At 38.9% G+C, this 72,089-nt stretch overlaps 3 protein-coding genes and 2 long non-coding RNA genes across 23 annotated transcripts; 3 read left to right on the top strand and 2 right to left on the bottom strand.

Moving 5' to 3' along the window:
• The first annotated feature begins 2,596 nt into the window (after positions 1 to 2,596).
• LOC110918335 (protein DETOXIFICATION 24) lies at positions 2,597 to 7,264 on the top strand. Of its 3 annotated transcripts, XM_022162670.2 has the most exons (11): positions 2,614 to 2,672; positions 3,353 to 3,541; positions 3,818 to 4,064; positions 4,215 to 4,756; positions 4,828 to 4,914; positions 4,997 to 5,053; positions 6,125 to 6,363; positions 6,476 to 6,594; positions 6,689 to 6,775; positions 6,869 to 6,960; positions 7,052 to 7,264. In XM_022162670.2, exons 3-10 carry the CDS (start codon positions 3,819 to 3,821, stop codon positions 6,926 to 6,928), a joined length of 1,437 nt encoding a protein of 478 aa, XP_022018362.1. In that variant the 5' UTR covers positions 2,614 to 2,672; positions 3,353 to 3,541; position 3,818; the 3' UTR covers positions 6,929 to 6,960; positions 7,052 to 7,264. The 3 variants fall into 3 exon arrangements, with proteins under 3 accessions (XP_022018364.1, XP_022018360.1, XP_022018362.1); XM_022162672.2 differs by lacking the exon at positions 3,353 to 3,541 and having other exon boundaries at positions 2,597 to 2,672; positions 6,869 to 6,928; positions 7,029 to 7,264; XM_022162668.2 differs by lacking the exon at positions 3,353 to 3,541 and having other exon boundaries at positions 2,597 to 2,672.
• A 10,373-nt stretch (positions 7,265 to 17,637) lies between these two features.
• On the bottom strand, positions 17,638 to 34,748 carry LOC110918337 (probable LRR receptor-like serine/threonine-protein kinase RFK1). 14 transcript variants are annotated; one of them, XR_004883111.1, is made up of 10 exons: positions 34,690 to 34,748; positions 34,088 to 34,320; positions 32,559 to 32,760; positions 32,298 to 32,323; positions 32,117 to 32,193; positions 18,403 to 18,474; positions 18,247 to 18,318; positions 18,079 to 18,147; positions 17,932 to 17,999; positions 17,638 to 17,827 (listed from the first exon to the last, which is right to left on the bottom strand). XR_004883111.1 is itself a non-coding variant. In XM_022162679.2 (8 exons), the coding sequence occupies exons 4-8, from the start codon at positions 32,711 to 32,713 to the stop codon at positions 17,749 to 17,751; spliced, it is 450 nt and encodes a 149-aa protein (XP_022018371.1). In that variant the 5' UTR covers positions 32,714 to 32,760; positions 33,664 to 33,722; positions 34,088 to 34,320; positions 34,690 to 34,748; the 3' UTR covers positions 17,638 to 17,748. The 14 variants fall into 14 exon arrangements, 8 of the variants coding, with proteins under 8 accessions (XP_022018371.1, XP_022018369.1, XP_022018370.1 ...); XR_002581236.2 differs by having other exon boundaries at positions 32,163 to 32,193; XR_004883113.1 differs by lacking the exon at positions 18,247 to 18,318.
• Positions 34,749 to 49,021: 14,273 nt separating this feature from the next.
• Positions 49,022 to 52,261, bottom strand: LOC110918339. 2 transcript variants are annotated; one of them, XR_002581239.2, is made up of 6 exons: positions 51,907 to 52,260; positions 51,742 to 51,821; positions 51,391 to 51,446; positions 51,176 to 51,239; positions 49,508 to 49,796; positions 49,022 to 49,372 (listed from the first exon to the last, which is right to left on the bottom strand). It is a non-coding gene; the product is annotated as an uncharacterized LOC110918339 (long non-coding RNA). The 2 variants fall into 2 exon arrangements; XR_002581238.2 differs by having other exon boundaries at positions 51,742 to 52,261.
• A 147-nt stretch (positions 52,262 to 52,408) lies between these two features.
• On the top strand, positions 52,409 to 53,176 carry LOC110918341. Of its 2 annotated transcripts, none has more exons than XR_002581241.2 (2): positions 52,409 to 52,713; positions 52,805 to 53,176. It is a non-coding gene; the product is annotated as an uncharacterized LOC110918341 (long non-coding RNA). The 2 variants fall into 2 exon arrangements; XR_002581242.2 differs by having other exon boundaries at positions 52,417 to 52,704.
• An 8,545-nt stretch (positions 53,177 to 61,721) lies between these two features.
• Positions 61,722 to 65,305, top strand: LOC110918344 (protein DETOXIFICATION 24). Of its 2 annotated transcripts, none has more exons than XM_035984942.1 (10): positions 61,722 to 61,833; positions 62,573 to 62,956; positions 63,132 to 63,673; positions 63,776 to 63,862; positions 63,944 to 64,000; positions 64,172 to 64,410; positions 64,524 to 64,642; positions 64,730 to 64,816; positions 64,903 to 65,010; positions 65,089 to 65,305. In XM_035984942.1, exons 2-9 carry the CDS (start codon positions 62,711 to 62,713, stop codon positions 64,960 to 64,962), a joined length of 1,437 nt encoding a protein of 478 aa, XP_035840835.1. In that variant the 5' UTR covers positions 61,722 to 61,833; positions 62,573 to 62,710; the 3' UTR covers positions 64,963 to 65,010; positions 65,089 to 65,305. The 2 variants fall into 2 exon arrangements, with proteins under 2 accessions (XP_035840835.1, XP_022018382.1); XM_022162690.2 differs by having other exon boundaries at positions 61,724 to 61,833; positions 62,702 to 62,956.
• The last annotated feature ends 6,784 nt before the right edge of the window (positions 65,306 to 72,089 follow it).

The raw sequence follows: 72,089 nt of genomic DNA, 5'->3' as shown, positions 1-72,089 counted from the left end.
CGATACACATTATAGTCTACAAAACTAAAGAAAAATACGAATATTATTAATTCTTAACTCCACTCTAATTTTACCTACAAATGTCTTAATACAAAAATGCGTTGCTTAACTAAAACATTAAAACTTAGCATTTCAGTTAAATAATTAAAAAAATCTCGGTTAGAGAAGTTGAAAAATAAAACAATTTTAGTTATAAGTGTAGCTAGATTCTATATTATTAAAAACAACTAAAAGTAAACATAAATCCTTAAATAAAAGGTAGGTTATGGTCAAGAAGAGAGAAATGGCAAAGAGGAAAATGAAGAGAGACCATAGTGATATACAGGTGAAAATGATGACAATAGTTATTTGTAGACAAATAGAATTCTACCCAAATTGAACAGTAATACTCCTCACAAACAAAAGTTGTAAAATTATATATAGGAAATTAGGTCACTCTAAACATTATTTTCTTTTTTTGCATACCGAACATGCACTCCACTACCGGGGGATAGGGTTGTAAACGATCCAATCCGAGCTGAATCGAACCAGGGTGGGCTCAGGCATGTTTGTTTAAAAAAATTATTTTTGTATTTTTTTACAGATAATGATATACATAAAACCATAAAACAATAAATAAAACATTATTTAGGCTAATAGAATAGTAATTTTGTGCAAACTATAAATCAAACGAGCAACAAAAGTATCTATGTTACTTACCGTAATATTATTTTTTTAAATCAATATTACTAATTAAGATTATAGTTTAAAAATCTATTTATTTCGATAAAAAATAACCATGTTACTAATTAAACAACATTTCTTAAATATATTAGAAGGAATAATGGATTTTAATAATCCAAACTATTAGCCGTTGGCTGACAACAGTCCCAACTTAAAAAATAACCAGTGGTGGTCCCAACTTTTCACATATTGTAAACTAATGTACCTTTACTAATACGACCTTAATTTCTTTTTGTCTCCTTATCTTTTTTGATTTAGTAAAAGTCCATTGGTTTACAATATATGAAAAGGTGAGACCACCACTGTTATTTTTGAAGTTGGGACCGTTGTCGGCCAACTGCTAATAGTTAGGATTATTAAAATCCATTATTCCATATTAGAATACAAACATATATAATTTGGAGTTTAATTTAAACGAGCGAGCTAACGAGCCAACTATCGAGCGAGCCACGAATCGAACCTACCTTGGCTCGGTCTCGGCTCGTTTAAAAACCGAGCCGAGCCGATCCAGCTTGTTTAAAAACGAGCTGACTTCGAACCGAGCTTTTTTCGAACTTTTTTCAACGAACTTCGAGCGAGCCCCGAGCCACGGACTTTTTGAACAGCCCTATCGCCATTGCATTCTTTTTTATTCTCCCCTTCGTACATTTAGCATGCTAAATGTTATCTGTACCAGATCTAAATAAGGGGCTGTTTGACAACTTCTGAATGGTTAAGTGCTAACCAGTAATTAAGAGGTCTGAACTGAATCATTAAGAGATCTGAATCATTAAGAGCTAGTATAATGCTTAACCCTTTAGAGGCAAATGTCTGACTAATTCAGATTAGAGATCTTAACCATTCAGACTCTGTATAATACTTAACCATTCAGAGGCAAATGTCTGAACTATTCAGACATCTGCTAACGAAACAAATAGTCCGAACTAGTAAGAGCTCTAAACCAGTAAGAGCTCTGAACCATTAATAGCTTTATTAAGAGGTAAACAAACAACCCCTAACATATTAAGGTAGCGTTCGTTTCATGGAATGGAATGGAATTAGGAAGTTTTTCTTTGTAAAATTGATCTTGGTTGGGGGAGGGAGGAATTTGAAATCCTTCACTCTAATGAAATTTGTGACTATTTCAACATTCCTTAGAAATCCTTCACTCTAACGAAGGAATGGAATGGAATGTTGAAATAGTCACAAATTTCATTGATTAAAGAAATTCATTGGATTTCAAATTCCTCCCTCCCCAAACCAAGATCAATTTTACAAAGAAAAGCTTTCCAATTCCATCCCATTCCATCCCATTCCATTCCATGAGACGAACGCTACCTAAAAGATATCAACACTTTAGAATTATCTCTAGTTTATTAATTTGAATAGTTTATTTTGTTTTGATGATTATTTGAATTTCGAAATAATAGGTTAAGATCGAGTTATCATTTGTTTTGATTATTATTTGAAATTCGAACTAATAGGTTAAGACCGAGTTAAAGTGTGTGATATTTGAATAAGTAGCTAGGAAACAAATCAACTTATTATATATCCTAACTCAAATTTTCAATTTCATTTTATTGTTTTTTTTCCTACATGGAAACTTTTATTCATTAAGAATAGTAGCATTAGTCGTCTGCGAGTTATTGGTGTTAGTCGCCCAGTTTGTGTTGATCAAAAGGTTGTTCCACTTGTGAGATTTCAACATAACCAAAAGTCGCAATTGGGCATCTTGAAAAAAAGTACTATTTGTAAATGATTACACAAAATCCAAAAGTCGCAATTGGGCATCTTGAAAAAAAAGTACTATTTGTAAATGATTACACAAAAATGATTACTTCATCATCAATTTCTGTCCGTGTGATTCACCAAACACCATACACACACATGTGTATGTATATATATTGAGAGAGAGAGGGAGAGTGAGAGTGCAAAGGCCATAGTCCGCAGGCATCTTGTTTCCACAACTAGTAAGTTCCTTCGCTATTTTTTTTGAGTTAAATGCCATTTTAGTCCCCTTAGTTTGGGCTATTTTGCCAGTTAGTCCAAATGTTTCATTTTTCATATGTGGGTCCAAAAAGATTTAACCGTTTAGTCCAAATGTTCCATTTTTCATATGTGGGTCCAAAAAGGTTTCACCGTTGCCATTTTAGTCCACTGGGTTAACTTCATCCATGTTTTCTGTTAATGAGAAAGACGATTCAGTCATTTTAATTTTATATGTAATTCTGTAAACTAGAAGGGCAATTCGGCCATATAAAATGACCGAATTACCCTTCTCGTTAACATAAAAAAGAATTAAGTTAACCCAGTGGACTAAAATAGCAACGGAGAAACCTTTTTGGACCCACATGTGAAAAATGAAACCTTTGGAATAAACTGAAAAAATGGCCCAAACCACAGAGACTAAAATGACATTTAACTCTTATTTTTATTTTCAATTGAAGTTTTAACTATCTTAAGAGTAGTCAGGCAGAACGCGTTTTTGTTATTATGTAAATCAAATTATGTTGAAAAAATATGTGTTTGGGCCGGTATTATTATTTAATACTTTGGACGTTGAGTCTCCTCCTTACTGTTTACAGTCACGTCATGACTCCTAATTTTTAATGTTTGTTGTAACGTTTACATATTTTTAATCGTGAGACAGGTTTGTAAAATACTAAAATGTATAATTGATGATCAAACGGTTGGTGTAGTACTGGTTGTGGTGGTTGGTGATGATGACGATAGGCTGTCGTAGTTGGGGCAGTTGGTGATAGTGTTTAGTACCTGAGTTTAAAAAGCCAATGAGCTGGTGGTGGAGTGGTAAGGGAGACACATATTCTAAGTGACCCAGGTTCGATTGATTACTGCCCCACCCATTAGTTTCTGCGGCAACTAGTGATGATGGGAGACTAGGGGGTGATCGCTAGTTCGATCCTTGAACTGAGCGCTTACCTCACCGCATGTCAAGATACTCGATCTTAACCGAATGCTACTTTAACAAAAAACTTGTTTGAGTCTTTACTTCGCGTTCATTACGCTTTTGGGGCAATGGCCCTCCAAAATGGTTGAGCCGCCCCTATTTGGAGTGCACACTTGTTTGAGATTAATCTGATTTCTTGCTTTTCAGGATGGATGATGGGATTGAGACAAGGCTTCTTCAAAATGAAGAACCAGATGAAGGGGACCTAAAACAAAGGATATGGTCCGAATCGAAAAAGACTTGGAGGGTTGCATTACCAAGCATCATAGCAAGGGTTTCTTCATTCGGAACTATTGTTATCACCCAGTCATTTATTGGCCATGTCAGCGACTTAGATCTCGCTGGCTACGCACTTGTTCAAACACTTAGCGTCCGATTTATCAACGGAATACTTGTAAGCTCACAACACTCTTTCACTTGTATTATCAATAATAAAATCAACATATTTGAATTGAGTTAAAAAAAAGTCAACTCATATCTTTGACATACGTAGTAGATAGTCTTTGTGTCTTTATTCGTTGGAACTGACTATTTTTATCAACAGTTGGGAATGTCAAGTGCAACCGAAACCCTTTGCGGGCAATCATTTGGAGCCGGCCAAGACCACATGATGGGCATTCACTTGCAACGATCATGGATCATTGACTTGATTACCTTGACCATTTTGCTCCCGATGTTGATCTTTGGTACCCAAATTTTCACACTCGTGGGTGAGGAAGAATCGATAGCAAACAGTGCTGGATACATATCACTATGGTTCATCCCTTATGCCTACACCTATGTTTTTAGCCTGACTATACAAATGTATCTGCAAGCACAGTTAAAAAACATGATTATTGCATGGCTTTCGGCTTTTCAATTCGCCATCCATATACTTTTGTCACTGCTTTTCGTGTATAAGTTGAATTTGGGGGTATCGGGTGCGATGCTTGCACTTGTGATGTCATCATGGTCTCTTGTTATTGGGGAATTTATATACATTTTTGGAGGATGGTGTCCAAATTCTTGGAAAGGGTTCACTTTTGCTGCGTTTAAGGATCTGATGCCTCTCGTGAAGCTCTCAATATCCTCGGGTGTGATGATCTGGTAAGTTTTCTTGATAGCCATTATTTGACTTCAAATGGAGAATGTAGTCGTCTAACCTTCACTATGTGTAGCTTGGAGCTATGGTACAATGCTGTTCTGGTCTTACTTGCTGGATACATGGCAAACGCAGAGGTCGCTATATCTGCCTTCTCCATTTGGTATCAACACACGCTCTTATTTCTCCCTTTTACAGGTCATTTTAGAAGACACTTCAACTCATTTTTTGCGATTCTTTTACAGCCTGAACATTAACTTGTGGGAGTTTATGATAAGCCTTGGTTTCTTAGGTTCTGCATGGTAAGTTATTAAAAGTTACTTTGCGAAAAACCAGTATTTTGTTACTAACTAGGATTACGACCCGCCGCAATGCGGCGGGGATTCTTTAGTTATATACTAAGTCGGTCTAGGACCCGCACATTATGTTAACCCTGTCAAACGGGGAAAAATAGACGCTGTAAAACGTTCTCCCACACACACATGTTGTTAAACGTGTCAAACGGGGAAAAATAGACGATGTAAAAACGTTCACCCACACACGCACGTTGCGTCGTGTTACTCGCAAAATTTAGAACGAAACGTAAAAACGTTAAGCCAAAGACGCACGCTGTGATGTGTTATGTCACAAAATTTAGAACCAAGCATAAAGCGCAAAATTTGCGGAAAATGAAAACTATAAAGGAACAAAGTTGAAAGTAAAAAAAGTTATGAAGATAGATTGCAAAAGATAAAAAGTTTTAGGTTAAAAGTAATTTATGAAATACTTTTGGGTGAAAAGTAAAAAAAAATCATTTTTTTTTGGAAAACCCCTAAAGCCTACATTACGACAACCATATGCATAACCATTTTTTCTTTGAAAAACCCACAAAGCACACCCCGCGTTGCAGCGGGGCGTAAAACGGTGTCAAATAGTACTAATGTCACACAACCATCATCGACCACCAACACTGACTTGACCTAGGATATGCGTGTTGCGATGAACCTGTCAAACATGGAAAAATAGAGGCAAAAACGTTGAACCACACATGCACGTTGCGTCATATTAACTCGAAAAATTTAGAACTATACGTAAAACGGAAATTTGGGAAAGATGAAAAGTATAAGTGACAAAAGTTGTGAAGTTAAATTGCAAATAATGAAAAGTTTTGGGTTAAAGTTAAAAAAACAAATTATGTAGGGTTAAAATCGTAAAAGATACAAACCTTTGGGTTAAAACTAAAAAGTCAAGTTTTTTTTTTGGATAATGTGCAAAGCATAATGTACAAGTCCTTATGCATAGAAAACTTGCTAATTTATATAGGTTTTAATACGTGTGATGCATAATTATACATAGAAAAATGTGACTTAATTCTAATTTTAACATGTGTTAAGTGTTCGGGTGGCGAATGAGTTAGGGCGAGGGAACGCAAAAGCAGCAAAGTTTTCTATAAAAGTGGTGTTGGGGACTTCGACTGTGATAGGCGTGTTCTTCTTTGTTCTCTGTTTGGTGTTCCGGGAAAACCTTGCATACTTGTTTACAAATGATGAAAGAGTTGCAGATACGATATCAGATCTTTCTTTACTTCTCTCTTTTTCGGTTCTGTTGAACAGCGTTTATCCCGTACTCTCGGGTAACTCCTTCCATTCATAAAATATAGTTAGTTCACCCACACGCACAAACTTACTATTTTTGGAAAGTTTACATGTTACTGATCACTATGTGGAAATATATTTTGTCACCAGGGGTGGCAATTGGAGCAGGTATGCAAACAACTGTTGCCGTCGTTAACCTCATTTGCTTTTACTTGATTGGTGTTCCATTGGGAGCTTTGCTTGGATATTTAACGTCTCTTGAAGTTAAGGTACATATATAAAAACTTAACGTTCAGAAATCTCTAAACAAAGTATTAATATTACAGGGCGAGATATTCATGATAAGTTGGATTTACTTGATAGGGTATATGGATTGGAATGATAGGAGGGGTTCTAGCTCAAACTATTACGCTTATATATATGATTTGGAGAACAAACTGGGATGATGAGGTAAAATCACAACAAACTAAATGGATTCCATATGATTTAGTTTTTGATCTTATTATATTTAGTATAAACTATCATTCCCTTTGCTAACCGTAGGTAAAGAAGGCTTCAGAACGTCTCAAGCGATATTACGTGAAGTCAGATGCAAATTCTTAGCAAAGCTCTAATTAGTCATGACGGCTTTGTTTGTATGTATTACCTTTTAACTCTAACTATTACATCTCTCTTACACACACTCTCACTTACCCTCGCTTATCTGGCTCTCTCCAACATTATCAGGTCTATTGCCCACATCATGTTGTCTTTACTCATTTTCTGCTGCTACATCCGCCTCTTGTGGTCAGTGGCACGCTCGTCATGGTTTGTCAGACTTTATCATGCCACATCATTGTCTTATAGCTAATCTTTAGCATAGTATTTAAAAAATAATTGTAATGTATGCTGTATTTCGGAATCTACTAGATTAGCTTTAACTTCATCTTTGTTTCGTGATATTTTATGTTTACACATCATGCATTGTGACATTTCGGGACCCTTGTCACAAACAAGGTTAAGGTATCACCTACAGATCTATGATCAGATACAATCAAATTCCCGAATCTGAACGTTTATTACCCAAAACCAACACACAATCTGTTAACAAACTTATTTTAAATGAATTTACTTTATCTGCAATTTGATAGATTTTCATTAGAGTACATTACATAAATCGTCCTTTATGTTGAGACTAGATTGCAAACTATAACGTACAAAAAAACGTACTCGATGTTTGCAAACCATTACACACATTATATCCTTTTAGTTTTAATGGTTAAATTTGACCAAATGGATCTCACATGAAGGAATTTTGGTCATTTTACCCTATCTAATTAAATAAATAAACATAAATAAAACTTACCCAATCACCTACCATTTCTTTCTCTAAAATATAGACACTCTCTCTCCAAAGTCTCTCTCACTCTCTCCAAAAATATGGTGCAGCACCTCCATTGCATCACCACCACTAAGGTGTTGTTTGTTTTTTCTGCGGGAAAATGTCTACAGTCTGCGGACCACATCTGCAGACATCTGCAGGAGAAGAGCTGGACCAAATGTCTGCAGTCTGCAAGGAGAAAAGAGGGTTTGTTTTTTTATACAAAAAGATCTTCACACACACTTCACACACAACACCACAGATCTCTCTCTCCTCCCTCGATCTCTCTCTCTCCTCCCTCTGCCTTCATCTACCACCACCACCGTCACCACTACACCACAGCCACCACCGATTTGGGGGTTTTGCTTCTATGGTGGCGGAGATGGATGCAAATGAAGATGAAGATGCAGATGAAGATGAAGATGCTGGTGGCGGATGAAGATGATGGTGGCGGAGATGTTTGGGGGTTTTGTTTGCAGATGAAGATGAAGATGGCGGCGGAGATGTTTGGGGGTTTTGGGGGGTTTTGTTTGCAGATGAAGATGAAGATGATGGTGGCGGAGATGTGGTGGTGGTGTCGGAGGTGGAGGTGGTGGCAGAGATGTGGGGGTGGAGGTTGTGGCGGAGATGTGGTGATGGAGGTGGTGGCGGGGATGCAGAGGTGAGAAGAGAGAAGAGACATATGGACAGGTCTGCGTGGGGAAGACCTTTTTGGTGAGAAGTGCTTCCAGAAAACAAACAAGCTGCAGACATCAAACGTCTGCGCGCGTCTGTGCGACGCAGACATAAGTGGCCAGAAGCACTTCTGGCCAAAAAACAAACACCACCTAAGGCTACATGGTATGGTGACTGACCATCCTCCCTTTAAGGATGATCCGCCACCTAGGCGCCACATCATAGTTCTTATGAGGATGGTCCATCCCACAAAAACAATGGAAATGGGAGGATGATCCTACCCCACTAGTTTATTATTATTATTATTTTTTTTTTAAAAATCTTCCACTTTTTTTAACATTTAATAAATAAAATAGGAAAATACTTTCATTTATATACTACTATTTTGCAATATATTGTTGCATTAGTAGTTGTACCCATTGCTTAAAGTTTAGTATATCATTAGCAACCATTCTTTGCAATGGTAGTTGTATCTTTTGCATATCATTGTTGTACGTTGGTTTTTGAGAGGTTTATAAAAGCTGTGGGTTGGTTTCTGAATTGTTTATGTAAATTGTACTTTGTGCTGTCATATAGGTTATTTGTTTGCCTGTTACCTTTATCTGACCGTCACTTTCTCCCTCTAAAAACCATTGCCTCCTTCTCACACTAAATGTTTGTCGTTCTGTTGTCGACGGTCGGCGACCATGTGTTATTTTTCGAGAAGAGAGGCAGATAATGGGTTCCCTTTGGGGTTTTCGTCGTCTTCGTTGCCGGCGGTTCTGACCATCTATGGCGACGGGTTTGATACTTTCATCATTGAGGATTAGGAGTTACTCTAACTCTCTTCTTGTAAAGAGAGAAACAGATAGGGGGTTCCATCGAGAGAAGCATAGAGGGTTTCTGTTTTCGGAAGCTCTGGCCGTCGATTGGATGGCGGTAGGTTTGTACGGTGTCGATGATGATGATGGTATCATCAGAGATGCCGTAAAGCTGGCCGCCTTCGTCAACATTATAGGCGCTATCGTTTTGGGTCTGTACAGTGGTTCGGTACTTTTGTTCATACATGAGGGTTTGCTGCCGTGTACTTTCATTAATATTAAAAAAACAATACATAAACTTAAAAAAAACATAAACTTAAAAAAATCCTAATAACTTAAAAAAACATAAACTTATAAAAAATCATCCACTTTGATGCTTCTTCATGATGTCATTTTGCAATTTTATCATAGTCGAGCGTTTCGGTTCTAGATAACTATCAACATCCATCGTTAATATTTCCCACTCCTTGAGCCGAACCTTATCATCGGACAATCGTAACTTTTCTCCCGCCACGCGTGACTTTTCTTCGATCGCCCGTTCCTTCGCCCTCGCCTTTTGGGCCGTGACCTCGGTGTATGTTTTAAATTGCGTCATAAACTCCTCCATCTTCAGATCGACCTTTTGCTTTTCTTTCTTTGACACCGCCTCCTTCTTTGATTTGTCCCGGCCCGAGGGACGTTCCGCTTCCTTTACGGTGTACTCTTCTTCATCGAACTCGGCGTCGTCGTTTAAGTTTAAATTTATGTGACATCTCGCGTCCGATCCGCCGGTGCTATAACTACCGGTCTCCGAGGTTCTTTGCCGTTTTGCCATCTCCACCTCGTTTGGAACCGGTGCCCACTTTGGGGCCGTTCGCATAACTTCCCACACCCGAACGTGTGCGAACGTGGTGTGATGGTTCGACTTGTAATTTTCCAATGCATTTTTGAACACATCCTCGTCGCTCATCCCACTACGACGCCCACTTGAATATATTTTATTATATTCTTCCGAAAACTTGTTGACGAACCCGCTCATTTTTCGCCACTTAGAAGACACCGAGTCGACATCTCGATACGACCCTTGTTCCATTAGCTCAAGAAACTTCGCTAAAACTGATTTCCAAAACCTCTCACCCGTTTGATTGTTACCTATATTGGACAAAAATATATGTTACAAAAAATTAAAAAAATAATACTACAAAGTATATACTTAAAAAAAAACAAGTTATTTTTACGTATCTTTAATGGGGTGTGTGGACGAGCCTATATAAGCCTTCGCTAAGGCTTCTTCCCCGAGTTGCGTCCATTGTTTCGGCTTCGGTTTGGACGGTTGGCTTTGCTCACCCGCAACTTGCTTGCCTTTTTTTCATTTGTTTTTTTTTTTGCGGTTGGGTCTTGGGAACAACTTCAACAACATCTTCGTCGGGTTCGGTTCGAATGGGTTGCGATGTTTGTTCGGGTTGAACGGGTTGGATATTAAAAGGATTACGCATCATCAAGTGTTGGATGGCTTGAGTTTGTTGCGTGTTCGCAAAAACATTCGGTGAGTTTTGGAAAGCGGCAAAGCGTTTGCAGAAAATTGGGTGTTTGGGTCGGCGCTGTTGCTGGCCGTCTAGCCTAACACCACCGCCATCGCATAGCCATCGCTGCACCACCACCGCCATCGCACAACCATCGCTGCACCACCGCCGCCATCGTACAGACATCGCTACACCACTGCCGCCATCGCGCCACCGCCGCCATCACACCACCGCAGTCATCGTTATTCTGTTGTTGTGGCATGGCAGACATTGAAGTCCCAGCCTGATTGGTAACCTGCCTCAGGTATTGTCCTGCCATTAGAGCTTGTAAATTCATTTTTATCCTGTCGACTTCTAGCAAAAATATGTTTCATAAAAAAAATGCGACGAGTCCATACTTCCAAATAATAATGCATAATCATATACTACAGATGTAAGAAAATCCTGCTTCCCATTTCCCTAGTAAAAATAAACAGAACAATAACAACACAAGACCTTAAGCTAAACCATAATAACAACTCCTTCAACCATATTTTCTGAAAATTATCTTTCAAAAAGCCTAATGTGAATACTTTTAGATGAAAATATTTGGTGATTTTGTAGCACCCAACAACCTATATGACGAAATTGGGTTTTGAATGAAGATCTTGGAATAGGAAAGTGAACCCCAAATAGATAAGGTATAATTTGGGTACATGAGGTTAACAGGAAATTGCACATTCAACCCTAATTTTTTGGGGGATTTTATTGAAGATCTGAAATAAGGTTTGGTGTAACGGTCAGAAATTGCATGGTGGCGGCTGGGTTGGACGGTTGGTGGTGGTTGTAATGGTAGTTGAGTGGTGGTGGTGGGTGGTAGAGAAAGAGAGAAAGAGTTTGTAGAGAGAGAGAGAGAGAGTTTAGAGAGAGAAATGGTAGGTGGGGTAGGTGAGTTTTATTTATTTAAGGGGTAAATTACATTTTTCATCTTTTTATGTTTGAATTGAATTGCAATGGATAACCTTTAATTTTAATAATTACAGTCACAATCCTTTATTTGTAAAACTCATTACACCCTACGTCCTTTGACCTAACCTAGTTAACTAGTTTAATACCCTTCCGTTGGATGAGTTACGCTCACAACGTAACAAACAAAAATTATGTATATTGATGGTGTTTCGGTTTGCTTCTCCTTTTCTTCTTTTCCATCTCCTATTTGAAAAAGTTACAACCATCTAACTTTTCCTTTTCTTCTTTTCAAAACACTAAAACTCATTCTCAAAACACATTATCCAAACACTACAAAAATGAGCTATTAACTTTTAAGAAGTCAAAAACTTAAAAGGAGCTCAAAATAAGCAATCCCAAACACCCACATTAAGTGGACTGGACACAAGTCTAAACAAACATTATAAACAAAAGCACCATTTTTAATTTATAAAAGGAAAAAGAACGTGAACAGTGTACAACCACACAACAATATAAAATAAAAGTGATAGAGTGACAAAACATGAAATGGTGTCATTTTAATGCAAAAGTAACGGTAGGAACAATCAAACATGATTTACTGCCTCAATTTTGTCGACTTTTGGATCGTCCTCTTTAACCTCAAAGATGACCTTTTTTCGACTTGTTCACTTGATGCATGGTGCCCATTTGTCAAAGTTGGTGTATTTTTGGCATCGTCTACTGAGGCAACCTCATGGTTCACATCAATAATATGAATAAGAAAAGTTGGTTGGCTTCTATCGGTTTGGTACTCGGGTTTGGCTTCAAGTATACCCGTCCGGAGGACGGACATATTAATGGTATAATGAGATAAGTATTTTTATGTGTATTCTAAACAAAACATTATTTGTTTAAAACCAAATAAAAATGTGTGAGATTTTTAAATAAAAGCGTTCATATATTATGCCAAAAAAATCCGTAATTACCATATATAGATATTTATATGGATACATGAAGAATGTCAATAACAATATAAATGACAGTATATATGTATCATTTTCGCATGATTTTAAGGATAATACCAGTCGCTACACTATTCTTCTTGCTTTTCTCTGACTTCAATACCATTTTCTGCAAAAAGAAAAAAACATAGAAAATTATAAGACTGATAAAGTGTTATAAAAATATTGGACTTTAACCTTTCAAAGCCAATAAAAGCTTACCACTACATGGTAATTAATAAAGTTTTTGTGACATCATTTTGAAGAATTATTAGACTAAAGCTATCCCTTGTATACATGGCTGTGAAGCTATTTCTCTCTCTAAAAGACACAAGCAAGTTGCATACCCGGCCACATCGGGCGGCCACCTAAGGAGCAGGGGCGCAGCTTAGGCTTAGTCCAAGGGGGCGCCGACCCCCCGAACTTTTCGACGCGTAGTGTTATGAATAGTACTTTCGTATAGAAAATTTTTAGGTATATACGCCCCCCCCCCCCCAATGCTAAGGAGAGGATTATCCATCATTTCTCTTAACACTCCATCCGTGGGAAATTTGATCCTTGTTAAGTCCTGTACTGAGAAAATGATAAATAGACACTCTTGACCTTCATAACATCAAAGTAAAATCCACAGTGCAAACTAAGTTTCTTCAATTAATTTTTCTTTTATTTTTTTGGTTTATACATGTTAAGTTTAACTGAACTTCAGGTGACTAAATTTGTCACATCTTCAAACCAGTATAGCCAACTTCCTCCCCAAGTTTGACTCCCATTTCTTCTGCCAGCCTTGCAACAACACTATGAAAACATATGTATTAATACGGATTTAAAGATGTTCTAAAAAACTCTAAAAAGATAACAATGGATAATAGTTTCAAAGCCCATTTCGCCTTGATTTCCAACTATTACAACACGACAACCATCGACCTAATCATTAATAGTTAGCGGCCTAAAGCCCCTATATACAGCCGCAATCATCGTTCTCACTTCCCATCGCAATCTGCTTTCAATTTCTAGGCCATTGGCTATCACTTGACGAAAAAGTAAGGGTAATCACCCATGACGTCGGGATTGGAGTAGAGTTTATCGGCGAAATTAAGGCCCCCACTTCATAGTTCGCTTAGGGTCTCCAAAAACGTAAGAACGGCCCTAATATATGACATGCAATCTAGATTTATTTTCTAAATATGTTTTAAACATCAATACTTATTTAATAATCTAGTTTAATAAAATAGAGAGTAAACTGCCATTTTGGTCCCTGTGGTTTGGTCAATTTTGCCACTTTAGTCCAAAACTCAAACTTTTTGCATCTAGGTCCCTGTGGTTTCAGTTTTATTGCAATTTTGGTCCAAAAATGAAATCAGGTCATACTTGTCTTATCAAATCCTGCAATTTTGTAATTTTCCTCAGGGGCAAAACAGGTCATATTTGTCTTATAAAATATGGTATTTATTTATAAAAAAGAGATGATCATTTTGCCCCTTCAGAAAATGACAAAATAACAGGATTTTATAAGACAAATATGATCTGGTTTCATTTTTGGACCAAAATGGCAATAAAACTTAAACCACAGGGACCTAGATGCAAAAAGTTTGAGTTTTGGACTAAAGTGGCAAAATTGACCAAACCACAGGGACCAAAATGGCAGTTTACTCTAAAATAGATCAAATAGTATGAATAGAAATAGTATATAAAAGTATGTTATCGGTAAGACCATGTGTAGTGGTTAACACCCTACCCTTGGGCGTTTTGCGCCATGTGACAGTACAGTCAGCAATGGGGCATTATGGAGCGTTTTCTAAAATGGGTGTAGTGGGGATGTGGGGATTGTGGGGCATTATGTTAAAAGGGGTGTAAAAATTAAATAAAATAAAAAAAAACCAACAAAAAAAAAACTATTGGACAAGAAAAAGAAGATTAAATGTGATTGGTCAATTCATTCCCCCATCCGGCGTGGAATAAAGCACGCTCCAAGCTATTTTTGCAAAAAAAAAAAAAAAAAAAAAAAAAAAAAACGCCCATGGGGGCCGAATCTGGGCGTGGTTTGGCGTTTTCATCCAAAAAAATGCCCCACATTTGCACCACTACGCACGATCTAATAACTGAGTAAAGCTTCTACTTTAATAAATATAACAAAAATAAATTTTCATCTTAAAACAAAAAAATAAATAATGTATGTATTAATAATTAATTTTACACCATTTTAGCTAGCAAACTCTCATAAGCGATGGATTGTTTCATACCTCCCAAACCATAAGCCAAGTGATGCCACACGGGATGTTAAGAATGGCTTCTTGTAACCTGATGAAGATGTAAATATATATTGCCAACCAGTAGTAGCTATATTATAAGATACCAACCAACCTAATTGGAGAATTTGTTAAAGGACAGTTAAGAGTTGTAGTGCGTAATATGTTATAAAAAGACGTCCTCGGCCTGTAAGGATATTTTACAATCAATCACAGAACCGTAGAATAACAAATTTGAGAACTTATTGTTTAAGGAATAACAGGATCAAGTTATAGAAGGCTAACCAACAGGCTTAAAAGAAGAGAAATACTTTTTCCTTATCTTGATAGAAGATTGGATGAACCTACTTATTTTCATTAGTAATTGGTGTTAACTAAGGCACTCATATGAGTTAGTTTCTGGAGTCCCTCGAACCTTCAAAAATCAATGAATATATACATCATCCTTGACCATCATGACAGATAATGAACAATACTAAAAGTATCCATCGACCCATGTCCTAAACACTGAACTTGAAGCTTAATACCAAAGAAAAAAACAAAAAACGGTTGATTTTTTGTAGCAAATTATTAACATAAGACTCAAAAATAAAAGAATTACCTGAAACCTAGTTAAGGCTTTCATTAGGATAAGGCCAGTGTTAAGTACTATCAGTCTCTCCATGAATCACCAAAATTTTTGACACTCATCTGTCACCTGTGCGATATTTATGTTTACATTAATTAGTAATATCCTATTATCCTCAATTTGAACACACAATATCCTCCAAAGTCGACTCTAATAACACTACACAAATAAACTGAAAAAACGCATTCATTTTCCATCAAAATCAAATGTCAGTGAGCTAATTTACCTTATAATCATTCTGTGAACAGCATCAGGGAATGGCAAATAATCGTTTTATGAACAGCATCGGTGAATGACTAAGCTTCCTTACATGAAAAAAGTAGAGAAATGAATGCTTTGCTACTTTCACTTTATATAAATAAGTCCAATTAACCTATTGATTATCCAACAAATCTTATGAAGAAGATGATAGAACAACAAAAAATTATTAAATAATAACGGATTCTTGGTTTAAAAAAGCGGGAAGCGGACAAAAGCGATGAGGTCTAAAACCGATTTTTAAAAAGCGAAGCGCAAAAGCGGTGAGCTTTTCGTACGCAAAGCGCAAAGTAACGGACTGTTTATCTTTGAAAACTTGGGGTATTACACCTAAACTCATGGTTTTACATGCATATAGCTTTAAATACTTTAACATGAAATTCAAATAGTTATGACAAAAGGTTAACTTGGGGTACCGTGACTATACATATATTTCGGGTGAAATTTTATAAATATTGATTAAAAAGATTGTGAAAGCACATGACGAAGCAGAAATTGACATATTTTATACTATATTTTATCAATTTATTTAAAACTTGATAAACTAATTACCTCTTCACTAAGTTGGCGATGAAAATGCGATTTGTATTGACTAAAGATGGGCCCATATGGAATGATCTCCACACCAGTGGTTTTTCTGATATTACACAAAAAATTATGATTTCAAGTGTAATAATGACACTTAAGAAAGAATCAAGCACCAAATCAGCCTCATCAGATTTCAATGTGGTCGAGTGCATATGCTCCTGCCCCTGCCCTGCACAAACCATGTCAACGGCCTGTAAGTAAATCCTAACAAAATTGCAACTTTTTCTATTTCAACCGTTGTAGTTTTATGCAATTTGATAGCACCTCAGCTTGACATGATTTTAATGGACTTGCATTTTGCCCTTTCATATTAATAAAAAAAAAGAAACATATTAATTTCAACCTTGTAATATGTATCAGAGATGCTATCATAGAAATTAACAATGCAAAATGACATACCGTGATGAAGATATAACCTGGGATTTCACCTAACTCAAAAATTAAACACGAAAGATGCAAAAACATAAAGACAAAATTGATAAAAAAAACTCACTAATAACTATGATGAATACATAAGCGAGACATATCGATACGAAACCTAATAGTCATCAGTTTCGAAGCCACCGCCGCCGTCGAATTAGATTGAACCAATCCATTACCGGCTTTCATTACTCTCCAACTGGATGAAATCGTAGGCTATACCAATCGAATTAGACTTAACCTAATGTTGCCGGAATTTCAAGAACAAATTGTGATATCAACATAAAATCGAGTTTTAATGGCTTACCCATGTCGGTAGAGATTGACGGACAACACGCTGTGTAGATAAAACGCTGAAGATGATGAATGAACGGGTGATGAAGACAACGATAAATGGGTAGTGTGGCAGATTGATGTGGGATGAAAACCAGCACCGGGAACAAAGGTGGAGAAAGGTCTATTCGGATATGGAGGTGGGGTTTTTTTTAAGAGAGAAGATGAGACTGAATCATGAACTGAATCAGGATTGCGCCATATTATTTGTAGAACGTGATTACAGAAGAGCGAGTAAACAGGGGAAGTGGGGCAGAATTTAACGTAAATCGAGGGTTCAGTAGAGAGAGTGTAAAACCTCTCTCAACCGCCACATTTACAGTTATTTTTTAGGAGTTTATGAGGCAAGAGGAGTGGAGATCATGGGGCCTAAATTGTTGGAGCAAAACCATCAGCAGAAAAACTGCAAATAACCTTCATTAGAGTGGTTATTTTTGCTAGTTTAAATGGCTGAGATTTCATCTCAGCATGATCCAATGGTGCATATTGATTTGGATGGTGGTTAGACTTAATGGGTTCCATATATATATATAATATATAACTAGTTTAAGAACCCGCGAACTTCGCGGGTTGGTAAAAGAAAATATCTTCATTATCAGCATTGACGTAAATATTATGATTTTATACACGTTAAAACACAAACGAATATATTAGATTACAACGACAATTTGAAATACAAAACCTTCTACATCAGTGTTAGTAAACCAACAACATTATCTAACGGAGGGAATCTCTGAGTTGGTCCACTTAGTTCACAAGTTCTCCTACATAGTAATAGTAATTTCCCATTACATGAAATAGGAAAAAAAAGATAAAAAGGAGAAAGAATGAAAAAGGTTCGTATTAAGTTAACGTTATCTACACTCACACGTTAGTTAAGTTCAGAAAGAAATGGATGAAGGAATCAGTCCCGAAAGCCCCGTCCCAATTAGTTCTCTTAAAAAATGAAGATACAAAAAAGTGAACGGAAATAAATATACAGCACAAGTGCATATGATTTACAAACTGAACTTACAGTTTATTGAGTTGTCTCCAATTCTCTATGAAATTAGGTATGGACCCACTAAGATTGTTGTCAATTATCCTGTTGTAAAATTAAAAAAAAAAACAGTTAACTTACACCTCAAACATCAATGAAACAAAAAAAATCATTAACTTTCAATAGCAATGTAAAAATGTTTACAAATCTTTTAAATTGCTCAATTCAGCAAGGGATGCTGGCAACGTTCCCGTCAACCGGTTTGAGGACAAAATCCTAGAGTAAAGTATCAAAGAACAGAATAAGTTAAAATATGTGAGTAATCGAAGAACAAACAAACCGAGAGCCAAACAGCCTTACAATGTGTGTAAATTTATTAATCTCCCCAAATCAGATGGAACAGTTCCCGAAAAGTTATTTGCTTCAAGGTTCCTATGTAAAATGTATAGTTAGTTACATCACCATAAATAACAATATTAAACATACATTTTCCTAGAATTAATAGTAAAGTACATGGACGGTCCCTATCGTTTATCAAAATTTTGGATTTGGTCTCTAGCTTCACGGGTTATGGGTTGTGTTAAAAAATGTATATCTATAAAAGTATTTTTTTTTGTATGATTTATAACCTGATATCTCTTCATGCTATGTCACACCCCGAAATTATCAGAGCATGGCGTGACTGGACCGGTATCTTCATTGCACAGCGGAAGCAATTAGCTAAGACTTCTAGAAAATGAACGCCGCTAAGTACTTGAATTCCCACGGGTTCTCCTATTCCAACCGTTCCATAGTTTTGAAAATGCAACCTGAGAAAGAACATGCGAAAAAGTCAACATAAAGTTGAGCGAGTTCATAGTTTGTTTTGAAAAGATTTAAAATAAATCTTTTAGATAACCGGTTTTAAAGTTTTTGAGAAAATATAGAAAAATCATTTTCTCGGCATAATATATGAAAAACTGTGAGTGTAGCCCACGAGAGTCTTTGTGCATTGCACGAGAGAGAAAGGGCCGAGCCCAAACGAACCTTTGTAAGCAGGATCAGCACGTCCTCTTACTTAGGTATAATTTGAAAAGCGTTACCAAAGTTTGTAAATCCATGTATTTGTGAGTTTCCATCAAATGAATCTTAAAAACATTTGAAAATTTGAGTATCAAAAGCTGGTATGTAAGCGTCTATGAACAGATCATTAATGTTTTGCAAGGACATTAATATGTGTGGCGACATAGGAAGCACTCAACCCTAGCGGATTTCCCCCGGTCCACCCGGTTAGAACAACAAAAGCACTACATGGGCCACACAAGGACCCAAGAGTGGGGCTCGCTACACCCGATAGATCTACCACTTTTGCCCTCGGTCTTATACAAGATTAATGGCACTTAAGAGAGATTACTATTCGCTCACCAGATCTAACAGTTCATTCCCTAGCTTAACCATACCCTAGTTAACGTATAATGTGTGAGTTATTCATGTCCTTGGGCCTCTGCTGTCACACCCCCAAAATCCACACGCGGAGTACCACCGCTTGGGAGCGTGACGTGACCAGGATCAAGCCATCAATCATATCAAACATAGCATTTAATAATAATAAAAGTCATTAAGTAGTTCATCACGACATGATCGATGTTTCAAAACCAAGTATTGTTTAAGTAGCGGAAGCATTGTTATAAACCCAAATTAAATATACTGAAATGTCATAAGTGTCCAACAAAGTATTACGATCCTTGTCCACAACGACCGGCTCCTCTCTGTGCAAGCTCCATGTACCTAACGATCTGCAAGGCATGTAACAGAATGATCAACAAACTAGTTGAGCGAGTTCACAGTAAGTAAGTGCGTAACAGTAAGTAAAGGGTGGCTCTACTGGGCCGATAGTAAGTTATACTGGTGGGGGCTTCCCATGTTATGTGACCACTAGACTATTCGTATCAACTACTCGTATCATCCCTGTTCTTCTTCCGAGAACAGTAGCGCGTATGGGGTGTACGTAGGTTTTACGTACGTATCCTTCATAACCGAGGATAGGAGACGCGGGGGTGTACGTAGGTTTCACGTACGTATCCTTTGTACCGAGGATAGAAGTAAGAAATGCGTACACGTAGGTTTTACGTGCGTGCCTGACATCCGAGGCAGTAATGGCATATGACCACGTAGGTGTCATCCTAACCTACGGAACCGTCCTGACATCCGAGGACCATGGTAGGTGATAGTCTAGGAAAGCATATGTACGTTCTTAGTCAATTGTAACCTTTATCCCATTCCCACTACCCGGGAATCCCATGCCTTAGTAGGAGTGTGAACTCACCTGGGTTTGCTCGGCAGACAGTATATTGCTCAAGTATACAAGTAAGGGATCAACCACGTCCTATCATGGTTACTATGCAAGTTAGGTTCGTATGTAGCACGTTTGTATCACGTATGGTATCAAGTATGATCATGTAATAGCAGTTCATATCAAGTAACGAGTCCAAGTAGTCGGCCAAATTAACATAAGCAGTCCAATTAGCAACTATGTAAACAAGTCCAATAACATAACAGTCATAAGGTTGGGCCCGTGACAGTGTAGGCCCAAAACAGTGCTTGTGCATTAGCCGGTCTCGAGTCGCAACCGGAGATTACGAGTCGCAACAGCTGGTTACGAGTCGCAATGGTGATCTCGGTTCGTCATGGTCCGGTTACGAGTCGCAACGGGACTCGCAACCATGGTCTCGGCTTGTGCTGTTGTGGTTTCGAGTCGTGACCACGAGGTTTCGACTCGTAATCTGAGTCGCAACCGTGTGTCGTATGTGTGTAACTGGTTTTCCTGATTTCATGCAGATCGGTTACAATCACATAATAGTTTCCAATTATACTCAACTCAATCAACAGATTTCTAACAATTCGTTTAGCATGATATCGATCAAACAAGGTATTTTATCAAGAACTCTCATGAACCCTAACAATCATATGAACAATTCTTAACAATTCGCATGAACATATATCATAATATTTAATCCGAATCGTCTAGCACATCGACTGATTACAAGCATTCCGATTACCATTTAACTTATATCGTACCATCCGATTTCTTGTGACCCTTGACTATACACATGAGCCGATCAACATCATGCAAAACACATATATCCGATTTCATGAGCAAGCCAATTACATGAACATTATCTATCATCGACCCAATCTAATAATATCATACACAACAAGTTTCGGTATCAAGCAATCATCAACATACAAATCATAACACACAATCAATCAATACACGATCACTAACCGGATTGGAGAAGAAACAAGGGTGATCCGAATAGAATTCTTGTGCCGTCGGGTTCCAAGCGACGAGAGGGAGAGAGAGTTTGTGTGTGTGTTGCAAAGATTGTAAAACTAAAACCCTAAGATGTGTGTATGAACATATACGTGTGAGGTGAGGGTGGGCCGAAACCTCACTTGGGCCGGCTTGTGATCTCGAGTCCCTTACATGGACCGAGTGGGTTTGCAAACAATAGTAAAGCCCAATTGATTTATGGATCGGGTGTAGTGTTGTGTGATCCAATAACGCAACATTTAAACATTTAACCGTAACATTCATTTAATCAAATAAGGTTCACATAAACACATATCGTTACACAAAGCAAGTCTAAAGTTCGAGTTGTCACATTATCCCCAACTAATTAGAAATTTCGTCCCGAAATTTGGTATGCACTCACTGAGGAAGCTAGGTAAGTTATAGCATTCACTGGTTTTCCTGGGGTGTCACATCCTCCCCCCGTTGATCTGGAATTTCGTCCCGAAATTCCGAAGTAGTAGCTTCAGCCTCAGTAGTGGTAACATTGGTTTCGAATAACTGGGGGTACTTTTCTGTCATTCTGTCTTCGCGTTCCCAGGTGTACTCTGGGCCATGTTTGGAGTTCCAGCGAACTCGAACAAGAGAGATTCTCTTGCTTTTGAGGACCTTCACATCCCGGTCCGTGATTTCTACTGGTTCCTCGACGAACTGCAGCCGCTCGTCGATAGTGAGTTCCTTAAAAGGAATGATGAGGTTTTCCTCTGATAGGCACTTCTTTAAGTTCGACACGTGAAAGACATTGTGAACTGCTCCGAGTTCAGCTGGTAGGTTCAACTTGTAGGCTACCTTGCCAATCTTTTCTAAGATTTCGAATGGTCCGACGTACCGCGGATTCAGTTTGCCCCGTTTGCCAAAACGTACCACACCCTTCCAGGGTGAAACTTTCAATAAAACCCGGTCTCCGACCTCAAATTCCAAAGGCTTTCTACGCTTGTCCGCGTAGACTTTCTGACGGTCGCGTGCTGCCGCCATGCGTTGCCGTATCTGTGCTATCTTTTCTGTGGCGTCCACTACAATCTCTGGACCCGTAATCTGACTATCCCCCACCTCTGCCCAACAGAGAGGTGACCGGCATTTACGTCCGTACAATGCCTCGAATGGAGCGGCTTGAATGCTGGTATGGTAACTGTTATTATACGAGAACTCCACCAAAGGGAGGTGTTTTTCCCAGCCGTTGCCGAACTCGATAACGCATGCTCGAAGCATGTCTTCGAGAGTTTGGATCGTACGCTCAGACTGCCCATCCGTCTGAGGATGATATGCTGTGCTCATGTCTAATCGTGAGCCGAAAGATTTATGCATTGCCTGCCATAGCTCTGACGTGAATCGTGCATCGCGATCCGAAATAATAGAGGTGGGCACTCCGTGCCTCGAAACAACTTCTTTGAGATAGACGTCTGCGAGAGTGGAGAACTTGTCCGTTTCCTTGATCGGCAGGAAGTGTGCAGACTTGGTGAGTCGATCAACTATGACCCATATTGTATCGTTCCCACGCTGAGATCTAGGTAAGCCTGTAACAAAATCCATGGAAATTTCTTCCCATTTCCATTGTGGTATCTTAGGCTGCTGAAGTAGACCAGCTGGTTTCTGATATTCAACCTTGACTCTCGCACAGGTCAAGCATTTTCCAACGTACGTAGCAATGTGGGCCTTCATGCTAGGCCACCAGTAAGTAGTGCTGATGTCGTGGTACATTTTATCTGACCCTGGATGTACCGAGTAGCGAGACTTGTGAGCTTCATCCATTACAAGTTCGCGTAGACCGCCATAGAGAGGGACCCAAATCCGGCCCGTTACATAGTAGGCGCCGTCTGCCTTCTGTTCCATCTGTTGTCGTGAGCCGCGTAAGGCTTCAGCCTTGACATTTTCGGGCTTCAATGCTTCTACCTGAGCATCTCGTATCTGTGCAGGAAGGCTAGACTGAATCGTAAGCTGTAGCGCTCGCACGCGCTTCGGTAAGGTGTCCTTTCGACTCAGAGCGTCAGCCACAACATTGGCTTTGCCTGGATGATACTTGATGGCGCATTCGTAATCGTTTAGTAACTCGACCCATCGTCGTTGACGCATATTCAAATCCTTCTGCTTAAGGATATGCTCGAGACTCCTGTGATCGGTGTAAATCGTGCAACTGGTACCGTACAGGTAGTGTCGCCATATCTTAAGCGCGAAAACAACAGCTCCCAGCTCTAAATCGTGCGTCGTGTAGTTGCGTTCATGAACCTTTAGTTGACGAGAAGCGTAGGCTATCACTTTATCACGTTGCATCAACACACATCCAAGACCCTGGATGGATGCATCACAATATACTACGAAGTCTTCTGTGCCTTCTGGCAATGAAAGAATAGGTGCGCTGCAGAGCCTATCCTTTAGATACTGAAAAGCAGTTTCCTGCGTGTTGCCCCAACGGTAGGTGACACCCTTCTGTGTCAGTAGCGTAAGTGGTTGCGCGATCTTTGAAAAGTCTTTAATAAACCGTCTGTAGTATCCTGCCAAACCCAAGAATTGGCGTATTTCTGTCGGTGTACGCGGTGCAGGCCAGTTTCTGATCGAATCTACCTTGGATGGATCGACATGAATCCCATCCTTGTTTACCACATGGCCTAAGAAGTGGACTTCACGAAGCCAGAAGTCGCATTTTGAAAGCTTGGCGTACAGCTGTTCCTTCCGAAGGAGTTCCAATATAAGACGAAGATGCTGCTCGTGTTCCTCCTGACTCTTGGAGTAAATCAGAATGTCGTCGATGAAAACAATGACGAACTTGTCGAGATAGGGTTTGCACACCCTGTTCATGAGATCCATGAATACTGCAGGTGCGTTCGTAAGTCCGAACGGCATAACCAAGAACTCGTAGTGACCATAGCGAGTTCTGAATGCTGTCTTAGAGACGTCCTCCTCGCGGACTCTCAGTTGATGGTAACCTGACCGTAGGTCGATCTTGGAATAGTAACACGACCCTTGCAACTGGTCGAATAAGTCGTCTATGCGTGGAAGAGGATAACGGTTCTTCACCGTCACCTTGTTCAGTTCCCTGTAGTCTATACACATCCTGAACGTACCGTCTTTCTTTTTCACGAAAAGCACTGGAGCTCCCCAAGGCGAAGAGCTTGGACGAATGAAGCCCTTTTCCAAGAGCTCTTGTAGCTGCTTTGACAATTCCTCCAATTCTGATGGAGCTAGACGATATGGTGCGCGAGCTATGGGTGCTGCTCCTGGAGCGAGCTCGATCTGAAATTCGACCTGACGATGAGGCGGTAAGCCAGGTAAATCTTCAGGAAACACCTGAGGGAAGTCACGTACGACTGGTATATCTTCCAATTTCTTTTCCTTTACTGATGCGTCTGAAACAAGAGCCAAAATGGCTGTGTGACCTTTACGTAAGCACTTCTGAGCCTTCAGGGATGAGATGATGCCAACCACAGCACCACTCTTGTCGCCTTGAACTTCGAGAGGTTCTTGACCAGGACGAGGAATGCGAATAATCTTCTCGTTGCATAGGATTTATGCCTGGTGTTGGGATAACCAATCCATCCCAATCACGACGTCGAAACTTCCCAAAACTATGGGAATGAGATCAATAGAAAAGGCTTGACCAGCTAGAATAAGGTTACAACCCTGAACTACGTGCGTGGCTTCTAGACTTTTACCGTTAGCTAACTCTACTACATGTTTGGTGGGTAAAAGTGTTGGTGCACGTCTTAGCAGTTGACACATTTTCACAGACATATAGCTTGTATCCGCACCCGAATCAAACAAAACAGTAACGTAAATATTGTCGAGGAGAAACTTACCCATAACAACGTTGGGATCGTTCATTGCGTCGCCACGACCTAGTACGAATGCACGGCCCCTTGCCTCGTTGCCGTTGTTGTTTCCTCCATTGTTGTTGTTGCCATTGCCCTGATTGTTTTTGTTGTTGTTCTGGTTCCTGTTGAGCTGTGGGCAGTGTCTCTTGATGTGGCCTTCAGCACCACAATTGTAGCATCCTTTGTTGCCCTGTTGTTGGTTAGGCTGAGCGTGAGGCTGCTGCTGATTCTGGTTCGCAGGACGAAGGCTTCTACAGTCTTTGGCCTCGTGACCCATCTTGAGGCATCTTTGACAACGACCCTTGTTACACTGACCGTTGTGGTGTTTGTTGCAGTTGTTGCACTTTGGAAGATTCCCGCGATATCCACCCTGCCTGTGGCTACCTGACGACTGCTGGTTGGGGCTTTGATAGTTGTCAGTCTTTCGCTGCTGATTCTGGGACTGAACCGAAACTGATGCTTTGCTTGAATCCCCCTCCCATTTCCTCTTATTGTCACTGAGAGTAACGGGAGTAGCTGAAGGAGTGACTGTAGTAGTAGCACTGACACGCTTAGGCAGTTTATTCTGTTCCACTGCCTGATCAGTGATGCGATGAGCGAGGCGTTGGATTTCCTGAATGTTTTCGAGGTTAGCCGACGTCACGTGGCTCTGAATTTCTGGAGCCAAACCCTTGAGATACAACTCAATGCGCTTGTATGGAGGGTCCACCATAGTAGGACACAGAACGGCCAGCTCGTTCGACCGTTTAGTATACGCTTCGATCTCTGACCCAACCATTTTCAGATTATATAGCTCGTCTTCCAGCTTGTGAATGTCTTCACGCGTGCAATACTCACGCTTGATGAGTTCCTTAAAATCGTTCCATGGGGTGGCGTTAGCAGCTGCCAACCCAAGAATCTGCACCTGCGCGTTCCACCAGGTTAGCGCGATTCCTTCCAAGGTGCCAGTAGCAAACTTGACCTTGCGAGCCTCAGGGCACTCGCACATCTCGAATACTGATTCTAGCTTCTCGAACCAGTGGAGGAGTCCAACCGCTCCTTCTGTGCCGCTGAAAGAGTTGGGACGACAGTCCATGAAGTTCTTGAAAGTGCAGACAGGCTGCTGCGCGTGTTGACCTATTGTGTACGAATAGGACGAAGTTAAATACAAGAGTGAATGTAGGATCTAAGGATCCTAGTGTGTGCCTATACTGCAGGATATACTACCTGCTTGAGCTGCTGCAACTGCCGCAGCAACTTGGGCTTGAACAAGAGCCTCTAACTGGGCTTGTGTCATGTTAATTCTTCCAGCCATTGATCTTCATGTCAAAGGCGAAATAGGTGAGAAAAGTTCGCGAATAGTGCGATGACAGAAAAGCGTAAGCACGTAAGGGTTCTTAAGCAATAGCAAATAGTGAGCATTGTAGTCTAAGCATACCACGAGCAAAGTTCTAAGTAATTCTAGCAAGTAAGCAATAAACATAAACCTTATTACCTAAAATGTCGAGTCTTGCACGTGGAGCGAAGCGTCGTTGTGGATCGTTGAGAGCACTGTTCTGGTTATAGTCAGGTTTTAATAAAAACGTTTTCCCATATTAAAACCTAGTTCTCTATAACCAATGGCTTTGATACCAATCTGTCACACCCCCAAAATCCACACGCGGAGTACCACCGCTTGGGAGCGTGACGTGACCAGGATCAAGCCATCAATCATATCAAACATAGCATTTAATAATAATAAAAGTCATTAAGTAGTTCATCACGACATGATCGATGTTTCAAAACCAAGTATTGTTTAAGTAGCGGAAGCATTGTTATAAACCCAAATTAAATATACTGAAATGTCATAAGTGTCCAACAAAGTATTACGATCCTTGTCCACAACGACCGGCTCCTCTCTGTGCAAGCTCCATGTACCTAACGATCTGCAAGGCATGTAACAGAATGATCAACAAACTAGTTGAGCGAGTTCACAGTAAGTAAGTGCGTAACAGTAAGTAAAGGGTGGCTCTACTGGGCCGATAGTAAGTTATACTGGTGGGGGCTTTCCCATGTTATGTGACCACTAGACTATTCGTATCAACTACTCGTATCATCCCTGTTCTTCTTCCGAGAACAGTAGCGCGTATGGGGTGTACGTAGGTTTTACGTACGTATCCTTCATAACCGAGGATAGGAGACGCGGGGGTGTACGTAGGTTTCACGTACGTATCCTTTGTACCGAGGATAGAAGTAAGAAATGCGTACACGTAGGTTTTACGTGCGTGCCTGACATCCGAGGCAGTAATGGCATATGACCACGTAGGTGTCATCCTAACCTACGGAACCGTCCTGACATCCGAGGACCATGGTAGGTGATAGTCTAGGAAAGCATATGTACGTTCTTAGTCAATTGTAACCTTTATCCCATTCCCACTACCCGGGAATCCCATGCCTTAGTAGGAGTGTGAACTCACCTGGGTTTGCTCGGCAGACAGTATATTGCTCAAGTATACAAGTAAGGGATCAACCACGTCCTATCATGGTTACTATGCAAGTTAGGTTCGTATGTAGCACGTTTGTATCACGTATGGTATCAAGTATGATCATGTAATAGCAGTTCATATCAAGTAACGAGTCCAAGTAGTCGGCCAAATTAACATAAGCAGTCCAATTAGCAACTATGTAAACAAGTCCAATAACATAACAGTCATAAGGTTGGGCCCGTGACAGTGTAGGCCCAAAACAGTGCTTGTGCATTAGCCGGTCTCGAGTCGCAACCGGAGATTACGAGTCGCAACAGCTGGTTACGAGTCGCAATGGTGATCTCGGTTCGTCATGGTCCGGTTACGAGTCGCAACGGGACTCGCAACCATGGTCTCGGCTTGTGCTGTTGTGGTTTCGAGTCGTGACCACGAGGTTTCGACTCGTAATCTGAGTCGCAACCGTGTGTCGTATGTGTGTAACTGGTTTTCCTGATTTCATGCAGATCGGTTACAATCACATAATAGTTTCCAATTATACTCAACTCAATCAACAGATTTCTAACAATTCGTTTAGCATGATATCGATCAAACAAGGTATTTTATCAAGAACTCTCATGAACCCTAACAATCATATGAACAATTCTTAACAATTCGCATGAACATATATCATAATATTTAATCCGAATCGTCTAGCACATCGACTGATTACAAGCATTCCGATTACCATTTAACTTATATCGTACCATCCGATTTCTTGTGACCCTTGACTATACACATGAGCCGATCAACATCATGCAAAACACATATATCCGATTTCATGAGCAAGCCAATTACATGAACATTATCTATCATCGACCCAATCTAATAATATCATACACAACAAGTTTCGGTATCAAGCAATCATCAACATACAAATCATAACACACAATCAATCAATACACGATCACTAACCGGATTGGAGAAGAAACAAGGGTGATCCGAATAGAATTCTTGTGCCGTCGGGTTCCAAGCGACGAGAGGGAGAGAGAGTTTGTGTGTGTGTTGCAAAGATTGTAAAACTAAAACCCTAAGATGTGTGTATGAACATATACGTGTGAGGTGAGGGTGGGCCAAAACCTCACTTGGGCCGGCTTGTGATCTCGAGTCCCTTACATGGACCGAGTGGGTTTGCAAACAATAGTAAAGCCCAATTGATTTATGGATCGGGTGTAGTGTTGTGTGATCCAATAACGCAACATTTAAACATTTAACCGTAACATTCATTTAATCAAATAAGGTTCACATAAACACATATCGTTACACAAAGCAAGTCTAAAGTTCGAGTTGTCACATCTGCCCATGTCCTTGGGCCTTTGCCCACGTCATTTGTGTTATTAAAACTCATGCATGTTTCGAAAAACACTTATGTTTTCATAAAACCGGTATGTTTAGTATAATCTTTTCGTAAACCATTTGAGTTCGTTGAAATTCTGTCGCAAAATGGTTTATAAATATGTGATATTGATTTATCGAAACCTTGTGTGATTTTGCAAAACTTGCATGTCTTTCCACCCCCGAAAACATTTTATAAAAAAATGTAAAACAGTGAAAAGTGGGGGTTATGAACTCACCTGATATTCCTGTGCAAAGCTAGCATAGCGTGATTCCGTAGTGTCGTTCCAAAAACGTGTATTAGCTAGCGTGCAACTATAGCATTCCTAATCAAGGAATAATTATAAGTTTATAACTAAATTGACGTAGCTAAACTACGTGTCCGAGCTCTACCGAATCGTTAACTAAACGATTCTATAAAGGTGTTATTATCTTGGTTTGAAATAACCAAACTATGGTTGTTTGATCCCATTTAATATCAGGATAAAACTAAATCTCAAAAACGACTTAGTTTTCGAATGGTTTAGAGCATAAATATATTTATATATTTCAATATAAATATACTTACGTCGTCGTGTTAGTTGTCGCGAATAGAAGGCATAGAAGAAATATTGCACGTATTCGAAGCATCGTATATGATTCGGTAACATACCGTTGTAGTTTTCGTAGGATGGTAATAAATAAATATATATGTAACTGAAGTCGTAACTCGCTTCGAACAATACATATATATATATATATGTTATATTTTTATTTTAGCAATATAATCTCTAATTGGCGTCATGAATTTGTGCAAAACAATAATATTTCTTAAAATTATATCATATAAGAACATAAGTTTTGATTTGTCCCAATATTAATATGTATTTACATATGCACATGTACTAACATATTATTTCTCACCAAATATAGTATTTGTCGTAAATAGAGTTTATAAGGATTCTGGAAGTTTTAAAATCTCGTAAATAATGAAAACTTAAAAAAAAATCTTTAAATCATGTCTTGAATGTAATAAGAAAATACTTATAAAACTCTTTAAATAACATACATTATGGTCAAAACTCTTGACTGTAAATATGTTGGTTCTTGTGGTCAAAACTCTTGAGTGTGCATTATGGTCAAAACTCTTGATTGTAAATATATTGGTTCTTGTAAAACCCTTAGGAAAAATATATAACATTCGTAGAAAACCAAGGTTTTTAAATGTGCGAACTCATTAGATCGTGTATTTAACTTGAATTTCGATAAGTGTTGGTTTTTTTTATAACCAAAATACATTTTGTATGTCGCGTTTTTACGAAAAAACGAACAGAGTTTCCCCTGTTTTTGGACGATCCCGACAATCAAGTGTCGATATTTTTATCAAAACTCAACCAACAATTCAACAATTATTCAATCAACTCACGCAATATATGATAGCTTTTCATCAAATACGCCAAAATAAAATGTAAATAGTCGCTAAAGGTATCGGTCGAGCTCGGTTTCGCGTTTAGCTATATTATCTAAAAAAACAACGAAACTAACTTTCGGGTCATTAAAACTTTACCGGATCTTCGAGTTGACTGTCGCTAACCGAGTTTGACTCGGTTTGACCGAGTTAAACCAACCCAAAATCCGAGTTGACCAAACTGAACTGAGTTGACCGAGTCTTGACTGCGTTGACTGATTTCGACCGTGGCTGACCGGGTTTGTCCCGAAACCAACCCGTTGACTGCTGTTGACTGCCCTTGACTCCTGTTGACCAGCGTTGACCAGTCAACCTGACGTGTTGACTGGTTTGACTTTGTTGACCGAAGTTGTCCAAACCCGAGACTTGACTCGCAAAACCGGAACACGTAATTTGACCCGACACCGAACCTGCTGAATATAGTACCCACCTCCGCCGCCGATGCCGGCCAGAGGTCTCCGACAGTGGTGTCGCACCACTACCACCATCTTCAATATCAGAAATATGTTGGAAAGTAACTCACCGTCGTCGTTGTCTCCTCCATCGCTCCTCCGCAGACGGCGTCGGCTGTCGCCATCACCACCCTCCTCCGGTCTCTCTTTCACTCTCGATCTCTCAGATTTTTCTCCCTCTCTCCTCGGTTTCTCGATCCATCCGTCGCTCACCACCACCCGATGGTGGTGGTGGTCTTCATCTCTAACTGATGAAGGGGGGGTGCAGGAGGAGAACAGCCGACAACGGCCAGTTAGTCGCCGGCTGGCTGTAACGAGACAGAGAGGAGCACGAGAGGAAGGGTATGGAGTGATTGATTGTTGATGTCTGTATGTTTGAGATGGAAGTTAGAGGATTAGGGTTTCTATGTGTGTTTTTAGATCTGCAGAGAAAGAATGGCTACTGTTGTTGTATGCGTGTGTTTTAGTTTGGTCTGAGGTTTCAATACAAAAATAGGTTATCACTTCACTTATATAGTTAGGGTTTGGTTAGTGGGCTTGGGCCCAAGGCCCACAAGCCCACTTCCCGTGTATTGAGTGGCCCGATCGCACTTACGAACCCGTTTTCTCGAACCCGATCGTCGTTTTGTCGTAAAATATAACATTAAGGTCGAAACCCTTAAAATTGTGTAGTATATCGTTACTAAACGCGTATTTCTGTCGATTACGTTAAAACGCGGAAGCGGCTTCATTTGTCATTCTTAAATCCATTTTTCGATCTGTTTTCGTCCGCGGATACTAAAAATTGATTACGACGCTAGATATATCATAATATTTCCATTTTGTAGGTAATACGCGTGTCCGATGTTTCCGTTTCCTTGTCGGTGCGTTTCTACAGTCGTGTTTCTCATTCACGTTTGCGCTTTGTGGCGTACGAAACCACGATAAATTCGTAAAACTAAATTTATAAGTTTAAAATACGCGTGTAAAATTCGTATATGTTGGTGTTGTCAGTAATTGTTCGGTGCCGGTTCGTATTCGTTTAATATTCAACGGTTTTTCCGTAGATCGTCATTCGCGCACTGTAAAGCCGGTTAGACGTTCCTAGGCACTTCAAAGGCCTAATTAAGTTAATTCGTGCCATAAACACTATTTATTATCATCTAAATATTTGCTAATTGCATATTTAGAAGCCGTTAATTACCGGTTGTCACATGCTAAGACTCATGTTTGGCAAACCTTACCAAGAAATATATCGAGTTACAATTTTTTTTCAAACAAAACTCTAACCTAGCTGCAGCAAGGGCAGTATCAAATCCACCTGTAGTCAGTATTGAGTCAATTAATGTTGTTAATGAACTATACAACATACATAAAACTGCATGTTTGAACAATAATACAAAAAAGACCATGAGTATTACTTACCTAAATATACTTGTTTTCAACAATCCCTAAATAGTCGCAACACAAAAACAATTCAATTAGTTGTAATCAAACACTACAATAGCAGACACTCAAAACATAGATATATGATTCATATGTGACGCTATGATTGTACATATTTCCAATTTATTAATTTCTCATAACTACTTAATTTTTTTAATTACAAACTAAGATACTCCTAAACACTCTTATACTACTCACAAGTACACAATTATTAGAAATTAAAAAGCAAGTGCATCATACCAGGTATGTGATTCCCAACGACCAGTACGCCGATAAAACGTCACACCGTGATACTGTGAGCCTCGAGACCTCGGTCCACGTCGACTTTTCTTCGCCTGCTGAAGCGGCGGCACAGGCAGATTCTGCAACGCCTGAGCAGGCTCCAGAACCGCCATCTTTCCTGCCTCACTTTCGTCCCCCGAACTCCATGATTCTGTCAGATCTAACACCAGAAACTTATCAAAAGAGGATCCATCGAGCCACCACGGATTGTTTTATTTTATTAGTTATTAATCATGTATATTTTTTTAAGTATTACGGCTTGAAACATAATTATATTTGCCTGGTAACGAAACTCGTATAGTTTATTAAGTATACTTATGTTTGACCGGTAACCCAATAGCCGATACAGACATGATTGAAAAACACACAACCTGGCCGGTTATATGAGCTAATAAACATTTGATAATATTTTGGATATATATTTACGTAAATCATTAAAAGCTTAAAACTATTATTGACACTTATTTTTAATAGTAAAAACTTTGGTTACATATATGAACTTAATAAACAAATAAATAGGCCTCATAAACTGAATTTGTATTACTATTTCCTCTAACTTCGATCATGGCATCAACTTTTTCATCAGTTCACATATCAATTAATTGTCACCATCTTTAAAAACTTGTACAAACTAAATAGGCCTCGCAATAAAAACCCATTTGGGTATTTTGGGTCATTTTAAAAATAAAGATGGGTTAGGAGGGGTAGGAAAATAATTAAGGATGGATCAGGATGGGTTGTAAGATACCTATTTAAAATAATTTGTGGGTCAGAATGGGTTGTAAGATATAAAATGCCAAACAAAAGATCAGTTGGACATGTAATTTTGTAATTTGCGCCTAGGCGAAAGCCACACCCGTTGTTCCTTGAGCCTTAACTACTTGGTGTTCTAGTTTTTTTCGACATCCAAGTATAAGGTTGGCATAGAGTTGTAGGTCTTTGAACAATAGAAAAGGAGAGGTCTTTCATTAAAGTTGATATCACAGAAATTGATTACAACTATCAAGAATTTAGTGCAGTTTAAGATGACTAACAAAACTGACAAAGGGCATCAACGATTTACTTTAAGCAAGCAAAGACCCAAGCACAACAACAGCTTAACTCATCCAAAATTGCCTAAAACTGCACCGAGAGAGTGCATATAGTTAGACCACTGGTTATAGCATGTTATGAGCAACTGTGAATCACATAGATCAAACCGCCCAAACCAAAAGCAACAACATAAGTTCATGCAATTCCAACTCTTTTGGGCAAGCAATCCATGTCAAATTACATTTCAAATTTTTAAAAAATTATTGAAATGACATTGTTTTTTTAACGATAATAACCCATTAAATATTTCAAAAAAGGAACAATGCAGGTCTAATCAACCCGAAATGACCCATTTGACTCAACTACATCTGACCCGTTTCAACCCGTCCAACGCACTCATAATTCTGCATCTAGATAAATTTAGATAAATACAGGAAATATTAAATAGCTCAAACCTGGTCCCATATTATACAAATGGAGTGTCATTGCATCAACAAAGTCTGAACCTGAAACCTTAAGAAGCTTCGAAAACCACTCTTTATCAAAGAACCCACCAGTGCTACAAACAACGGTTTTGACTTGACGTTGTGGTATAAATTGTCGATTATACCCCTGAGTTCAATTAAGTCACTCCCATATTGCTCAGTATGGACCATAGTACCAATGTTCTTCGCACTCAACTCGTTACCTACAACCAATGTACGCAAGACTGCATAAGAAGACATATATAATATGACAGCCATACACAGTACAAAAAATCTTGCTTTATTTGTATAGAAAATCCATATTCCCATGAATGTATCTAATACCCATTGGAATTGGTATATTCTACAAAATCATGGGCATTGCTGGGGTTCCATTATATTTCCCAAACTTCCTTTTAATCTAGTGTCACCCGACTCACCCCTGGAGTGCATTTAACCCGAAGGTGACAAATAAAATAGAAAATAAAGAACTTCAGTTTAATATTGTAAAATAGTTGATTAGTTTTTTTACATGCTGACACATTAAAATAAGTACAGAATCATCTAAAAAAATTAATGGGATTTAATCTCACCTTGTCTTAGCAAAAGAAGTAACTTAGTTCATCCCTCCTATCCATACTAAGACAACCCTCAGAGAATCCAAATGTCACACCCCCATTTCCACGTGTCACCGGTGGGCCCGGTGTGGGGTACAGTGACGTAGTTGGCATCGTCATAGACAATCAACACAATATAATAATGCACAGCGGAAGCAGAATAGAAACATTTCAACTTTAAATAAAGTGTAATAATAAATATCACAGTAGTTGAAATGGATCCACAGGCGGATCAAACAAAAATAGAAATAAATAGTTCAACAGATAAATGTCGTCCGAGTTTGCGAGACTATTGTGGACGCTCTCTAGGAAACAGCCAGCCTATTTCCGTATAGTATCTGCACTTAATCTTTTGGGAAAAATACGTCAGTTTACACTGGTAAATACAAATCGACTGACTCATTTTGAAAATGATTGAAAATTGATTTAAATGCACAAGGCATAAATATTTTTATTAACTTGGGATAATTATATAATATAAACTTGTGAACGATTTACATGCACTCGTATCTCTGGTGGCCCGGGATCTGCTGTCCGGGCTAGAGATTAAATGACACACCACATTAAAGAGTTATACACGTCGGGTGTACGCCTACACCCCGTGCTCTGGTCGTGGCCATCTCGTAAGATAATGCCAAGGATATCCGGGACACGGTCAATAACCCCCCAAAGCCTTTAAGTAAGACAAAACTGTTTAAACGAAGTCGCACAAGCTATTCAAGACTGTACACCTATAAGGCGCAGGACTTGTGCGCCCGATCAAGCGGTATTTTAAATACCGTACCCCAAGCCCGTATAGGGAAAATAAGTCAAAATGTATTTACCTGAGCAAGTATAAGTCACAAACGATAAGTGGTGGTAGCTTTTACCGGGCCTCCTAATCTGGAACAAGGTTTATAATTAACCTATTAGATTCCTAACGGCCTTTCATTTAAGCCTAAGCTTTGACCGGTTAGTTTTAAGAATGATACGGTTTACGCACGATTAAGCGAAAGACCGGATAGAATGTGATTTAGACCCGACAAGTTTGAATACTTGTATAATATGGGTATACTAAATACATTCTGGATTTTGAAATAAAAATGATATCGTTTGACCCGTTTCGGTCAATTTACGCAAACTAGTTACGTAAATCGAACCGAACGCGAAAAGGGCGATACGGGTAGGCCAATGATTCAAATGCAAGTTCCCTGAGATAATATGCTTAAAATATGATATTATATCAGTAAGTTATGTTCTATATTGCCCGGGATAACTTTAAACTCAATTTATGCCTTAGAAGGGCATTTTGGTCATTTAAAAGATAATAAAAGGGTAAAATTAGAAATCTAAGTTTCGGGTCTGGTTCATACAGTAAATATACCTAATATAACATATTATATCAGTAGGGTATGACCCATATACCAAATATATCATTTAGAACCAAACTATGCACCGTAGGGGTAATTTAGTAATTTCACAAGGGCTAAAAATGCCAAAACTGGAAACCTGAGTTCAAAATATTATACTTACTGTTATTATATGAAAATATGTAATTTACATCAGTAGGTATAAGTCTTATAGGTTTAAAACAAGTATAACGCTTACTATGTGCTTAAAACGCTAAAAATACGATTTAAGGGCGTTTTCGGGTTTTCAAATTAAATCTGAGATTTTTATATTTCCAGAATACTTAAAATAATTTATTCATCATACAAAATCAGTAGCAAAAGGTTTCGGGTCAAAAGAATGTGTAAAACTCATTTTATGGCTAAAACGGTCAAAACCGACATAAGCCGAAATGACTAGGTGATCTAGGATCCGTTCAGCCAAAAATTAATTAAAAATCATCAAAATTCCCAGAATATTATATTACATCTGTTGGTAAAAAGTTTCGTATCAAAACGTGGCCAGAAACGGGTTCTACGCGAAAAGGACCGTTTATGTAAATTTATAATATAGTTTTACGCTAATGGCCATAACTCACAATCTGGACCACCAACTGATCCGAAATTTTCGGTGCAAGTTCATATATTAAAAATAAAGATTTCTATCCTTTCATTTTTCCAAAAATCCCGTTTTAACTCAAAAAGGGCAAAATAGTCAACTTTATGCATAAACCGGAAACAAGCATTCGAATAGGCTAAGCATAGACTCAATCAAAGAAAATTCCAGAAAGTTTAACTAAAATAAAAATAGTCAAAAATACTTTCCAATACAGATCTCGAACATGCATGTACGAATCCGACTCGATAGTCTACGAAATAATCGTTTTACAAGACTTTCGGTTCCGATTCGTGGCTATACTATAGATCGTCGAGTTGATGATGATTAGAACACATTCTTATATGTATTACAAGTCATTTTTAATGATCAATCAGGTTGCATGTCATCTATATCATTAATCATGTCATTTTTCACAAAAATTGCTTCTGTTGACTTTTTAGAAATAGGTTTGACTCGACATTAAGCATGCATGTAGTGGGAATCAGATAGTGCCCTTTAGAGGGTTTGTTTCCCACATAAATACCAATCTATAACAAGTTTCAATTCGAGAAATGACTGAAAGAAATCCGTTTAATCAGAAAGTCAAAGCTTATGAACACCCAGTTTGACTTTTACTAATAATCAAAGCAAAAACGGATTAAAGAACGAATTGAAGGCTTACAAGAGTCCTATAGAGGTTTAGTGAACACTAGAAGTCGGCCTTGTTGCTCAGATTGTCTCCAGGAAACTGCCTTGAAAGTTCTTGATAGAGAGCTTCTTGTTTACAACTTCAAGTGCCGAGAATATGATCAAAAATCTGATTTAAAGTCACAATTTCGTGGGTTACTGTTGCCTAGCCATGCATGGCTTCTAATTGGTGCAAAAAGAGGCAAGAAACAGCTGTAACCAACTCAAATTCGGACCCAATTCGACCCAAACGAATTTTCTGCTCGCTGGCAGCCCCACGCGGCCCGCTTGGGCTTTACCAGGCGGGTCGCCTGACCCTGGTTCAGCCAAACTTGTTTCAACTTTGACAGCTTTGGTCCCTGAGCTTGTACGCGATGTTTCGGCTACTTTTCTCGACCCGTAAACCCCCAAACTTGGTTTTTAAGAACCTTAGGACTTTTACCAACATGGTAATGCTCTCGGATAACTTTGCGCTCAACCGAAAAGCCCTGAATTCGACGTTGACGCTTTTAGTCCCTTAAGTACGGTTTTGGCCATAACTTTCTCATACGTTGACGAAACTTCATGAAATTTTTACCACATATTCTAGTGAGTATATTTTAGCTATGCAAAGCTTCGGGTCTGCCAAAAGTTCACTCAGAGGTATAAATTAAACATGTTGACACTTTTGGCCCCTATAGTTTACGATACTTCACTTTTGGGCAATTTCCGCGTCGTATGATCCATGAACCATCCGTTAAAGGTTATAAACATTATGTGGGGTTATCATAGAGCCTATTTATCCATTGTTGACACTTTGGACCCTTACGTTCCATAGTTTTCACTGTTTTGTCACTTTTAGTCCCTCTAAAGTATGTTTTCACATAACGGAACCTTATGACACGTGTCAAGACATTATTGGACGAAATTTTTCGAGGTGTTACATCCTCACCCCTTAAAAGAAATCTCGACCCCGAGATTTATTCAAACAAATGGGGATATTTTTCTTTCATCGTGGATTCCACTTCCCACGTGTATTCGGGACCTCTACGGGCATCCCACTTGACCTTTACAATAGGCACATGCTTCCTTCGAAGCTTCTTTACCTGTCGATCCTCAATCGACAAAGGTTTTTCAACAAACTTTAGACTTTCGTCTATGTGTATATCTGTATGCGGTATAACCAGTGAATCGTCAGCGAAACACTTCTTCAAATTACAGATGTGAAACACGTTATGAATAGCACTAAGCTCTTCGGGCAAGTTTAACTTGTAAGCGACTGACCCGACACGTTCGATTATCTCGAAAGGTCCTATATATCTCGGGCTTAGCTTGCCTTTCTTTCTAAATCTCATTACACCTTTCCAAGGTGATACCTTAAGCAACACTTTTTCACCCACATCAAAGTGAAAATCTTTGCGCTTAGGATCCGCATAACTTTTCTGCCTATCCCTGGCAGCTTTCAAACGATCACGGATCTGAACGATCTTGTCTGTCGTCTCAAAGACGATATCTGGTCCAGACAACTGGACATCTCCAACTTCTGCCCAACAAATGGGCGATCTACACTTTCTACCGTATAGGGCCTCAAAAGGCGCAGCCTTTATGCTGGAATGGTAGCTATTGTTGTAGGAGAATTCAATCAGTGGTAAGTTCTTATCCCAACTACCACCTAAGTCGATCGCACATGCTCGAAGCATGTCTTCCAGAGTTTGAATAGTACGCTCACTCTGACCATCAGTCTGAGGATGATAAGCCGTACTAAAATTCAAACGAGTGCCCAACGATTGTTGGAAACTCTTCCAAAAATGCGACGTATATCTAGTATCTCTATCAGAGATAATAGATATAGGTATACCATGTAGCGCTACTATCTTATCGACGTATAATTGAGCTAGCATATCGGAGCTATACGTCTCCTTGATGGGTAGAAAATGGGCTGACTTAGTCAGTCTGTCTACTATGACCCATATGGTATCATTTCCCTTTTTCGTCTTTGGCAACTTGGTGATAAAATCCATTGTCACCATTTCCCATTTCCACTTGGGAATTTCAGGCTGCTGAAGCAAACCTGACGGCTTCTGATGCTCAGCCTTGACTTGCGCACAAGTCAAACATTTAGCCACATACTCGGCTACGGACTTTTTCAAACCAATCCACCAGTAGTTTGACTTCAGATCCTGGTACATCTTATCAGTTCCAGGATGAACGGAATATTTAGAGCTGTGGGCTTCCTGGAGGATAACATCCCGAAGTCCTCCATAAACAGGCACCCATATTCGTCCGTTTAGTCGTAACATTCCATCTTTGTCGTAGGATAACTGCTCCTCAGTTACTCCTAACTTTTCTGCAGGATAGTTAGCTTCCAGCACAGCTTCCTTCTGTGCAGCTAACACCCTTTCATTCAAATTATTTCTTATTTCAATGCGCTTGGCATTGATTCTGATCGGTTTAACCCTTTCTTTTCTACTTAAGGCGTCGGCAACCACATTTGCCTTGCCTGGATGGTATTTTATCTCACAGTCATAATCATTTAGAGTTTCCATCCATCGCCTTTGGCGCATGTTCAATTCCTTCTGATTGAACAAGTGTTGAAGACTCTTGTGATCCGAATAAATTATGCACTTGGTTCCATACAAGTAATGTCTCCATAACTTCAAAGCAAATACAACCGCACCCAATTCCAAATCGTGGGTGGTGTAGTTCTTCTCGTGCACCTTTAGCTGGCGAGAAGCATAGGCAATGACTTTGCCTTTCTGCATGAGTACACAGCCCATGCCAGTATGTGATGCGTCACAGTACACCACAAATTCATCTATACCATCGGGCAATGTTAATACCGGCGCATTGCTCAGCTTCTGCTTCAGAATGTCAAAGGATTCCTGCTGCTTAGGGCCCCAATCAAACTTAATCTTCTTACGAGTCAACGAAGTTAGGGGCGCAGCAATCCTTGAGAAGTTCTCGATGAATCGCCTATAGTATCCTGCCAATCCGAGGAAACTGCGAATCTCAGTAGGCGTCTTCGGCTCCTGCCAATTCATGACTGCTTCGACTTTGGCGGGATCTACTTGGATACCACGCTCGCTTACAACATGTCCAAGGAACTGGACTTCTCGAAGCCAAAATTCACACTTCGAGAATTTGGCATAAAGCTTCTCTTGATTCAAAAGTTTGAGAATACAACGAAGGTGTTTCTCATGGTCAGCTTGGCTCTTCGAGTAGATAAGAATGTCGTCAATAAAGACGATAACGAACTTATCTAAATAGGGTTTGCAGACGCGATTCATGAGATCCATGAACGCGGCTGGTGCGTTTGTGAGCCCAAACGGCATCACTAGGAACTCGTAATGCCCATAACGAGTCCTAAACGCGGTCTTGTGTACGTCTTCCTCCTTGACCTTCAACTGATGATAACCTGACCTTAGGTCAATCTTGGAGAAGTAACTTGCTCCTTGCAACTGATCGAACAGATCGTCGATCCTGGGTAACGGATATCTATTCTTGATAGTGACCTTGTTAAGCTCACGGTAATCGATGCACAGACGCATCGAGCCATCCTTCTTCTTAACGAACAAGATTGGCGCTCCCCAAGGAGACGAGCTAGGTCTAATAAAACCTTTGGCTAAAAGCTCATCCAACTGCGTCCTCAACTCCTTCATCTCCGTTGGTGCCAATCTGTATGGTGCTCTTGCTACAGGTGCTGCACCTGGTATGATATCTATCCGAAACTCTACTTGCCTATCTGGTGGCAAACCAGGTAGCTCTTCAGGAAAAACTTCAGGATATTCCGAGATAACAGGGATATCCTCAATCTTCGGCTTTGGCTCATCTATGGTGACTTGTGCCATATAAATGACACATCCCTTCTGCATGCATCTGGATGCCTTGAGCATGGACACTTGCTCCGGCAATCCATGCTGGGTATCTCCTTGAATAGTAAGTGACTCACCAGACGGAGTCTTAACTATTACTTGCTTTCTATTGCACAGAATCTGGGCTTGGTTACTCGACAACCAATCCATGCCTATCACTATGTCGAATCCAGCTAGCTTAAAGGGAAGCAAGGATAACGGGAAAGAATGATTCCTAATGGATATAACACATCCATCTAGAACAGTTGAGGCGGTTTCTATGGTTCCATCGGCTAATTCCACCTCATATTTCACACTTAAGGTTTTAACAGGGAGGTTTAACAGTTTGCAAAACTTATCATCTACAAACGACTTATCAGCTCCTGAATCAAACAAGACTCTAGCAAAAATATCATTTACAAGAAACGTACCGGTAATGACGTTATCATCAAGGACTGCTTCCTTTGCGTCCATTTTGAAGACTCTCGCATTAGTCTTCTTCCCTTCCTCGGCCTTCTTTGCAAACTTTGGACAGTTGGGCCGAATGTGCCCCTTCTCGTTGCAACCAAAACAGGTTGCATCCTTCATTTTCTTGCAATCCACAGCCTTATGGTCTGTGGACTTGCAGATCCCGCAACGTTTCTCGAAAGACTGGGATTTCGTTTCCAACCGACACCTCCCAAAGTGGTGCCTCCTGCAGATCTTGCATTTGGGTTTCTCACCCAACTGATGATCATTCTTCCTAGACCCCGACCCTTTCCTGTGGTCGTTGTTCCCTCTATGTCGCTTTTCAGATCTTCGTGAGGTGTCATCCTCACGTTTCCGTTTGTTCTCCTCAGAGCTCTTCATGGCTCTCAATCTAACCACGTCTTGAGTGAGGGAGAGGGATAGATCCGCTACGGATCTAAATGTAGTAGGTCTTGAAGCTTTGACGCTGGCTTTAATCTCCGGTGCCAGACCCCCAATGAATCGAGCAATCCTACGCGGCTCCGGGGTCACCAAGTAAGGCACTAAACGAGACAGCGTGTTGAACGTAGTAAGATACGCTTGACAATCGAGGTTCTTCATGACTAAGGATACAAAATCCGATTCAATTCGCTCGACCTCGTGCTGCGGACAGAAGTTCTCTTTAATCAGGGCCACAAACTGTTCCCATGACAAACCGTACAGTGTGGCCTTACCGGCAGCTTGTAGGAGTGACTTCCACCATGCTAACGCATCTCCTTTGAATGACTGGGACACGTACTTCACGACGTCCCTATCAGCACACCCGCTGATATCAACTACAGTGTCCATCTCGTCAATCCACGTCATGCAGTCGACGGCTCCTTTTTCCCCAGTGAAATCTCTGGGCTTGCAAGATACAAAGTATTTGTACGTACAGGACCTGCTGTACGTGTCACGTTTCAGTTCAATCTCCTGCTTTGGGACGCTGTTGTGGTTGGAGGAATGATTATCATCCTCAGCTTTCTTCGGCTCACTCTTTTCAGACGGCGGCTTACTATGAGCCCCAGAATGAGTCTTAGCCTTGACATGCGTCACTGAGCGGGTTCTACTCTGAGTACCACTAGATTCTTTGAACTGCCTATCCATAGCCTTGGCGACAGCATTATCAATCAGTGCTTGCAATTCTGCACCGGTAACGTGAATCTTTGCATTATCTGAGCGTTCCCCAGAATGACTGTTGGTTTCTTCCGATTTGGCCATTGTAGCTTTAAGCTACAATAAAGGACAAGGTCTTATTTAGAACCTAACAGTATCGTCGTTCTAGACGATTTATTAACCATGGTATCAAGAACCTTAGCAGTTAATTTAATAAATTTCATTCAGGCTCTTATTAGCAATCAAGGAATGAAAATATATATATATTGGCACCATAGGCCTAGTCACATGGACATTTACTAAATTATAAATTTAGATTTTTACAGGACTATAAATTGTATAATTAAACAAATAATCCTTTACTAGACAGAGAGTCATAAACCACAGCTGTCTTTATATAACATAGTTATAACCTGTAGGTATCAAGTCATAAACAGACTTGTGTACAGATAAAATCTGTAGATAATTCTTTACTAGGCAGGGAGTCATAGACCACAACTGCCACTATATGACCTAGTCATAACCCGTAGGTATCAAGCCATTAATAGACTTGTATACAGATGTAATCTGTAGATAATCTTTTACTAGGCAGGGAGTCATAGACCACAACTGCCACTATATGACATAGTCATAACCCGTAGGTATCAAGTCATTAATAGACTTGTATACAGATATAATCTGTAGATAATTTATAAAAAAAGTGGGTCGTGTGATTCTACAGATCACGCTTAGCCCAGAATGTTAACATGTTCTCAGATGTTAACAGGGAGTTGAATCTTTTCAACCAGGTTTTACCATCAGGGCCAGGCCTATTAATAAGGCATTCAGGCTAGGTTATACCTTACTAAGATTCTTATAAAATGGCAAATCAAATAAAAATTGATAGTTTCCATTATTAAATGTTAAATTCATGCACATAATTAAATAAGAAATTCAAATTAACCATTTCAAATTTTTAACAAAGTACAAGTACATCTATGCCCTAAACGGGACTTTGAAATAACATAACTAGTATGAATAACATGCCCGCGCAGGGGCTAAACAAGTACAACAATAACAAAATAAAATAAAACAAACCCACGCAGGGGTCAACAGAATAGCATACCCACGTAGGGGTAGAATAAGATAGATATACCCACGCAGGGGTAGAGTACTGGAATAAATGTCCACGTAGGGACATGAGTACATGAAATGATAATCGAAGGATTCAACGATCCTTCTTGCCCTTACCCTTGAGCAAATCGAATACCTTCTGGAACATGCCACGGTTGTGACGGCGATCATTTTGCATCTCCCGTCGCATGCTATCAATACCATGCAGGATCTCCTGAACCTGCGGCGGCGACATCATAGGCGCCGGTGGTGGTGGCTGGTAGTGCTGCGGCTGCGGCGGCTGGTAAGGCTGCGGCTGTGGTGGCTGCTGGTAACCCGGAGGGTAACCAAAAGTAGACTGCCCAGCAGTCCAAGTGTCCCCCAATGGACCGCTAGGAGGGAGTGAGCTGTAGTTCACAGCTTGCCAATAAGGGTCTCCCGTGTAATCATAACCCTGAGGGAATACATGCTCGAACGGGTTGAACTGAGCGGCACTAGCATAAGCCGGAATCGGCTCTCCAAAATTCTGCGGCGGCAGAGGCGGGATCGGAACAGAAGTAACCTCCGATACGGGATGCTGAGACTCCCCTGTCTCGGACTCCCCGGGTAGAGACGTGTAGCGGCTGCTACTAACACGTGGAGGGGTGCCTATGCGAATCCCTCCGCGCGTAGACATGCGCGCATTCCTCCTCAGCCTCTGAGGTGGAGGAGGTAAAACTGGCGGCGGCGGTGGTGACGGAGTGATCACGTCACGCCACAGGGCCTCAGATAGGTCCTGCGGTAGAGGCGGCTGCTGCTGGAGCTGCTGCTGCTGCGAGTGGTGCTGTGAGTGCACTGGTGAACCATGGAGCGATTGGAGCATCGGAGTACCATGGAGTGATTGAAGCATCGGAGAGTTGTGGCTAGGGGTGAAGTACCAATCATGCTGCTTAAATCTCTCCTGAAAGCTGTCCCCACCATTATAGGGTGATCCCCTAAATGGCGACCCATCCGATATCTCAATCGGATGGTTAGGCGTACCTGATGGAGGTAGCGAGGGGTCCGTATCCTCGTCGACGTCCATCTCGTGACCACCAGAAAAGTGGTCCTCCGGTCCAAGTGGGTTGTGGCCCACTGGCTCCTCCACATAAGCATCAGGGTTATACAAACCCTGGTAGACTGGTGCTGGATACTGGTGTGGTGACTGCTGCAATGGTATGTAGGATCCATGCGAACCATGGGGCCCATTCTCCGAGTGGGGCCCAAACGAGTGGGGTAAAGACGGTGAAGTGCTGGCGGACACCGAGTGTCTAGCAGGCTCGGCGAAAGACCTCCAAAGGTCGTTGGCGGCTGTGTTGTGCGTGGCGGATGGAGCTCGCCTATGTGAGGGCCCTGCCTCATGGTCATGGGATGTAGCAAATCCTCCTCGACCTCTCATTCTTGGCGGCATAGTGATCCTGTCAAAAATCAAACAAGTTGCACAACAATATATATAAGACAATGCAATAATAAATAAAATGAAATTAAACGAAATGTTGAACATTTCCTAAGTTTCTTGTCTAGACTCGAAAATCGAGGAATGTGCAATTGTGTAACTGAGATTAAACACATTAGGATAGTGTTTAATTCACTCAGCGTTGGCTCTGATACCAACCTGTCACACCCCCATTTCCACGTGTCACCGGTGGGCCCGGTGTGGGGTACAGTGACGTAGTTGGCATCGTCATAGACAATCAACACAATATAATAATGCACAGCGGAAGCAGAATAGAAACATTTCAACTTTAAATAAAGTGTAATAATAAATATCACAGTAGTTGAAATGGATCCACAGGCGGATCAAACAAAAATAGAAATAAATAGTTCAACAGATAAATGTCGTCCGAGTTTGCGAGACTATTGTGGACGCTCTCTAGGAAACAGCCAGCCTATTTCCGTATAGTATCTGCACTTAATCTTTTGGGAAAAATACGTCAGTTTACACTGGTAAATACAAATCGACTGACTCATTTTGAAAATGATTGAAAATTGATTTAAATGCACAAGGCATAAATATTTTTATTAACTTGGGATAATTATATAATATAAACTTGTGAACGATTTACATGCACTCGTATCTCTGGTGGCCCGGGATCTGCTGTCCGGGCTAGAGATTAAATGACACACCACATTAAAGAGTTATACACGTCGGGTGTACGCCTACACCCCGTGCTCTGGTCGTGGCCATCTCGTAAGATAATGCCAAGGATATCCGGGACACGGTCAATAACCCCCCAAAGCCTTTAAGTAAGACAAAACTGTTTAAACGAAGTCGCACAAGCTATTCAAGACTGTACACCTATAAGGCGCAGGACTTGTGCGCCCGATCAAGCGGTATTTTAAATACCGTACCCCAAGCCCGTATAGGGAAAATAAGTCAAAATGTATTTACCTGAGCAAGTATAAGTCACAAACGATAAGTGGTGGTAGCTTTTACCGGGCCTCCTAATCTGGAACAAGGTTTATAATTAACCTATTAGATTCCTAACGGCCTTTCATTTAAGCCTAAGCTTTGACCGGTTAGTTTTAAGAATGATACGGTTTACGCACGATTAAGCGAAAGACCGGATAGAATGTGATTTAGACCCGACAAGTTTGAATACTTGTATAATATGGGTATACTAAATACATTCTGGATTTTGAAATAAAAATGATATCGTTTGACCCGTTTCGGTCAATTTACGCAAACTAGTTACGTAAATCGAACCGAACGCGAAAAGGGCGATACGGGTAGGCCAATGATTCAAATGCAAGTTCCCTGAGATAATATGCTTAAAATATGATATTATATCAGTAAGTTATGTTCTATATTGCCCGGGATAACTTTAAACTCAATTTATGCCTTAGAAGGGCATTTTGGTCATTTAAAAGATAATAAAAGGGTAAAATTAGAAATCTAAGTTTCGGGTCTGGTTCATACAGTAAATATACCTAATATAACATATTATATCAGTAGGGTATGACCCATATACCAAATATATCATTTAGAACCAAACTATGCACCGTAGGGGTAATTTAGTAATTTCACAAGGGCTAAAAATGCCAAAACTGGAAACCTGAGTTCAAAATATTATACTTACTGTTATTATATGAAAATATGTAATTTACATCAGTAGGTATAAGTCTTATAGGTTTAAAACAAGTATAACGCTTACTATGTGCTTAAAACGCTAAAAATACGATTTAAGGGCGTTTTCGGGTTTTCAAATTAAATCTGAGATTTTTATATTTCCAGAATACTTAAAATAATTTATTCATCATACAAAATCAGTAGCAAAGGTTTCGGGTCAAAAGAATGTGTAAAACTCATTTTATGGCTAAAACGGTCAAAACCGACATAAGCCGAAATGACTAGGTGATCTAGGATCCGTTCAGCCAAAAATTAATTAAAAATCATCAAAATTCCCAGAATATTATATTACATCTGTTGGTAAAAAGTTTCGTATCAAAACGTGGCCAGAAACGGGTTCTACGCGAAAAGGACCGTTTATGTAAATTTATAATATAGTTTTACGCTAATGGCCATAACTCACAATCTGGACCACCAACTGATCCGAAATTTTCGGTGCAAGTTCATATATTAAAAATAAAGATTTCTATCCTTTCACTTTTCCAAAAATCCCGTTTTAACTCAAAAAGGGCAAAATAGTCAACTTTATGCATAAACCGGAAACAAGCATTCGAATAGGCTAAGCATAGACTCAATCAAAGAAAATTCCAGAAAGTTTAACTAAAATAAAAATAGTCAAAAATACTTTCCAATACAGATCTCGAACATGCATGTACGAATCCGACTCGATAGTCTACGAAATAATCGTTTTACAAGACTTTCGGTTCCGATTCGTGGCTATACTATAGATCGTCGAGTTGATGATGATTAGAACACATTCTTATATGTATTACAAGTCATTTTTAATGATCAATCAGGTTGCATGTCATCTATATCATTAATCATGTCATTTTTCACAAAAATTGCTTCTGTTGACTTTTTAGAAATAGGTTTGACTCGACATTAAGCATGCATGTAGTGGGAATCAGATAGTGCCCTTTAGAGGGTTTGTTTCCCACATAAATACCAATCTATAACAAGTTTCAATTCGAGAAATGACTGAAAGAAATCCGTTTAATCAGAAAGTCAAAGCTTATGAACACCCAGTTTGACTTTTACTAATAATCAAAGCAAAAACGGATTAAAGAACGAATTGAAGGCTTACAAGAGTCCTATAGAGGTTTAGTGAACACTAGAAGTCGGCCTTGTTGCTCAGATTGTCTCCAGGAAACTGCCTTGAAAGTTCTTGATAGAGAGCTTCTTGTTTACAACTTCAAGTGCCGAGAATATGATCAAAGATCTGATTTAAAGTCACAATTTCGTGGGTTACTGTTGCCTAGCCATGCATGGCTTCTAATTGGTGCAAAAAGAGGCAAGAAACAGCTGTAACCAACTCAAATTCGGACCCAATTCGACCCAAACGAATTTTCTGCTCGCTGGCAGCCCCACGCGGCCCGCTTGGGCTTTACCAGGCGGGTCGCCTGACCCTGGTTCAGCCAAACTTGTTTCAACTTTGACAGCTTTGGTCCCTGAGCTTGTACGCGATGTTTCGGCTACTTTTCTCGACCCGTAAACCCCCAAACTTGGTTTTTAAGAACCTTAGGACTTTTACCAACATGGTAATGCTCTCGGATAACTTTGCGCTCAACCGAAAAGCCCTGAATTCGACGTTGACGCTTTTAGTCCCTTAAGTACGGTTTTGGCCATAACTTTCTCATACGTTGACGAAACTTCATGAAATTTTTACCACATATTCTAGTGAGTATATTTTAGCTATGCAAAGCTTCGGGTCTGCCAAAAGTTCACTCAGAGGTATAAATTAAACATGTTGACACTTTTGGCCCCTATAGTTTACGATACTTCACTTTTGGGCAATTTCCGCGTCGTATGATCCATGAACCATCCGTTAAAGGTTATAAACATTATGTGGGGTTATCATAGAGCCTATTTATCCATTGTTGACACTTTGGACCCTTACGTTCCATAGTTTTCACTGTTTTGTCACTTTTAGTCCCTCTAAAGTATGTTTTCACATAACGGAACCTTATGACACGTGTCAAGACATTATTGGACGAAATTTTTCGAGGTGTTACACCAAACAATCTCCATTTCTGTTTTATAGGGGGACCACACAAGTCCGACTAATATCCCCGACATTATACACCACTCCCCGGTTGAAGGTACCTTCATGATGAAGTGCTTGTACGCCATCTTCGCCTCCTGGCTTGCAATTTCAAAATAAGCAAATAGATAATACTTTGTGAAGCAAATCCTACGTCCTCCTCAAATCATCTTCATCATCACTACTCCGCTGTCGTGCTTCTTGTCTCTATGCCTATGTCGAGTCCTCGCCTACGCCCATCACTGTGAAATAGAACATGACAGAATGCTGGAACTACTGCTTTAACTATGATACCTAAAAAGAAAAGGTAATAAAAATTAAATACATACTGATGTTTATGATGTGTTCCGCTTAAAACATATTTTTTTTTAAATAAACAAAATAAAAGGTGGATGTCAGTCTGTTTTGGAAGCCCTTGCCGACCCTTACTGTGGTTGTTTGTACATAGTTCTCAGTCCTCAAACACCTCTCAAACAGCTGCAAAAGATCCCAACTCGTTGTTGCATTGTACCACATAATTTGGTTTCGAAATCACGGCTGAAAGTGTGAATTTGCTATCCAGTTTTGACAGCCCACTACCGTTGTCCTTTCGCGACTTTTAACCATCCACACAGCCCTAACACCTATTGATTGAACACGAATGATGGCTGTTGACCACTTGATCACAACGTTAAAATGGCGAGCCGTGTTCCCAATAAGAGTAATGCAAATCACCCATCTAAAAACCAAAATAATTAAAAAAATAATAATAACAATAAACACATATATCTTTAATCTATAAAAGTAAGATGTTGACAAAACACCCATCATATGAATGAAATTTAAATAAACACATGTATCTTATAGAAAAACAAATCACCCATCATATGAATGAAATATAAGTAAACACAGGTATCTTTAATCAATATTATTCATCTAGTGATCAAAAGAACCTATCCAAAAAACAAACAACGCACATAAGCTGGTCTTTTTATTTAGAAAAGTTAATAGACTTTTGAATATCAACCCACTTATTCTTTTACTTTGGGATGCTTATTTTGTATATTTGCAATGAAAGTTGGCAATAATGCTTATCTATAATTAGAAATTCATATATAATCTTGAAGATAAAATCCTGAAAACTTTGTGCACGTTGTCATTCTAAAGAACCACGTTGGAAACAAAAAATTCATAAATAATCATATTGAAAATAACATCTTTAATTTTACCGAGTTAGTGCTAATACACGAGTAAAAATCATTTGTCATATCTTATGTACATATCTAAGAATTAAAGTACACATAATCAACCAATACTAATTCCACAATTAAACCAACAATGTCCGGGTTGACTAATACGACATGTTTAAAAGACCCGAACCCAACACGAAAAAAAAATGTTCGGGTTGACTAACATGACCCGTTTAAAAGACGCATCGGGTTCCGGTTGACCCCTATTAAAAACAGGTCGGTTTCGGGTTGAGTCATATAAAAACGGGTTGACCCGTTAACCTGTTTAACTATTTAGAAAAAAAAAAAGAAAAAAACTTTTGTATGTTTGTTTTTGTTTTTCCTGTTTCTATTTTATATGGTTAGTCATAATAATGTTAGTTTCGGCATACTATTATTTACTTATAACACTCACATTCACTATTAGAAATGTTACCGATGCCCCGCTTATAAATCAACATGTATGATTCATTACAGGTTAAACGGGTCGTGTTCGTGTTGATAAGAATTTATATGTGTGCAGTTTGACTATGTTAATTCAATATACTAAAGGATCTTAAATTTCCTTTAAAAGGAAATATAAATATGGTTTTAAGGGAAAGGGTGGTCAAACCCCATGACTCTAGGTCAAACCCCATGACTCATCCTTACCTACCTACGCACCAACATAGACAAATGGATCTCGCTTGACCAAAAGCTACGGGTTGGTCCTGGTTCAACCGAGTTGGACCAAATTGTGGCCCGTACCACCTAAAACTAAAACTATAAGACCATCACTAATGCAGAGGCTCTTAGCAAGTGATGCGGCAATAATATCGTCCTGCCTCTCTAGCCTGAGTTCTCTGCCAGTTTTAAATTTACATATGAATACAATAAAAATGTCGATTACCTTTCTTTTCCCTTCTGACAAGCCATTGGAGTCGAAGCTTTTCACTATAACACTTTTTTGGTGGCTGCCAAAACCAAAAATTTATAAATCACGGTTTAAAGCAGTCAATTAAAAACATTCAAATTAAACAGGATGTTCATGGAAATTAACCATTTAGAACAAAATACTCTTTTTTTCTACATATACGTGAGGCACTATTCAAGAATGCAACATACCATTTTGATGATGTTCAATCCAAACTTTCATTGAGACATTTAAACAAACGCTTGGTCTGCATCAAGAAACCCATACGTAAAAAAGGAAATTTAAAACATATCATACAAAGAACAACACCTTATTTCACTAATCCAGTTTCACTAATCATGCGGGTAAACCCAAAAATTCAATATAGAGAAAAAAAAAGATGATAAAAAGCAAAGATTAGAACAGGTGAAATTAAGGCCAGTAACAGCAAAAATCACAAACACAAATTGTATTTCAGAGCACAAACCAGTTTCAATTTTAATTCAGAACACAAATTAAGGTCAGTTCTCCGAGAAAAAATATAGGGACATCAACTTGCATACCTCAATCGTTGGATTGTTCTTGACGTTTACCCCTACAACCATCATCGATGAACTTTACCCTATCTCAATAAGTTTCTTCACTGATTCAGACCAGTGTTAACACCATATCTAGCCAAAAAAGGGCCATATGCCACCAATCTAAACAAAACCGAGGCATTGTCTTACCTGTGTTGCCGGAATCTCGGCCTGAACCCTAACCAACTTCGCCGGAAAAGTCGATTCGCCAACCCTAGACACCGATACCACACCCCAAAGCCATCATTCTTGCTTGCGATGCAACCGAAACAGTTCTAGGGTTTATTTCCAGCCTCCAGGGATTAGGCAACACGAATAGAAAAGCAATAGAAAAATTAATGTTAGATTTGGGTGGGAATTCAAGAAGAAGATGAGAAGCATGAGACATGATGATACATCAGATCATAAAATAGGGTTAGAAAAGAGCGTGTGAGAGAAGGATCGTGTGATATAAAAGGAGAATGGAGGAAAAGATATTGGCGCCCAAGAGGGAATTCTCTGGCCTAAGAGGGTGTCCACATCAATAAAATGATTGCCTAAGAAAAGGACATGTGGCTAAAATGTATTCTTTTAGTATAATAGATAGATTTTCATAGTTAAATCTAGTCATGTGAACCTCACACGAGAGCAAATTTGTCTTTTATCTATTTATTTAAAATTATAAAAATATAAACCGATTATCTTTCTCTCTCTCAAAACCTCTTCTTTTTCTCTCTCACTTCACCTTTTTCTCCCTTACACCATCAGCCAACCACCATTCCGGTCAAAACTAAGGTTCTGGCTAGTGCTCCGGAGAACTAAACAAACCTTTTGAGTTGCTCCAGTGAACTGAACAAACATCACCATCATCCCTTTTCAGATTCTGATCGAGATCTAACCATCGGCAGCTTCCGGTGATAGATCTCATCTCGGGCTTTCTCTGTTGTCAGCCCCCACCACCAAGATTCGGTACCACTGGTTGTTTTTCTAGTTACCCTGCTGTGATAGGGATGACCGCTACCACCATGTTCGTTTTATTTCACTCTTAATTTTTTTCCTATTTGTATAGATCTGCCAAAGACTCTGGCGGCAAACGTGTGGGGGTGAGGACAACGGTTCAGCTGTGGGTGAGAGAGGCGCGATGGTGTTGATTTGACCATGGTAATCGGCCGATTCCCCATCGCAGATCTGTTTTAGATCTAATCCGAAATTGAACAGAGAGATGGAGATAGTGACCGATGGTCTCCGGCGATATTATGGTGTAAGTGGTGATATTGCACAATGGTTTGAAGATTGTTGAATGCTGATATAATTGTTGCAGGTTTTATTATTTGCAATGAATACGAAGGTGTTATGGAAAAGTCATGTGAATTAAATGGATTTAATGCTTTGAAGATATGTATGTTTATTGGAAACCTGCAAATAAAAGAAAGTAATTAATTCATTCTTAAGATAATCGTTGTTCAACCTGTGAGATCTGAAAAAGAAAAGGTTGAGAGAGGGAGAGATAGAGTTCAAAGATAAGGGGTTTATATTTTTATAATTTTAAATAAATAGATAAAAGACAAATTTGCCTCATGAGAGGTCCACATGACTAAATTTAACTGTGAATATTAACTAGGTTAGGGTCAAAGGACATAGAGTTTAATGAGTTTTACAAATAAAGGGGTGTAACTGTAATTATTAAAGTTAAAGGTGTCACAGCCCCGGACCCCTCCTCGGGAGCGGGAGCAGTGACCCAGTCAGATGGTATCGGTGTTTATTAATTTGACAGCGGAAATTTTCATCAGGAACATAGTTAGGAAATATTTTTATTAGAGTTAAACACCAAAACGTTTAAAATTGATAAATGGGAAAAACCCAAGGTTTACTGATAATACATTTATAATAGACAAGTGGGACAAACCCCGATTTTCATTTTAGTACATTTGTAGGACGTAACCATAATTATTGAAAACAAATTTCCTTTTTAATTAAGTAACTTTTATGGCCACTTTTCTAAGCCTTCAGTGCTCTCCGGCTGGCTTTTATTGACTTCACACTAAGTTAACTGAAACACGTGTTTAAAACATTTTATCAGCAAGAAATACTGGTGAGTGAATTCCAGTTTAATCAAAACAGATTTTATCATTTTACAACATTGAGGGAGATCTCGCAATTACATTTGTTTATATTTCTACCTTAAATACCACCCATGGTACTGTCAATCAATGACTGGTGGTCATGTTACTACTCACAATGTAGTAACAAATTTTGTATACAAAATCCCAACATACCGACGATAATTGTAGAATTACAAATACTCAATCACTGTTAATTATAATGTAAAACAAATTGAGGTTTTGTAAAAACACTTTGTGAAAAGAGGAATTACTCACATTGCTATTTTAGGTATTTCTCTGGTGACTTCCTGGTTATAATCTATTAATTTAAACAATGCACATACGTTAGTATAATAACCCAATTTACATTAGTGAAACCCTCCCCGAGACAGAACTCCAACGACTGAGTCAGACAGAGCCTTGACATGCGTTACGGAGCATTAGATCAATCGGGCAGCGTAACTAATACATAACCGGGGGTTATGATACTTACAACGAGGCAGAGCTTCGCTATTTAGGGTGTATAACACCCGTGAATTATAATTGCTATTCAGAATTTAGAAAGAGATTCGAATTGTGAGCGATTTGTGAACTGAGCCGATCTCCTCTATATATAGAGCTGTATAGGGAGTCCCTGGCACCCCGCGAGAGAAACAGAAGAGGGCTTCGCGCCCCGCCAGAGCCAAAAAAGGCGGTTAGGGTTTGCTGAGTCATGGCAGGTCTCGACACGTGTCCTGACACGTGGCTCATGTGTGTGTCCGGCAAGGAATGGACCTCGCGGCCCGCGAGAGATTCGACTAAGGGTGTCACGCCCCGCGAGCGAATCCTAAATATTGTTTTATTTGTTATTTAATGAAATAAAGGTATTTCGGGGCGGGTTTTCATATACGGGGTGTATTTTAGGACATTTAGGGGTGTCTAAAATATTTTAAGGAGGGTTGTTGTAAAAGGCTAACCATTGCAATCCGATACAAACATAAAAAACGAAAAGTGTAATTTACCCTTATTTAAGTATATAAGGTAAAATGACCAAAATACCCTTATTTGGGGTTCACTTGGTCATATTTAACTATGAAAACTAACTGAGTTCTGGCTAAAGAACATAATGTGCAAGGTTTTGCAAACATCGAGTACGTTTTTTGTACTTATTGAAGATAAAGGACGTAGTTTGCAATTTGGTGTCAACATAAAGGACGATTTTTGTAATTTACTCTTTTCATTAAAAAGAGACGATTACAGATTAATGGCAGGTAGACGGGTCAGACGATTATCAATACGAAATCCAATACGAAATCCTACACTACGGACAACATTAATAATCAAATCTAAGATCATATTCAACAAGAATCAGATCCACCTAGACAAAACCCTAATCGCAGTGAACTAGAGAGAGAAAGTAATTGTGTGAAGAACTTGACCGAATCAACAATCTACCCTGATATAACTTTCTTTAAAGGGATATACATGTTTGTAAAACTTTAAATATTTAGAAAATACAGTTTACTCTCTAAAGTAAAAAGTTAACCCTTTTTAGACTAGAATATCCAATTACGACACACTTTTCAACCCTACTTTCCAATTTGTTTGATTTATTTAAAATAGTACGAAAACATAAACACCAAAAAAAAGGTGAGATGTTCAAGAAAGGGCTTATAGCCATATACCAATTCATAAGGGGTTCTACTACTAAGCACAGATGATAGAGTCCTGTTAATCTAGTAAGCAACAGTTAAGACACATTCCGACCAAAACCTTAAAGGAAGATTGTTTTGAAACAGTAAAGAACTAGCTACATTAAGCAAATCAGCTACCATTCTGGCGTAGAGTATAAGTGCAAGTAGTTTGAGGTAAAATACTCCTTGAATTAAAAAATTCACTCATTTGTTTGTTAACAAACTCACTACTAGGGCTGTAAACGAGCCGAACGAACACGAACAAGGCTTTGTTCGTGTTCGTTCGTTAAGGAAATAAATGTGTTCACAGACGGTTCATGAACACTTATCGAACGAGATTTTATGTTCGTGTTCGTTCATTAAGGAAATGAGCGTGTTCGCGAACGGTTCACGAATACAAATAAATTTGGAAAACGCGACGAAGGATAAAGATAGATGGCTCAGAGAGTAGTACTGGAACTTGAATCCCTTCTTGTGGAACGGAGATCGACCGTATTCACCGATGTAAATAATGAGAAATGAAAGGGAAATGGTGCATAAACAAGGTGAAAGAGGGTTTCATGGTTTAATTGTTAGGGTAATAAAATAAATCAAAGTTTATTAATATATAATTTTATAGATAAAATATATTAAAGTACAAATATATTAAATTAAAACACAAACATATGAACATTAACAAACGCAAATGAACGAATGTTCATGAACACGTTCACGAACACCTTACCGAACCTCTATTCATGTTCGTTCATTTAACTAATCAAACGAAATTTCTTGTTCATGTTCATTCGTTTATTAAACGAACGGACATAAACGAACTTCCCGCCGAACGGTTCACGAACTGTTCACTGAATGTTCGGTTCGTTTACAACCCTACTCACTACCATTGTCACTCCTAAAGACCTTGACATGTTTTTCAAACTGATCATTAACAAGATAAACAAAAGTTTGAGTATTTAAAAACATCTCACTTTTATTTTCATAAGGCAAACCCACACTACCCTAGAGAAGTCATCAACAATAGTTAAGAAATATATAAACCCTTCCCTACTAATGATTTTATAAGGTCCCCACACATTAAGGTGAACCAATTCACATATTTTTTTTATGAGTTATGTTCACTTAAAGGAAAAGGTGCCCTGTGTTGTTTGGCTTTATGACAAACTTCACAGGGTTCATGTCTTAAGTTTAGTGACACTTTAAACAATTTTTCACAGGGTTCATCTCTTATGTTTAGTGACACGTTTAAACAATTTAACACAGGATCAACAAGATAGCCTAGCCTGACATACCATAAATATAAGGTATCACTACTATTAAAACACACCTTAGAAGACATACAAGTTCCACCATAAAAATACAATCCGTCGGCACGATGGCCTAGCCTAGCATACCACAAATTTAAGGTATCACTACTATTAAAACACACCTTAGAAGACATACAGGTTCCACCATAAAGAACAATCCATCAAGTTGACTGCCAGTCACCAGGACTTTCTTTGAGTACAACTCCTGTATATAACAACTATCTTCATCAAACACAACATACAACTTATTATCCCTAACAAGTTTATACACAGACATCAAATAAATTTTGTAACTAATAACAACAAACATATCAAACAAAGTGACCTTTTCAGTTAACTTTAGATTTCCAATCTTAGTTACTTTAGCATCAGTATCATTAGGATATTTAACTTTTATGTTTAAATCTGACATATCTACAAATTCATTTAAATCCTTTATAGCACTACCATGTGTTGATTAGCTCCATAATCAACAATCCAATTTGACTCTTTATGTAAACTAAAAGAACTAGAGAAAGTATACATAGGTTTACACATACTTAAAGAACTGAACACACAATTTGTAATACCTAACACACTCTAGCTTTGAGGACCCTCAATAGACTTATGATTTAACAAACTCACAAGCTTTGTAACCTGTTCCACAGTTAATGTACTAGCAGGAAAAGATGTCACATTATTGTTATGAGACTCAAATGTACTACTAGCATTTACTTTCTTTACAAAAGCACCTCTTGGTTTCATCCAAGGGAGGTACCCTATAATTTCAAAACACTTTTTTATAGTATGACCAATTTATTATAATGAGAACATTTTAGACCCGGATTCAATCCTTTGCCTATTTTCTTTTTATCAACAAGCTGATTTGCCCTAGATGTAAAACCAACTCTTTGTGCTATTCCTTTTTGACTGCCAGTGCTAGAGTTCCTATGTGACTCTTCTTTTAAAATAATAACGAATGCTTCCTTTATAGTAGGCATTTGTTTTTTAGTCAACAAACGAGTTCCAACAGACTGATAACAACTATCAAGACCCATCAAGAATTGCATCAACTTAATCATATGGAAAAAGTTATTAAATTCTTTTGATGCATCACAAGTACATGAAGGCAAGTATTTGATCCAATTGCTTCCACATGATATTCAGTTAATGATAATATTCAGACATAAACAAACCATTTTGAGAATATGAATTAATTTTTTTGATGCAAGTCAAACACAATAAACCCATCAACTTTGTCATAAGTCTCTTTTAATTCCTTCTAAGTAATAACTATAGAGTTACACCTATCCCACTGCCTAACAAGAACCTCATTATCCTCAGATTTAACACAAGTATCATCAATGAATCCCAATTGATTTTTTACTTGAAGGGCAAGATTCATTGCATTTGCCCACACAGTATAATTCTATGTTCTTTTCATTTTTATGCTAACAATAGTCAAATTAGCAGAGCTAGTTGCATGTAAGTACAATGGATCACTTGCATCAAGTTTACTAGCAAGTGTAACAACATCACCTTCACCATCAACCATGACTATACACAGCAACAGTCAGACAGGCACACAAAAGGTAAAGCTATGTCACTGCCAAGATTTCTGGTTTGTCACTCAAAAGGTGCCGGAACAAGTCTTAACGCAAAAGCCTAACCCTAGATCTAAACAAACACCGGGCGCTCACAGAAAGCAACAAAAACAAATAAGAATGCAACAAAAAGATGCAACACTAATAACAGGGAGTGGCTCTTGCTGTTTACAACACTGACCCCCTAACCCAGTCAAGATGCCTAAAATGAAAACATAATCAAGTAAAATAACAAGGAATGATCTCACGGGGGGGGGGGGGGTAACTCTAGAAAGCTCCCAAGAATTGGAACCTTCACTTATGGTTACAAATTCTTGGCTAAGAAGATAGTACACGAACAACTTCCACTCTTGAGATCAACAAACCCTAAGTTAGGGTTCTTCAGATAAGAGTCTGAGTCTGTAACTTTTGATTTTAGGGTTATAGACGAAGCCCCTCAAACACCCAATAACTTCAATCAAGACCAAAAATCAGAAGATTGCGACAAACACGACCTCAAAACCTAGTTTCAGATTTACTCAGATCTGAATACAAGAGCTTACCCTAAGCTCTGATACAATGTTAAAAACAAGGTATAACCGACATATGTCTGATCAAATACAATCAAATACCAAAATCTGAATGTTTATTACCCAAAAACCAACACACAATTTGCACGTTTTTTTTTTCAAAATCATTGCAAAATTCATTTTATTTATCTAATCTAGTGAATATCAATATTTAATTTTAGATGTGTTTATCTTATTTTTCGTTTATAAATATAAAATGAAATATATTAAAATCTTTAAAAAAATAACAATTATTCCAACGAATATATTCCAATGGATTCCAGTAACTATAAACTTACTTCTTCTTCCAACCCACAATTGCACTTCCCAAATCACTTTCAAAGATATAGGTGGCGGTTATCCATTTCCAATCGAACCAGTAGGACCTTCAAACCTTAGATGATCACCCCGTCGACATTCAAACCCTACATTCCCAAACCCTCCACCTTTATACACTCGATTATCATTCCGTATATGCTCAAACCCACCATCTTTAAACCCTCTACCTTTAAACACTCAATATCACCACGTCTACGCTTAAAGCCTCATCCTTATTCAAATGATGAATCAGTTACATGGACGAACAAATAATAAAACTGGGCATTCGACTATGTGAAAAACCATCTGGGTATTGGGGAGGGGCTTACCCCAATTTAGAGACAATTAACCAACTGAGAATTGGGCGGGGCAAGCCCCAGTTCAGAGACATTTAGCCGACTCAGAATTGGGGTGGAGCAAGGCCCCATTGAAGAGGAAAGGTGTACCACAAACCTAGGAGCAGAATACGAACATCCTTACGAAGAGGAATTAAGAGGTGGCGATGACTGGTCCTTCCATGACCCATGGGAGGACAAACGTAACATTGTTTCCGACTGCTAATTTGACTCCATTTTCAATTACTGATAAGGCTTAAGGTTTCATTTTGTTTAATTAGGGTTCATTATGTTTAATTAGAGCATACGTATGTTTAGTTAGAGTGTAAATAGGTTAATATTATGTGTTTGTAATTCTAACGTTTTTATTTCATTCTACTTTCTTTTAGTTATTTTTTTTAACATAAGTTGCATTTATTTATTTAACTATTTGTCTAAATTAATTTATACTAAAAATTGAATTTAAATAAATAGGTAATGACTAAATAAATTATTGATGAGAAGTGAAATTTGTGAAATGAAAACATAGTACGGTAAAAAAAGTGAGTGAAAGTGGTAAAAAAAGTGAGTGAAAGTGATCGGGTGATGTGACACTCATTTTATGATGTGCTCGTAAAAAGAAAACAATAACACATAGCCTTTGGTGGTATATATGGATACTAGAAACCAAAAGATGAATCTTGATTCTGTTATTAGGTATATCTATCTACTGTAATAAAAGAAATCAAGTTTTGTACACGTGTCATTCATTGAAGATATCTCCAAATCTATATTTATCTTATAATAATTAAATAAATAAATAATAAATTGATATTAAATCTTATCGTAATTTAATAAAATATTATCCTCAAATCTAAATTGTTAATTTAATATATTTTTAAAACAAATACCTCTCTTTCCTACTTATCTTATATTAAATATATAAATAATAAATTAATATTAAATGTTATCCTAATTTATTAAAAAAATATTTTTTTATTATTTGGTATACAAAATTGTATCTATTCAACTCGTGTAAAACGCGGAGTTTTTAAAAATATAAATATTTTATTATTTACTATAAATATAATTTTTTTATTATTTACTATACATAGTTACATTATATAACCCGTGTAATACACGAAGTTTTTAAAGATATAACTTTTTTTTTATCATTTGCTATGTAAAATTAGATTTATTTAACACGTGTAATACACAGGGTTTTTTAAGGATGCAATTTTTTTTATTATTTGGTAGATTTTTCAACCCGACTATACATGGGTTTTTTTAAAGATAAGACGTTTTTAGTATTTAATATACAAAATTACATTTATTTAATTTGTGTATAGACATGGTTTTTAAAGATATAACTCTTTTTTAGATCTATCAACACGTGTAATATACGGGGTTTTTAAGGATGTATTTTTTTTATTATTTGGTAGATTTATTCAACCTGATTATACACGGGTTTTTTAAAGATACGACGTTTTTAGTACTTAGTATACAAAATTATATTTATTTAATTTGTGTAATATACATGGTTTTCAAATATATAACTTTTTATTATTTGATATATAAAAGTACATTTATTTAGCCCGTACAATATACGAGGTTCATAAAAATATAACTTTTTATTTTTTAATATATAAAATTATATGTATTCAACCCGTGTAATACACAGGGTTCTAACCTAGTTTATTGATATATAACTCACAAAAAGATATCACCTTTTGGAATTATCTCTTAGTTTATTTGAATCATTTATTTTGTTAGTGATTTATATTTGAATTTCCAATCAGCAGGATTTGAGTTAAGCCGTGTTGGAAATTTGAATAAGTAACTTAGTATCATCCTGGCTCAAAATTTTAATTTCATTTTATTGTTTTTTTTTTTCATTTGTGGAACTTTTTGATTAATAAAAGGAATCTAAGTTGTGTGTGTACGTTATCTGAGTTCGTCGCCGACTTTGTGTTTCATAATAGTGTTGAATCAAAGGTTGTTCCACACTTCCACTTGTAACATAACCAAAAGTCGAAAATGGGCATCTTTAAAATGAAAGGTAGTTGCATTTACTACTCTTGTGAAAATTCCAAAAGTCCATTTTCCATGACCCACCACTCACTTCATCATCAACTTCTGTCCGTCAGATTCACCAACCAATGTGTGTGTATATATATTTATAGAGAGAGAGAGAGAGAGAAAGAGAGTGATAGTGAGAGTGCAAAGGCCATAGTCCGCATCTTGTTTCCTCAACTAGTAAGTTTTTTCACCATTTTTTTTTATTTAGTTTCAATAAAAGTTTTAACTATCTCAAGAGGAGTAAGGCAGAATGTGTTTTTGTTACTATGTAAATCAAATGATGTAGAAAAATGAGTTTTACTGGTAATTTCCGTCGTGCCTACGGGTGGATGAGTTATTAGGTTTTTCCCGAAATTGGTGGTGGACTCGGGTTACTCTCGGAGTACTCCGTTTGTCCAGTTGGTGTTCCGAGAGTGCTTCGGATTGATTCTGTTGGCCGTTAAAAAAATGATGTTGAAAAAGTATGTGTTTGGGCATTGAATTTCCTCCTTACTGTTACCAGTCACCTTCTAGTTTTTAGATTTTATTCCAATTACATCTTAGTATTTGTTGTAACGTTTATTTTTTATACGGATTTGTAAAATGTATGATTGATGATCAAACGGTTGGTGTAGTATGGTTGTGACTTGTGGTGGGGATGATAACTACATGCATTTGGTAGTTGGGGGCTTGGGGCAGTTGGTGATAATGTTTGGTACCTGATTTTACTTATTTGAATTCACCCAAAATTTAAACAATTAATGTTGGTGATTTAGTCAAATATTGGGCTCCTATTTTTAGGCTTGGGCCTAGGCCTCCAAATATTGGGCTCCTATTTTTTATTAAAAAAATAAATTATATGAATAGTTCAATCAGCATTTTTTTTGGGTCTAAATACTTGATCTTAATCGAATCTCACTTTAACAAAAAATTGCAGGCCCATACTTTTTATACACATAGTCCAATCCTACTTTAGCGAACCCGTTTTTTACTTCCATTCAGAAAACGTCTTATATCTGCCACTATTTATAAGGATTACGCGTAAAAAAGAGCCTTGGGCCTTTACATTGCCAGGATGGATGATGGGATTGAGACAACGCTTCTTCGAAATGAAGAAAAAGAGGAAGGGGACCTAAAACAAAGGATATGGTCCGAATCGAAAAAGACTTGGAGGGTTGCATTACCAGGAGTCATAGCAAGGGTTTCTTCATTCGGAACTGTTGTTGTCACCCAGTCATTTATTGGCCATGTCAGTGACTTAGATCTCGCTGGCTACGCACTTGTTCAAACACTTAGCATCCGATTTATCAACGGAATACTTGTAAGTTCACCACACTCTTTCGCCTGTATTATTAATAATAAAGTCAACATATTTGAATTGAGTTTAAAAAGTCAACTTATACCGGTGATATATATTATATATAGGTAATAATGTCTACCTAGACTTTGTATATTTATTCGTAATAACTGTAATAACTGACTGTTTTTATCAACAGTTGGGAATGTCAAGTGCAACCGAAACCCTTTGCGGGCAATCATTTGGAGCCGGCCAAGACCACATGATGGGCATTCACTTGCAACGATCATGGATCGTTGACTTCATTACCTTGACCATTTTTCTCCCGGTCTTGATCTTCGGTACCCAAATTTTCAAACTCGTGGGTGAGGAAGAATCAATAGCAAACAGTGGTGGATACATATCACTATGGTTCATCCCTCAAGCCTATACCTATGTTTTTAGCCTGACTATACAAATGTATCTGCAAGCACAGTTAAAAAACATGATTGTTGCATGGCTTTCGGTTTTTCAATTCGCCATCCACATACTCTTGTCACTGCTTTTCGTGTATAAGTTGAATTTGGGGGTCTCGGGTGCAATGCTTGCACTCGTGATGTCATCATGGTCTCTTGTTATTGGGGAATTCATATATATTTTTGGAGGATGGTGTCCAAATTCTTGGAAAGGGTTCACTTTTGCTGCCTTTAAGGATCTGATGCCTCTTGTGAAGCTCTCAGTATCCTCTGGTGTGATGCTCTGGTAATTTTTTTTTTTTTTTTTTTTTTTTTTTTTTTTTTTTTTTTGTGATAGCCATTATTAGACTTCAAAAGGAGAATGTAGTCTAACCATCATTATGTGTAGCTTGGAGCTATGGTACAATGCTGTTCTGGTTTTACTTGCTGGATACATGGCAAACGCAGAGGTCGCTATATCTGCCTTCTCCATTTGGTATCAACACATGCTCTTATTTTTCTCTTTACGGGTCATTTTGGAAGACCTTCAACTCATTTTTTTACGTTTCTTTTACAGCCTGAACATTAGCGTGTGGGAGTTTATGATAATCCTTGGTTTCTTAGGTGCCGCATGGTAAGTTATCAAAAGTTACCTTGAAAAAATGATGCCAGTTGACACCAAAATATATAAGCCAAGATCAATATTTTGTTATTAATACTTGTAATGCAAACATACATAGAAAAATATGAAACAATTTTGTATATTTGTCTGACTGCGCTATATTGTAACTTTATCATTGTAAAGTGTCCGGGTGGCAAATGAGTTAGGGCGAGGAAATGCGAAAGCAGTGAAATTTTCTATAAAAGTGGTGTTGGGGACTTCGACTGTGATAGGCGTGTTCTTCTTTGTTCTCTGTTTGGTGTTCCGGAAAAGCCTTGCGTACTTGTTTACGAATGATGAAAGAGTTGCGGATACGATATCAGATCTTTCTTTGCTTCTCTCTTTTTCGGTTCTGTTGAACAGTGTTTACCCCGTACTCTCAGGTAACTCCTTCCATTCAGAAAAGATTGTTAGTCCACATACATGTACAAACACTATTTTTAGAAAGTTTACATGTTACTGATCACCATGTGGAGAAAATATATTTTGTCACCAGGGGTAGCAATTGGAGCAGGTATGCAAACAACTGTAGCAATCGTTAACCTCGTTTGCTTTTACTTCATCGGTGTTCCATTGGGAGCTTTGCTCGGATATTTAACGTCTCTTGAAGTTAAGGTACATATATAAAAACTTAATGTTTAGAAACCAAAGTCTTAATATTAAGGACGATATTATCTATGATAAATTGGATTTACTTGATAGGGTATATGGATTGGAATGATGGGAGGTGTTCTAGCTCAAACTATTACGCTTATATATCTGATTTGGAGAACGAACTGGGATGATGAGGTAAATTCACAATATAGTAAATGAATTTCCACATGATTTAAATTTTTTATGATCTTATAATATTTCATTCCCTTTGCTAACATTAGGTAAAGACGGCTTCAGAACGTCTCAAGCGATATTACGTGAAGTCGGATGAAAATTCTTAGCAAAGTTCTAATTAGGCGTAAGCAAGAAAGGAGCTCACGTGTTTGTTTGTACGTATTACCTTTTAACTCATATATCACATTTCTCTTACATACACTCGCTAATCTGGCTCTCACCAACATTATCAGGTGTTTAACCTGCACCATGTTATCTTTACGCATTTTCTGCTGCTACATCCACCTCTCGTCGTCAGTGGCGCTCTCATCTTGTTCGTTAGATTTTTATCATGCCACATCTTTCGTTTTCTAGCTAATCTTTAGCTTAAGTATTTGAAAAACAATTGTAATGTATGCTGTACTATGAAATCTACTAGATTACCTTTATATTCATCTTTGTTTTGTGAGATTTTGTCTTTACACATCATGCATTGTGACATTTGGGGATCCGGGCTACCCATTTTAGCTCTGGCTACTGCTACTTTAAATTTCATATCTATTGATATTTTTAGTTGGTTTATCTGGATTTAATGTATCTATTTAATTACAAACACCCCTATTTATAACAACCCTGAGCGAGCAAGAAACAATGTTGCTACAACATCCCTATTCTGCTCACCCGATATTGCCACCTCCCTCTTTTTTCTTGTTGTTCCAGATGATAGACTACGATTCTGAATGCTCATCGATCTTTAGACTTGAGGTAAATAACCGATCAATATTTATGTTATATCCTCACTACGCCTCAATTGATCTCCAATTTCCAATGATTATAATGCATTAAAGTTGAAGATGGGCATAAATTATCAATAAACTAACGTAATGCTAGAGTAGGAATGCGCATTTAGGTACAACATTTGTAGTGAAAGTTCGTGTTTCGGATCGAAAACAATGATTAGTGTGAGATTTGTTCAAAGACGGAAGATTAGAGATTGATAAACAACTTTCTTGTATTGATTCGGACAGCATAACGTTACAAACCGACACATAATAAGTCATCCTAACAATACCGAAAGATGATACATCATGGAAACCGGGAGAGACCAAGTGGTGATCTCTCCCCCAAATCTAAAACCTTGGTTTGCGAATGACACAAGAGGAGGTATATATAGGTTCACCACCTTCACGTGAAGGTCCATCTTCTTGTGGAATTTCACCTTCTCGTGGAACATTTGCAAACCCACACTGTAACACCCCGCGTTTTCGAAGTCAAAGTCAAAGTCAAAGGAAGAAAATATTGCTAATTGCGATCTGTCACTCCTTGCTTAATTGCTAATTGTACTCTTTGACTTGTAATCGAATCTTTTAATTTGTTTACTTTAGTTGTATTATGTGGAGTATCTAAATAATCGAGGTTTAATCGATGTTAATTGCTAATCTAATTTATCGCTAATCGTATCGCAATCGCATTCGCAACTTGAATTATAGATTCTATATATTGTTTTACGTGTGTGTGCTATTTATGTGTTACTTGTGCATGTTTATGTTATGTTTGTGGTGATTAATCAAAACACAATCGCAACTCTATCACAACGCAATCTAATCGCAAATGCTAAGCGTAAGGTTAATTATATGTTAGTTATATTATTTGTGTGACTAGTATCTAAATCTATCGCATCACATAATCGACACTCGCTTAAACGCATCGCAACGCTCAACGCACAAAACGAAACATCGAAACCGAACTCGCGGCAACCCTTCGATCGAATGGTCATCCGTACAGATGACCATCCGATCAGATGACCATCCGATCGGGTTGCCATCCGATCCGACACTGCACCGCTTTTCCTCTTTTGGAATCCTATAAATAGCACTGTGATGTGACAGCTCTGGTGCGACTTTTCGACTTCTCAGCCATTTTCCCTCGATTTCTCGCGATTCTTGTAAGTTTTCAACTCAAATCTTGTACATCTATCATCTACACACACTTCTTCATCTTTTTCACCTTTGGATCTAAACTTTTAACCATGAAATCGACTGATTTGAGGTGTTCTAGGGTGATGTCATCATGGGGTTCTGATGAACTTCAAGATTTGGCCTCATTCCACCAAGAACAACTCAGATCTAAGAGATTTAAACATGTTTAAACGCTGATTTCGCAATAAATCTACACATTTCGAGATTGGAAGAAGTGAAAGATGTTTTCATAACTTTCTTTCAACCCTTTTACACACATGTGCTCAAAACCGATAGAATCTGAACTCATTCAGGCCTTCCACTCTTTCTCTAGTGAAGTGTCGGTCTGAGATCTGATTCCTATCAACGAGATGACCGACTTAGCGGGTTGAACAGAAACAACCGTCACGAACAGTAACTGATCGGGCTGGGGTGATTTCCCAATTCGATCGGATGACTTGGACTTGACGGGGTTTTCGTTGTTTAACATGTTGTCATACCATCTCGGTAAACCGCAAAACTTTTCAAACTTAGCGAAATATTTCAAATATCAAACGATCAGGTTGTTCAACGGATTGCCATCCGATCGGATTACCATCCGTTCGAACGACGATCGGATGACATTTGGTCGTCAACACTTAAACTTTTTACAAATTTTCGAAGATAATTAGTTTCTGACGGATTGTCATCCGATCGGAAGACCATCCGATCGAATGACCATCCTGCTGTGAACTTGTTCTCCAAGAAATGTCTCGCTGGACGGATCGCCATCCGATCGAACGACCGTTCGACTGGACGACCTGAAAGGTAGAGATACTTCTCTGTTTTTAAAATGCCACAACGAAAACTTCAAAGCCATCATACACAAACACATCCATCCCAAACGAATGCCAATCCGAGCGAATGGCCATCCGACCGGATGACCATCCGTACGGGTTGTCATCCGACCGAATGACCATCCGTCCGGATTGTCATCCGATCGGATGACATTCGTCGTTCAGCACACTCATCACCGTTTAACGCGCCGTTCATCGCTTATGCTATCGTTCTCTAATCAGGCTAACTTTCCAGTGCTCCCTTCAATCCAAGACGGTGTTTAGTTATTAAACGCTATCTGTGAGTATACGCGAACCCTTTTTGCTTTACGCACTTTTGGGTGTTACATACGTTGCTTATTCAAATCACAATCGACACACAACGCAAACACTTTTATACGCTGACCGTTACTGCATGTTATACGTGGTATTCGATGAATGCTTGTATGTTATGTTTACATAGTGATAGTTGCCTGACACCTTAGGAACGATAGTACTATAGTTTGGACTCAGAACCTATCGTGGACAAGGGTTGTTAAGGGCTTTACTTCACGTGTCCCAGTGGAGATATGTGTTGCGCATTCTACAACTCGCAGTCACGTCTGTGCATATTTCATTGTCGATAACCTACTAGCTTCACTTTGCTACATGTTACATGCTGGTTATGCGTAAACGATTTTGCTATCTATTATACTATTAAACTTGTATGCTCACCTTTACACTATGTGTATTGACCGCTATTTTAATGTATGTGACAGGTGTTTGAGATGCTAGGATGCTTGCTTTTGTGGAATCGAGTAGGAGAGTCTAGAAACAAAAACAATTTATATTTTGAGTTGTCGGAACAATGATTTGCCTTGAGATACCTATGTCTGTAATAATTGTTTTACTTGATAAGTTATGGTATGGGACATAATGTTAATTATCCGGTAATTTAGTTGTTATGGATTTCTCTTGGACAATCTGTTTCGCTCAGTGCCGCACCCCGATGTTTCCGCCATCCGTTGGGGTGTGACAGATTGGTATCAGAGCCATAACTATAGTGAATTAGGCAAGACTCGACCTAGTCCAGGTCGATGTCTTAGAAACGACCTAGTCTATTGTCTAAGTACCAACAGACCGCCTTGTGCGAACCTAGAAGGGGTTCCGCACGAGCCTATTTCTATTACTCGATCGCCTCGTAATCATGTCACATTATGCTATCACTTAGCCTTTCCTAAGGCTAGAACTGCACTATTTACAAAGATGAGAGGGAGAATTGTGTCGATATTAGGTGTGAAAACCGCAAACTCTCGATCAAATCGCTCCATCGATGCACGCTTTTTACTATGAAAACGAGAATTTGCGTTGAATCAGGAGTGAAATTCGTACTTCAACGCAAAGTCTCTCGCTAATCTCGTGATTATATCACACAAACAGGAACATAGTCGTTAAGCCAGGGGTAAAACCCGAACCTTGATGACTTGTTCCGTCCCCTATTTGGTTTTACAAAACTCTCACCAAAGTCTCGATGAATTCTAACGACTCGAGTTGCGTGAATAACCAAAAGGATGCGTGCCAGTCACCGCGTGTCGGTGATAGAGCACAGTCTATTAGGCCAAAACGTATACTTAAAGTCCTTGAGAATAATCGAATCACTTTGGGTGGTCGACGTCTATCAGCCGAGACAATCTATTTTCGATTTCAAGCTCGCAAACGCTAATTTTATGTGTTTTGATTCTGAGCCCGCAATCACCGACTCTGTGATTTATCGCTTTTCATGAGAACTTTTGTGTGTTTTATGTGGTTTTATGTGTTTATGTGTTTCGATTTTTGATGATTTATGTGCTTTTCGCTTTTCGCTTTGATCAACACACACAACTCACACTGCACATCTACCTCAAAACGATAACAAATCGCATGCTATGTTACTCGCTATACTACCCGCTATGCTACTCGCTGTGTACTCCCTACTCGCAATCGCTATTCCTGAACGCGCGAACTTGAATGATAGGTGAATACGTACAATATATGTAGGTGAATACGTGCAAAATATAGTGTGTCCTCATGTGTTTCGGTACTCTACGTGCTTATGTGTTTATGTGCTTATGTGATTTTGTGGTTTATGTGCCTACGTGACTATGTGTTTATGTGATTAGTCGTGTTCCTGAGCTTTATATAGTAGTAGTGCGTGTGAGGTGAGATTCGATTATATAGTGTTTGAGTCCTATGGCGATGTCTGTTGCAGACAATGTCGTCATTTGGATCCCGTCACTCCCGCGCTGCTCGCCGAAACAACGAGGACAAACGCATTGCTGCTCTAGTCACCAAGCAGATGGCTAAAGTTATCCCGTAGATTGTCAGCGAGCTTAATGAAAACGCTAGCAAGTCCTCTGACGAATCTAGGACTGATTCCCCTAAGTCTACTTTCAGCTTTAACAGTTTAAGGCCTGTGGCCCAAAAGACTTTACGGGCGAAGACGGACCAACCGCGATGTTTTAATGGTTCGATTCAATTGAAGTCACGCTCTGTTAGAGCGGATGTCCTGAACACCTACGAACTGTCAACGCAACTGGCGTCTTCCAGTCCAACGCTCTAGAGTGGTGGACAACCGAAAGGAACAAACGTGGGAACGATGCAGCCTATGGGCTTACGTGGGATGAGTTGAAGGACATCATGATGAAGGAGTTTTGCCCTCCCCACGAGCTTCAGAAGCTGGAAAATGAGTTTTGGCACATCAAGCAAGACGGTGGCGATAACGCCGGTCTAACTACCCGCTTCAAACAACTGAGTATCATCTGTCCAAGCTAGGTGGCAACACCTAACATGACGATCAAGAAGTATATCCGTGCTTTACCGGATTGTGTTGCTGACTTCGTGCAAGCCGCGGAGACAAAAACAATTGAAGAGACCTACTTACTCGTTGTTGAGATTAATGACAAGCGAGTTCTCACTGGGTACTTCAAGAATACTCCGAAGAGCCTTCATCAAGCAACAGCCGCTCCCACCGCTGAAACCACCGCCGCACCGCAAGCTTCAAAGTCTTCCCGTCGTAAGAGAAAGAACGACAACAACAGTAGCAAGAATTGCGCTGTCACAGTCGCCGCTCCTCTCCAAGCTATACCCGCTCAACCGCAACCTCAAAACCGCCAAGTAGCGGCACCGGTGACTAGTGCACCGCTGGCTAAGCGTGTATATACTGGTCCTCACCCGGCTTGCCCCACCTGTACTTATCATCATCCTGTGGGGATTGCTTGCAGATCCTGTGTTAACTGCAACATGTACGACCACTTTACTGCTAATTGCCACGCCAAGCTCCAGCTCAAGCTCAAGGTCAAGCTCCTGCACCACAAGCTCTCCTTCCTGCTCCCCAGGGCCAACAAGCAGCTCATGCACCCGCTGCTCAGGCTAGAGCTTGCTTTGCATGTGGTAATCCCAAGCACTTTGCAAACATGTACCCCAACAGAGTGGTGAAGCAAGAGCCACAGCAGCAGCAGCCTCAGCAGCAGCCAACGGACGTGCTTTCAACATCAACGCCCGCCAGGCTCAAGCAGACAACAATGTGGTTAATGGTACGTTCCTCGTAAATGGTATATATGCTTCGTGTTTGTTTGATACTAGAGCAGATAACTGTTTTGTGTCGTTAGAATTCGAAAAGCTCCTTAATCGTAAGCGCGCCCATCCCCCTACGACGTTCGACGTTGAAGTTGCCACTGGAAGAACCGTCACTGTAAATTCCGTTCTACGTGATTGTACTCTTGAGCTCAACAATCACGTCTTCCCTATCGACCTTATTCCAATACAACTCGGTAGTTTTGACATCATAGTAGGCATGGATTTTCTTCGTGAAAATCGTGCTGAAGTTGTTTGCTTTGATAAAAGGATTCGTTTCTCGCTCGCTAATGGCGATCAATTGTGTGTTTACGGTGAATTCGCATCGAAGAAACTCCAACTTATGTCGTATGTCCAGGCTAGCAAGTATCTCCGCAAGGAATACTAAGCTTTCTTGGAGCACGTTGTAGTAGCAGAGAAAAAGGAAGTCAAGGCAATAGATAAGGTACCTGTGGTTCGTGATTTTCCTAACGTCTTCCCTGATGATTTACCTGGTTTACCTTCGAGTCGTGATATCGACTTCCTTATTGATCTCATTCCTGGAGCAAATCCTGTTGCTAAATCTCCTTATCGTCTTGCCCCGTCCGAGATGCGTGAACTCTCGAGTCAACTCCAGGAATTACTTGACAAAGGCTTAATTCTCCCTAGCACCTCTCGTTGGGGCGCACCAGTTCTTTTCGTTAAAAAGAAGGACGGGTCGTTCCGGATGTGCATCGATTATAGGGAATTGAATAAGCTGACTATCAAGAATCGCTATCCCCTGCCTCGAATCGATGATTTGTTTGACCAATTGCAAGGCACAACGTGTTTCTCGAAGATTGATTTACGCTCAGGCTATCACCAGTTACGAATCCAGGAGGAAGATATACCGAAAACCGCTTTCTGAACCCG

The sequence above is a fragment of the Helianthus annuus genome, chromosome 16 (assembly GCF_002127325.2).
Source record: "Helianthus annuus cultivar XRQ/B chromosome 16, HanXRQr2.0-SUNRISE, whole genome shotgun sequence".
In the NCBI taxonomy this organism is placed as follows: Eukaryota; Viridiplantae; Streptophyta; class Magnoliopsida; order Asterales; family Asteraceae; genus Helianthus; species Helianthus annuus.
The sequence above is the reverse complement of the archived record's forward strand: the minus strand, read 5'-3'. Positions and strand labels throughout refer to the sequence as shown.

Bases quoted from the DNA above. Each gene is read 5' to 3' on its own strand.
- LOC110918335 (XM_022162672.2), top strand. From the start codon at position 3,819: ATGGATGATGGGATTGAGACAAGGCTTCTTCAAAATGAAGAACCAGAT. The intron at 5,054-6,124 runs GTAAGTTATTAA...ACATGTGTTAAG, and splicing joins GGTTTCTTAGGTTCTGCATG to TGTTCGGGTGGCGAATGAGT. The intron at 6,776-6,868 runs GTAAAATCACAA...TGCTAACCGTAG, and splicing joins GAACAAACTGGGATGATGAG to GTAAAGAAGGCTTCAGAACG.
- LOC110918337 (XM_022162674.2), bottom strand. From the start codon at position 34,118: ATGACACTCCATTTGTATAATATGGGACCAG. The intron at 18,319-18,402 runs GTAAGGCTGTTT...ACTTTACTCTAG, and splicing joins TTAATAAATTTACACACATT to GATTTTGTCCTCAAACCGGT. The intron at 18,151-18,246 runs GTAAACATTTTT...TTAATTTTACAA, and splicing joins TTGAGCAATTTAAAAGATTT to CAGGATAATTGACAACAATC.
- LOC110918344 (XM_035984942.1), top strand. From the start codon at position 62,711: ATGGATGATGGGATTGAGACAACGCTTCTTCGAAATGAAGAAAAAGAG. The intron at 64,643-64,729 runs GTACATATATAA...TTTACTTGATAG, and splicing joins TAACGTCTCTTGAAGTTAAG to GGTATATGGATTGGAATGAT. The intron at 64,817-64,902 runs GTAAATTCACAA...TGCTAACATTAG, and splicing joins GAACGAACTGGGATGATGAG to GTAAAGACGGCTTCAGAACG.